This window comes from Aegilops tauschii, chromosome 3 (assembly GCF_002575655.3).
Source record: "Aegilops tauschii subsp. strangulata cultivar AL8/78 chromosome 3, Aet v6.0, whole genome shotgun sequence".
Classification (NCBI taxonomy): domain Eukaryota; kingdom Viridiplantae; phylum Streptophyta; class Magnoliopsida; order Poales; family Poaceae; genus Aegilops; species Aegilops tauschii.
The window spans coordinates 26569545-26640835 of record NC_053037.3 but is presented as its reverse complement, the minus strand read 5'-3'; the positions used below and the strand labels follow the sequence as shown (position 1 = coordinate 26640835).

Below are 71291 nucleotides of genomic sequence, written 5' to 3'. Positions count from 1 at the left end.
AAACGAAAAGAAAATCTGTGTGAGAGGAGACGGAGACGGATCCCCTTTGTCCTCTCAACCAGCCGTCCCTCCACTCGCGGGGGGAAGCAAAGCAAATTCGCCGCATCGGCGGCGCCGGCGATCCGCCCCTGTCTCTTTTTCCCCGCCGACTTGCTGCTGTCAATCTCCCCACCCCATCCGTAGTCCGACTCCGAGTCGCGCCACCACCTTCCTCCTCCGGCGCCGGCGATCCGCCCCTGCCTCTTCTTCCCCGCCGACTCGCTGCTGCCAATCCCCCACCCCACCCGTAGTCCGACTCCGAGTCGCGCCACCACCTTCCTCCTCCGGCGCCGGCGATCCGCCCCTGCCTCTTCTTCCCCGCCGACTCGCTGCTGCCAATCCCCCCACCCCACCCGTAGTCCGACTCCGAGTCGCGCCACCACCTTCCTCCTCTGGCGCCGGCGATCCGCCCCTGCCTCTTCTTCCCCGCCGACTCGCTGCTGCAAATCCCCCCACCCCACCCGTAGTCCGATTCCGAGTCGCGCCACCACCTTCCTCCTCCGGCGCCGGCGATCCGCCCCTGCCTCTTCTTCCCCGCCGACTCGCTGCTGCCAATCCCCCCACCCCACCCGTAGTACGACTCCTAGTCGCGCCACCACCTTCCTCCTCTGGCGCCGGCGATCCGCCCCTGCCTCTTCTTCCCCGCCGACTCGCTGCTGCAAATCCCCCCACCCCACCCGTAGTCCGATTCCGAGTCGCGCCACCACCTTCCTCCTCCGGCGCCGGCGATCAGCCCCTGCCTCTTCTTCCCCGCCGACTCGCTGCTGCCAATCCCCCCACCCCACCCGTAGTCCGACTCCCAGTCGCGCCACCACCTTCCCCCTCCGGCGCCGGCGATCCGCCCCTGCCTCTTCTTCCCCGCCGACTCGCTGCTGCCAATCCCCCAACCCCACCCGTAGTCCGACTCCGAGTCGCGCCACCACCTTCCTCCTCCGGCGCCGGCGATCCGCCACTGCCTCTTCTTCCCCGCCGACTCGCTGCTGCCAATCCCCCCACCCCACCCGTAGTCCGACTCCGAGTCGCGCCACCATCTTCCTCCTCTGGCGCCGGCGATCCGCCCCTGCCTCTTCTTCCCTGCCGACTCGCTGCTGCCAATCCCCCCACCCCACCCGTAGTCCGATTCCGAGTCGCGCCACCACCTTCCTCCTCCGGCGCCGGCGATCCGCCCCTGCCTCTTCTTCCCCGCCGACTCGATGCTGCCAATCCCCCCACCCCACCCGTAGTCCGACTCCGAGTCGCGCCACCACCTTCCTGCTCCGGCGCCGGCGATCCGCCCCTGCCTCTTCGTCCCCGGCGACTCGCTGCTGCCAATCCCCCCACCCCACCCGTAGTCCGACTCCGAGTCGCGCCACCACCTTCCTCCTCCGGCGCCGGCGATCCGCCCCTGCCTCTTCGTCCCCGCCGACTCGCTGCTGCCAATCCCCCCACCCCACCCGTAGTCCGATTCCGAGTCGCGCCACCACCTTCCTCCTCCGGCGCCGGCGATCCGCCCCTGCCTCTTCTTCCCCGCCGACTCGCTGCTGCCAATCCCCCACCCCACCCGTAGTCCGACTCCGAGTCGCGCCACCACCTTCCTCCTCCGGCGCCGGCGATCCGCCCCTGCCTCTTTTTCCACGCCGACTCGCTGCAGCCAATCCCCCCACCCCACCCGTAGTCCGACTCCGAGTCGCGCCACCACCTTCCTCCTCCGGCGCCGGCGATCCGCCCTGCCTCTTCTTCCCCGCCGGCTCGCTGCTGCCAATCCCCCCACCCCACCCGTAGTCCGACTACGAGTCGCGCCACCACCTTCCTCCTCCGGCGCCGGCGATCCGCCCCTGCCTCTTCTTCCCCGCCGACTCGCTGCTGCCAATCCCCCCACCCCACCCGTAGTCCGACTCCGAGTCGCACCACCACCTTCCTCCTCCGGCGCCGGCGATCCGCCCCTACCTCTTCTTCCCCACCGACTCGCTGCTGCCAATCCCCCCACCCCACCCGTAGTCCGACTACGAGTCGCGCCACCACCTTCCTCCTCCGGCGCCGGCGATCCGCCCCTGCCTCTTCTTCCCCGCCGACTCGCTGCTGCCAATCCCCCCACCCCACCCGTAGTCCGACTCCGAGTCGCGCCACCACCTTCCTCCTCAGGCGCCGGCGATCCGCCCCTGCCTCTTCTTCCCCGCCGACTCGCTGCTGCCAATCCCCCCACCCCACCCGTAGTCCGACTCCGAGTCGCGCCACCACCTTCCTCCTCCGGCGGCGGCGATCCGCCCCTGCCTCTTCTTCCCCGCCGACTCGATGCTGCCAATCCCCCCACCCCACCAGTAGTCCGACTCCGAGTCGCGCCACCACCTTCCTCCTCCGGCGCCGGCGATCCGCCCCTGCCTGTTCTTCCCCGCCGACTCGCTGCTGCCAATCCCCCCACCCCACCCGTAGTCCGACTCCGAGTCGCGCCACCACCTTCCTCCTCCGGCGCCGGCGATCCGCCCCTGCCTCTTCTTCCCCGCCGACTCGCTGCTGCCAATCCCCCCACCCCACCCGTAGTCCGACTCCGAGTCGCGCCACCACCTTCCTCCTCCGGCGCCGGCGATCCGCCCCTGCCTCTTCTTCCCGCCGACTCGCTGCTGCCAATCCCCCCACCCCACCCGTAGTCCGACTCCGAGTCGCGCCACCACCTTCCTCCTCCGGCGCCGGCGATCCGCCCTGCCTCTTCTTCCCCGCCGACTCACTGCTGCCAATCCCCCCACCCCACCCGTAGTCCGACTACGAGTCGCGCCACCACCTTCCTCCTCCGGCGCCGGCGATCCGCCCCTGCCTCTTCTTCCCCGCCGACTCGCTGCTGCCAATCCCCCCACCCCACCCGTAGTCCGACTCCGAGTCGCGCCACCACCTTCCTCCTCCGGCGCCGGCGATCCGCCCCTGCCTCTTCGTCCCCGCCGACTCGCTGCTGCCAATCCCCCCACCCCACCCGTAGTCCGACTACGAGTCGGGCCACCACCTTCCTCCTCCGGCGCCGGCGATCCGCCCCTGCCTCTTCTTCCCCGCCGACTCGCTGCTGCCAATCCCCCCACCCCACCCGTAGTCCGACTCCGAGTCGCGCCACCACCTTCCTCCTCCGGCGCCGGCGATCCGCCCCTGCCTGTTCTTCCCCGCCGACTCGCTGCTGCCAATCCCCCCACCCCACCCGTAGTCCGACTCCGAGTCGCGCCACCACCTTCCTCCTCCGGCGCCGGCGATCCGCCCCTGCCTCTTCTTCCCCGCCGACTCGCTGCTGCCAATCCCCCCACCCCACCCGTAGTCCGACTCCGAGTCGCGCCACCACCTTCCTCCTCCGGCGCCGGCGATCCGCCCCTGCCTCTTCTTCCCCGCCGACTCGCTGCTGCCAATCCCCCCACCCCACCCGTAGTCCGACTCCGAGTCGCGCCACCACCTTCCTCCTCCGGCGCCGGCGATCCGCCCCTACCTCTTCTTCCCCCCCGACTCGCTGCTGCCAATCCCCCCACCCCACCCGTAGTCCGACTACGAGTCGCGCCACCACCTTCCTCCTCCGGCGCCGGCGATCCGCCCCTGCCTCTTCTTCCCCGCCGACTCGCTGCTGCCAATCCCCCCACCCCACCCGTAGTCCGACTCCGAGTCGCGCCACCACCTTCCTCCTCCGGCGCCGGCGATCCGCCCCTGCCTCTTCTTCCCCGCCGACTCGCTGCTGCCAATCCCCCCACCCCACCCGTAGTCCGACTCCGAGTCGCGCCACCACCTTCCTCCTCCGGCGGCGGCGATCCGCCCCTGCCTCTTCTTCCCCGCCGACTCGATGCTGCCAATCCCCCCACCCCACCAGTAGTCCGACTCCGAGTCGCGCCACCACCTTCCTCCTCCGGCGCCGGCGATCCGCCCCTGCCTGTTCTTCCCCGCCGACTCGCTGCTGCCAATCCCCCCACCCCACCCGTAGTCCGACTCCGAGTCGCGCCACCACCTTCCTCCTCCGGCGCCGGCGATCCGCCCCTGCCTCTTCTTCCCCGCCGACTCGCTGCTGCCAATCCCCCCACCCCACCCGTAGTCCGACTCCGAGTCGCGCGACCACCTTCCTCCTCCGGCGCCGGCGATCCGCCCCTGCCTCTTCTTCCCGCCGACTCGCTGCTGCCAATCCCCCCACCCCACCCGTAGTCCGACTCCGAGTCGCGCCACCACCTTCCTCCTCCGGCGCCGGCGATCCGCCCTGCCTCTTCTTCCCCGCCGACTCACTGCTGCCAATCCCCCCACCCCACCCGTAGTCCGACTACGAGTCGGGCCACCACCTTCCTCCTCCGGCGCCGGCGATCCGCCCCTGCCTCTTCTTCCCCGCCGACTCGCTGCTGCCAATCCCCCCACCCCACCCGTAGTCCGACTCCGAGTCGCGCCACCACCTTCCTCCTCCGGCGCCGGCGATCCGCCCCTGCCTCTTCTTCCCCGCCGACTCGATGCTGCCAATCCCCCCACCCCACCCGTAGTCCGACTCCGAGTCGCGCCACCACCTTCCTCCTCCGGCGCCGGCGATCCGCCCCTGCCTCTTCTTCCCCGCCGACTCGCTGCTGCCAATCCCCCCACCCCACCCGTAGTTCGACTCCGAGTCGCGCCACCACCTTCCTCCTCCGGCGGCGGCGATCCGCCCCTGCCTCCTCTTCCCCGCCGACTCGATGCTGCCAATCCCCCCACCCCACCAGTAGTCCGACTCCGAGTCGCGGCACCACCTTCCTCCTCCGGCGCCGGCGATCCGCCCCTGCCTGTTCTTCCCCGCCGACTCGCTGCTGCCAATCCCCCCACCCCACCCGTAGTCCGACTCCGAGTCGCGCCACCACCTTCCTCCCCCGGCGCCGGCGATCCGCCCCTGCCTCTTCTTCCCCGCCGACTCGCTGCTGCCAATCCCCCCACCCCACCCGTAGTCCGACTCCGAGTCGCGCCACCACCTTCCTCCTCCGGCGCCGGCGATCCGCCCCTGCCTCTTCTTCCCGCCGACTCGCTGCTGCCAATCCCCCCACCCCACCCGTAGTCCGACTCCGAGTCGCGCCACCACCTTCCTCCTCCGGCGCCGGCGATCCGCCCTGCCTCTTCTTCCCCGCCGACTCACTGCTGCCAATCCCCCCACCCCACCCGTAGTCCGACTACGAGTCGGGCCACCACCTTCCTCCTCCGGCGCCGGCGATCCGCCCCTGCCTCTTCTTCCCCGCCGACTCGCTGCTGCCAATCCCCCCACCCCACCCGTAGTCCGACTCCGAGTCGCGCCACCACCTTCCTCCTCCGGCGCCGGCGATCCGCCCCTGCCTGTTCTTCCCCGCCGACTCGCTGCTGCCAATCCCCCCACCCCACCCGTAGTCCGACTCCGAGTCGCGCCACCACCTTCCTCCTCCGGCGCCGGCGATCCGCCCCTGCCTCTTCTTCCCCGCCGACTCGCTGCTGCCAATCCCCCCACCCCACCCGTAGTCCGACTCCGAGTCGCGCCACCACCTTCCTCCTCCGGCGCCGGCGATCCGCCCCTGCCTCTTCTTCCCCGCCGACTCGCTGCTGCCAATCCCCCCACCCCACCCGTAGTCCGACTCCGAGTCGCGCCACCACCTTCCTCCTCCGGCGCCGGCGATCCGCCCCTGCCTGTTCTTCCCCGCCGACTCGCTGCTGCCAATCCCCCCACCCCACCCGTAGTCCGACTCCGAGTCGCGCCACCACCTTCCTCCTCCGGCGCCGGCGATCCGCCCCTGCCTCTTCTTCCCCGCCGACTCGCTGCTGCCAATCCCCCCACCCCACCCGTAGTCCGACTCCGAGTCGCGCCACCACCTTCCTCCTCCGGCGCCGGCGATCCGCCCCTGCCTCTTCTTCCCCGCCGACTCGCTGCTGCCAATCCCCCCACCCCACCCGTAGTCCGACTCCGAGTCGCGCCACCACCTTCCTCCTCCGGCGCCGGCGATCCGCCCCTACCTCTTCTTCCCCCCCGACTCGCTGCTGCCAATCCCCCCACCCCACCCGTAGTCCGACTACGAGTCGCGCCACCACCTTCCTCCTCCGGCGCCGGCGATCCGCCCCTGCCTCTTCTTCCCCGCCGACTCGCTGCTGCCAATCCCCCCACCCCACCCGTAGTCCGACTCCGAGTCGCGCCACCACCTTCCTCCTCCGGCGCCGGCGATCCGCCCCTGCCTCTTCTTCCCCGCCGACTCGCTGCTGCCAATCCCCCCACCCCACCCGTAGTCCGACTCCGAGTCGCGCCACCACCTTCCTCCTCCGGCGGCGGCGATCCGCCCCTGCCTCTTCTTCCCCGCCGACTCGATGCTGCCAATCCCCCCACCCCACCAGTAGTCCGACTCCGAGTCGCGCCACCACCTTCCTCCTCCGGCGCCGGCGATCCGCCCCTGCCTGTTCTTCCCCGCCGACTCGCTGCTGCCAATCCCCCCACCCCACCCGTAGTCCGACTCCGAGTCGCGCCACCACCTTCCTCCTCCGGCGCCGGCGATCCGCCCCTGCCTCTTCTTCCCCGCCGACTCGCTGCTGCCAATCCCCCCACCCCACCCGTAGTCCGACTCCGAGTCGCGCGACCACCTTCCTCCTCCGGCGCCGGCGATCCGCCCCTGCCTCTTCTTCCCGCCGACTCGCTGCTGCCAATCCCCCCACCCCACCCGTAGTCCGACTCCGAGTCGCGCCACCACCTTCCTCCTCCGGCGCCGGCGATCCGCCCTGCCTCTTCTTCCCCGCCGACTCACTGCTGCCAATCCCCCCACCCCACCCGTAGTCCGACTACGAGTCGGGCCACCACCTTCCTCCTCCGGCGCCGGCGATCCGCCCCTGCCTCTTCTTCCCCGCCGACTCGCTGCTGCCAATCCCCCCACCCCACCCGTAGTCCGACTCCGAGTCGCGCCACCACCTTCCTCCTCCGGCGCCGGCGATCCGCCCCTGCCTCTTCTTCCCCGCCGACTCGATGCTGCCAATCCCCCCACCCCACCCGTAGTCCGACTCCGAGTCGCGCCACCACCTTCCTCCTCCGGCGCCGGCGATCCGCCCCTGCCTCTTCTTCCCCGCCGACTCGCTGCTGCCAATCCCCCCACCCCACCCGTAGTTCGACTCCGAGTCGCGCCACCACCTTCCTCCTCCGGCGGCGGCGATCCGCCCCTGCCTCCTCTTCCCCGCCGACTCGATGCTGCCAATCCCCCCACCCCACCAGTAGTCCGACTCCGAGTCGCGCCACCACCTTCCTCCTCCGGCGCCGGCGATCCGCCCCTGCCTGTTCTTCCCCGCCGACTCGCTGCTGCCAATCCCCCCACCCCACCCGTAGTCCGACTCCGAGTCGCGCCACCACCTTCCTCCCCCGGCGCCGGCGATCCGCCCCTGCCTCTTCTTCCCCGCCGACTCGCTGCTGCCAATCCCCCCACCCCACCCGTAGTCCGACTCCGAGTCGCGCCACCACCTTCCTCCTCCGGCGCCGGCGATCCGCCCCTGCCTCTTCTTCCCGCCGACTCGCTGCTGCCAATCCCCCCACCCCACCCGTAGTCCGACTCCGAGTCGCGCCACCACCTTCCTCCTCCGGCGCCGGCGATCCGCCCTGCCTCTTCTTCCCCGCCGACTCACTGCTGCCAATCCCCCCACCCCACCCGTAGTCCGACTACGAGTCGGGCCACCACCTTCCTCCTCCGGCGCCGGCGATCCGCCCCTGCCTCTTCTTCCCCGCCGACTCGCTGCTGCCAATCCCCCCACCCCACCCGTAGTCCGACTCCGAGTCGCGCCACCACCTTCCTCCTCCGGCGCCGGCGATCCGCCCCTGCCTGTTCTTCCCCGCCGACTCGCTGCTGCCAATCCCCCCACCCCACCCGTAGTCCGACTCCGAGTCGCGCCACCACCTTCCTCCTCCGGCGCCGGCGATCCGCCCCTGCCTCTTCTTCCCCGCCGACTCGCTGCTGCCAATCCCCCCACCCCACCCGTAGTCCGACTCCGAGTCGCGCCACCACCTTCCTCCTCCGGCGCCGGCGATCCGCCCCTGCCTCTTCTTCCCCGCCGACTCGCTGCTGCCAATCCCCCCACCCCACCCGTAGTCCGACTCCGAGTCGCGCCACCACCTTCCTCCTCCGGCGCCGGCGATCCGCCCCTACCTCTTCTTCCCCACCGACTCGCTGCTGCCAATCCCCCCACCCCACCCGTAGTCCGACTACGAGTCGCGCCACCACCTTCCTCCTCCGGCGCCGGCGATCCGCCCCTGCCTCTTCTTCCCCGCCGACTCGCTGCTGCCAATCCCCCCACCCCACCCGTAGTCCGACTCCGAGTCGCGCCACCACCTTCCTCCTCCGGCGCCGGCGATCCGCCCCTGCCTGTTCTTCCCCGCCGACTCGCTGCTGCCAATCCCCCCACCCCACCCGTAGTCCGACTTCGAGTCGCGCCACCACCTTCCTCCTCCGGCGGCGGCGATCCGCCCCTGCCTCTTCTTCCCCGCCGGCTCGATTCTGCCAATCCCCCCACCCCACCAGTAGTCCGACTCCGAGTCGCGCCACCACCTTCCTCCTCCGGCGCCGGCGATCCGCCCCTGCCTGTTCTTCCCCGCCGACTCGCTGCTGCCAATCCCCCCACCCCACCCGTAGTCCGACTTCGAGTCGCGCCACCACCTTCCTCCTCCGGCGGCGGCGATCCGCCCCTGCCTCTTCTTCCCCGCCGACTCGCTGCTGCCAATCCCCCCACCCCACCCGTAGTCCGACTCCGAGTCGCGCCACCACCTTCCTCCTCCGGCGCCGGCGATCCGCCCCTGCCTCTTCTTCCCCGCCGACTCGCTGCTGCCAATCCCCCCACCCCACCCGTAGTCCGACTCCGAGTCGCGCCACCACCTTCCTCCTCCGGCGCCGGCGATCCGCCCCTGCCTCTTCTTCCCCGCCGACTCGCTGCTGCCAATCCCCCCACCCCACCCGTAGTCCGACTACGAGTCGCGCCACCACCTTCCTCCTCCGGCGCCGGCGATCCGCCCCTGCCTCTTCTTCCCCGCCGACTCGCTGCTGCCAATCCCCCCACCCCACCCGTAGTCCGACTCCGAGTCGCGCCACCACCTTCCTCCTCCGGCGCCGGCGATCCGCCCCTGCCTCTTCTTCCCCGCCGACTCGCTGCTGCCAATCCCCCACCCCACCCGTAGTCCGACTCCGAGTCGCGCCACCACCTTCCTCCTCCGGCGGCGGCGATCCGCCCCTGCCTCTTCTTCCCCGCCGACTCGATGCTGCCAATCCCCCCACCCCACCAGTAGTCCGACTCCGAGTCGCGCCACCACCTTCCTCCTCCGGCGCCGGCGATCCGCCCCTGCCTGTTCTTCCCCGCCGACTCGCTGCTGCCAATCCCCCACCCCACCCGTAGTCCGACTCCGAGTCGCGCCACCACCTTCCTCCTCCGGCGCCGGCGATCCGCCCCTGCCTCTTCTTCCCCGCCGACTCGCTGCTGCCAATCCCCCCACCCCACCCGTAGTCCGACTCCGAGTCGCGCCACCACCTTCCTCCTCCGGCGCCGGCGATCCGCCCCTGCCTCTTCTTCCCGCCGACTCGCTGCTGCCAATCCCCCCACCCCACCCGTAGTCCGACTCCGAGTCGCGCCACCACCTTCCTCCTCCGGCGCCGGCGATCCGCCCTGCCTCTTCTTCCCCGCCGACTCACTGCTGCCAATCCCCCCACCCCACCCGTAGTCCGACTACGAGTCGGGCCACCACCTTCCTCCTCCGGCGCCGGCGATCCGCCCCTGCCTCTTCTTCCCCGCCGACTCGCTGCTGCCAATCCCCCCACCCCACCCGTAGTCCGACTCCGAGTCGCGCCACCACCTTCCTCCTCCGGCGGCGGCGATCCGCCCCTGCCTCTTCTTCCCCGCCGACTCGATGCTGCCAATCCCCCCACCCCACCCGTAGTCCGACTCCGAGTCGCGCCACCACCTTCCTCCTCCGGCGCCGGCGATCCGCCCCTGCCTCTTCTTCCCCGCCGACTCGCTGCTGCCAATCCCCCCACCCCACCCGTAGTCCGACTCCGAGTCGCGCCACCACCTTCCTCCTCCGGCGGCGGCGATCCGCCCCTGCCTCTTCTTCCCCGCCGACTCGATGCTGCCAATCCCCCCACCCCACCAGTAGTCCGACTCCGAGTCGCGCCAGCACCTTGCTCCTCCGGCGCCGGCGATCCGCCCCTGCCTCTTCTTCCCCGCCGACTCGCTGCTGCCAATCCCCCCACCCCACCCGTAGTCCGACTCCGAGTCGCGCCACCACCTTCCTCCTCCGGCGCCGGCGATCCGCCCCTGCCTCTTCTTCCCCGCCGACTCGCTGCTGCCAATCCCCCCACCCCACCCGTAGTCCGACTCCGAGTCGCGCAACCACCTTCCTCCTCCGGCGCCGGCGATCCGCCCCTGCCTCTTCTTCCCGCCGACTCGCTGCTGCCAATCCCCCCACCCCACCCGTAGTCCGACTCCGAGTCGCGCCACCACCTTCCTCCTCCGGCGCCGGCGATCCGCCCTGCCTCTTCTTCCCCGCCGACTCACTGCTGCCAATCCCCCCACCCCACCCGTAGTCCGACTACGAGTCGGGCCACCACCTTCCTCCTCCGGCGCCGGCGATCCGCCCCTGCCTCTTCTTCCCCGCCGACTCGCTGCTGCCAATCCCCCCACCCCACCCGTAGTCCGACTCCGAGTCGCGCCACCACCTTCCTCCTCCGGCGCCGGCGTTCCGCCCCTGCCTGTTCTTCCCCGCCGACTCGCTGCTGCCAATCCCCCCACCCCACCCGTAGTCCGACTCCGAGTCGCGCCACCACCTTCCTCCTCCGGCGGCGGCGATCCGCCCCTGCCTCTTCTTCCCCGCCGACTCGATGCTGCCAATCCCCCCCACCCCACCCGTAGTCCGACTCCGAGTCGCGCCACCACCTTCCTCCTCCGGCGCCGGCGATCCGCCCCTGCCTCTTCTTCCCCGCCGACTCGCTGCTGCCAATCCCCCCACCCCACCCGTAGTCCGACTCCGAGTCGCGCCACCACCTTCCTCCTCCGGCGCCGGCGATCCGCCCCTGCCTCTTCTTCCCCGCCGACTCGCTGCTGCCAATCCCCCCACCCCACCCGTAGTCCGACTCCGAGTCGCGCCACCACCTTCCTCCTCCGGCGCCGGCGATCCGCCCCTGCCTCTTCTTCCCCGCCGACTCGCTGCTGCCAATCCCCCCACCCCACCCGTAGTCCGACTCCGAGTCGCGCCACCACCTTCCTCCTCCGGCGCCGGCGATCCGCCCCTGCCTCTTCTTCCCCGCCGACTCGATGCTGCCAATCCCCCCACCCCACCCGTAGTCCGACTCCGAGTCGCGCCACCACCTTCCTCCTCCGGCGCCGGCGATCCGCCCCTGCCTCTTCTTCCCCGCCGACTCGCTGCTGCCAATCCCCCACCCCACCCGTAGTCCGACTCCGAGTCGCGCCACCACCTTCCTCCTCCGGCGCCGGCGATCCGCCCCTGCCTCTTCTTCCCCGCCGACTCGCTGCTGCCAATCCCCCCACCCCACCCGTAGTCCGACTCCGAGTCGCGCCACCACCTTCCTCCTCCGGCGCCGGCGATCCGCCCCTGTCTCTTCTTCCCCGCCGACTCGCTGCTGCCAATCCCCCCACCCCACCCGTAGTCCGACTCCGAGTCGCGCCACCACCTTCCTCCTCCGGCGCCGGCGATCCGCCCTGCCTCTTCTTCCCCGCCGGCTCGCTGCTGCCAATCCCCCCACCCCACCCGTAGTCCGACTACGAGTCGCGCCAGCACCTTCCTCCTCCGGCGCCGGTGATCCGCCCCTGCCTCTTCTTCCCCGCCGACTCGCTGCAGCCAATCCCCCCACCCCACCCGTAGTCCGACTCCGAGTCGCGCCACCACCTTCCTCCTCCGGCGCCGGCGATCCGCCCCTGCCTCTTCTTCCCCACCGACTCGCTGCTGCCAATCCCCCCACCCCACCCGTAGTCCGACTACGAGTCGCGCCACCACCTTCCTGCTCCGGCGCCGGCGATCCGCCCCTGCCTCTTCTTCCCCGCCGACTCGCTGCTGCCAATCCCCCCACCCCACCCGTAGTCCGACTCCGATTCGCGCCACCACCTTCCTCCTCCGGCGCCGGCGATCCGCCCCTGCCTCTTCTTCCCCGCCGACTCGCTGCTGCCAATCCCCCCACCCCACCCGTAGTCCGACTCCGAGTCGCGCCACCACCTTCCTCCTCCGGCGCCGGCGATCCGCCCCTGCCTCTTCTTCCCCGCCGACTCGCTGCTGCCAATCCCCCCACCCCACCCGTAGTCCGACTCCGAGTCGCGCCACCACCTTCCTCCTCCGGCGCCGGCGATCCGCCCCTGCCTCTTCTTCCCCGCCGACTCGCTGCTGCCAATCCCCCCACCCCACCCGTAGTCCGACTCCGAGTCGCGCCACCACCTTCCTCCTCCGGCGCCGGCGATCCGCCCCTGCCTCTTCTTCCCCGCCGACTCGCTGCTGCCAATCCCCCCACCCCACCCGTAGTCCGACTCCGAGTCGCGCCACCACCTTCCTCCTCCGGCGCCGGCGATCCGCCCCTGCCTCTTCTTCCCCGCCGACTCGATGCTGCCAATCCCCCCACCCCACCCGTAGTCCGACTCCGAGTCGCGCCACCACCTTCCTCCTCCGGCGCCGGCGATCCGCCCCTGCCTCTTCTTCCCCGCCGACTCGCTGCTGCCAATCCCCCACCCCACCCGTAGTCCGACTCCGAGTCGCGCCACCACCTTCCTCCTCCGGCGCCGGCGATCCGCCCCTGCCTCTTCTTCCCCGCCGACTCGCTGCTGCCAATCCCCCCACCCCACCCGTAGTCCGACTCCGAGTCGCGCCACCACCTTCCTCCTCCGGCGCCGGCGATCCGCCCCTGCCTCTTCTTCCCCGCCGACTCGCTGCTGCCAATCCCCCCACCCCACCCGTAGTCCGACTCCGAGTCGCGCCACCACCTTCCTCCTCCGGCGCCGGCGATCCGCCCTGCCTCTTCTTCCCCGCCGGCTCGCTGCTGCCAATCCCCCCACCCCACCCGTAGTCCGACTACGAGTCGCGCCAGCACCTTCCTCCTCCGGCGCCGGTGATCCGCCCCTGCCTCTTCTTCCCCGCCGACTCGCTGCTGCCAATCCCCCCACCCCACCCGTAGTCCGACTCCGAGTCGCGCCACCACCTTCCTCCTCCGGCGCCGGCGATCCGCCCCTGCCTCTTCTTCCCCACCGACTCGCTGCTGCCAATCCCCCCACCCCACCCGTAGTCCGACTACGAGTCGCGCCACCACCTTCCTCCTCCGGCGCCGGCGATCCGCCCCTGCCTCTTCTTCCCCGCCGACTCGCTGCTGCCAATCCCCCCACCCCACCCGTAGTCCGACTCCGATTCGCGCCACCACCTTCCTCCTCCGGCGCCGGCGATCCGCCCCTGCCTCTTCTTCCCCGCCGACTCGCTGCTGCCAATCCCCCCACCCCACCCGTAGTCCGACTCCGAGTCGCGCCACCACCTTCCTCCTCCGGCGCCGGCGATCCGCCCCTGCCTCTTCTTCCCCGCCGACTCGCTGCTGCCAATCCCCCCACCCCACCCGTAGTCCGACTCCGAGTCGCGCCACCACCTTCCTCCTCCGGCGCCGGCGATCCGCCCCTGCCTCTTCTTCCCCGCCGACTCGCTGCTGCCAATCCCCCCACCCCACCGGTAGTCCGACTCCGAGTCGCGCCACCACCTTCCTCCTCCGGCGCCGGCGATCCGCCCTGCCTCTTCTTCCCCGCCGGCTCGCTGCTGCCAATCCCCCCACCCCACCCGTAGTCCGACTACGAGTCGCGCCACCACCTTCCTCCTCCGGCGCCGGCGATCCGCCCCTGCCTCTTCTTCCCCGCCGACTCGCTGCTGCCAATCCCCCCACCCCACCCGTAGTCCGACTCCGAGTCGCCCCACCACCTTCCTCCTCCGGCGCCGGCGATCCGCCCCTGCCTCTTCTTCCCCGCCGACTCGCTGCTGCCAATCCCCCCACCCCACCGGTAGTCCGACTCCGAGTCGCGCCACCACCTTCCTCCTCCGGCGCCGGCGATCCGCCCTGCCTCTTCTTCCCCGCCGGCTCGCTGCTGCCAATCCCCCCACCCCACCCGTAGTCCGACTACGAGTCGTGCCACCACCTTCCTCCTCCGGCGCCGGCGATCCGCCCCTGCCTCTTCTTCCCCGCCGACTCGCTGCTGCCAATCCCCCCACCCCACCCGTAGTCCGACTCCGAGTCGCCCCACCACCTTCCTCCTCCGGCGCCGGCGATCCGCCCCTGCCTCTTCTTCCCCGCCGACTCGCTGCTGCCAATCCCCCCACCCCACCCGTAGTCCGACTACGAGTCGCGCCACCACCTTCCTCCTCCGGCGCCGGCGATCCGCCCCTGCCTCTTCTTCCCCGCCGACTCGCTGCTGCCAATCCCCCCACCCCACCCGTAGTCTGACTACGAGTCGCGCCACCACCTTCCTCCTCCGGCGCCGGCGATCCGCCCCTGCCTCTTCTTCCCCGCCGACTCGCTGCTGCCAATCCCCCACCCCACCCGTAGTCCGACTCCGAGTCGCGCCACCACCTTCCTCCTCCGGCGCCGGCGATCCGCCCCTGCCTCTTCTTCCCCGCCGACACGCTGCTGCCAATCCCCCCACCCCACCCGTAGTCCGACTCCTAGTCGCGCCACCACCTTCCTCCTCCGGCGCCGGCGATCCGCCCCTGCCTCTTCTTCCCCGCCGACTCGCTGCTGCCAATCCCCCCACCCCACCCGTAGTCCGACTCCGAGTCGCGCCACCACCTTCCTCCTCCGGCGCCGGGGATCCGCCCCTGCCTCTTCTTCCCCGCCGACTCGCTGCTGCCAATCCCCCCACCCCACCGTAGTCCGACTCCGAGTCGCGCCACCACCTTCCTCCTCCGGCGGCGGCGATCCGCCCCTGCCTCTTCTTCCCCGCCGACTCGATGCTGCCAATCCCCCACCCCACCAGTAGTCCGACTCGGAGTCGCGCCACCACCTTCCTCCTCCGGCGCCGGCGATCCGCCCCTGCCTCTTCTTCCCCGCCGACTCGCTGCTGCCAATCCCCCCACCCCACCCGTAGTCCGACTCCGAGTCGCGCCACCACCTTCCTCCTCCGGCGCCGGCGATCCGCCCCTGCCTCTTCTTCCCCGCCGACTCGATGCTGCCAATCCCCCCACCCCACCCGTAGTCCGACTCCGAGTCGCGCCACCACCTTCCTCCTCCGGCGCCGGCGATCCGCCCCTGCCTCTTCTTCCCCGCCGACTCGCTGCTGCCAATCCCCCACCCCACCCGTAGTCCGACTCCGAGTCGTGCCACCACCTTCCTCCTCCGGCGCCGGCGATCCGCCCCTGCCTCTTCTTCCCCGCCGAGTCGCTGCTGCCAATCCCCCCACCCCACCCGTAGTCCGACTCCGAGTCGCGCCACCACCTTCCTCCTCCGGCGCCGGCGATCCGCCCTGCCTCTTCTTCCCTGCCGGCTCGCTGCTGCCAATCCCCCCACCCCACCCGTAGTCCGACTACGAGTCGCGCCACCACCTTCCTCCTCCGGCGCCGGCGATCCGCCCCTGCCTCTTCTTCCCCGCCGACTCGCTGCTGCCAATCCCCCCACCCCACCCGTAGTCCGACTCCGAGTCGCGCCACCACCTTCCTCCTCCGGCGCCGGCGATCCGCCCCTGCCTCTTCTTCCCCGCCGACTCGCTGCTGCCAATCCCCCCACCCCACCCGTAGTCCGACTCCGAGTCGCGCCACCACCTTCCTCCTCCGGCGCCGGCGATCCGCCCCTGCCTCTTCTTCCCCGCCGACTCGATGCTGCCAATCCCCCCACCCCACCCGTAGTCCGACTCCGAGTCGCGCCACCACCTTCCTCCTCCGGCGCCGGCGATCCGCCCCTGCCTCTTCTTCCCCGCCGACTCGCTGCTGCCAATCCCCCCACCCCACCCGTAGTCCGACTCCGAGTCGCGCCACCACCTTCCTCCTCCGGCGCCGGCGATCCGCCCCTGCCTCTTCTTCCCCGCCGACTCGATGCTGCCAATCCCCCCACCCCACCCGTAGTCCGACTCCGAGTCGCGCCACCACCTTCCTCCTCCGGCGCCGGCGATCCGCCCCTGCCTCTTCTTCCCCGCCGACTCGCTGCTGCCAATCCCCCACCCCACCCGTAGTCCGACTCCGAGTCGCGCCACCACCTTCCTCCTCCGGCGCCGGCGATCCGCCCCTGCCTCTTCTTCCCCGCCGACTCGCTGCTGCCAATCCCCCCACCCCACCCGTAGTCCGACTCCGAGTCGCGCCACCACCTTCCTCCTCCGGCGCCGGCGATCCGCCCCTGCCTCTTCTTCCCCGCCGACTCGCTGCTGCCAATCCCCCCACCCCACCCGTAGTCCGACTCCGAGTCGCGCCACCACCTTCCTCCTCCGGCGCCGGCGATCCGCCCTGCCTCTTCTTCCCCGCCGGCTCGCTGCTGCCAATCCCCCCACCCCACCCGTAGTCCGACTACGAGTCGCGCCAGCACCTTCCTCCTCCGGCGCCGGTGATCCGCCCCTGCCTCTTCTTCCCCGCCGACTCGCTGCTGCCAATCCCCCCACCCCACCCGTAGTCCGACTCCGAGTCGCGCCACCACCTTCCTCCTCCGGCGCCGGCGATCCGCCCCTGCCTCTTCTTCCCCACCGACTCGCTGCTGCCAATCCCCCCACCCCACCCGTAGTCCGACTACGAGTCGCGCCACCACCTTCCTCCTCCGGCGCCGGCGATCCGCCCCTGCCTCTTCTTCCCCGCCGACTCGCTGCTGCCAATCCCCCCACCCCACCCGTAGTCCGACTCCGATTCGCGCCACCACCTTCCTCCTCCGGCGCCGGCGATCCGCCCCTGCCTCTTCTTCCCCGCCGACTCGCTGCTGCCAATCCCCCCACCCCACCCGTAGTCCGACTCCGAGTCGCGCCACCACCTTCCTCCTCCGGCGCCGGCGATCCGCCCCTGCCTCTTCTTCCCCGCCGACTCGCTGCTGCCAATCCCCCCACCCCACCCGTAGTCCGACTCCGAGTCGCGCCACCACCTTCCTCCTCCGGCGCCGGCGATCCGCCCCTGCCTCTTCTTCCCCGCCGACTCGCTGCTGCCAATCCCCCCACCCCACCGGTAGTCCGACTCCGAGTCGCGCCACCACCTTCCTCCTCCGGCGCCGGCGATCCGCCCTGCCTCTTCTTCCCCGCCGGCTCGCTGCTGCCAATCCCCCCACCCCACCCGTAGTCCGACTACGAGTCGCGCCACCACCTTCCTCCTCCGGCGCCGGCGATCCGCCCCTGCCTCTTCTTCCCCGCCGACTCGCTGCTGCCAATCCCCCCACCCCACCCGTAGTCCGACTCCGAGTCGCCCCACCACCTTCCTCCTCCGGCGCCGGCGATCCGCCCCTGCCTCTTCTTCCCCGCCGACTCGCTGCTGCCAATCCCCCCACCCCACCGGTAGTCCGACTCCGAGTCGCGCCACCACCTTCCTCCTCCGGCGCCGGCGATCCGCCCTGCCTCTTCTTCCCCGCCGGCTCGCTGCTGCCAATCCCCCCACCCTTCCCGTAGTCCGACTACGAGTCGTGCCACCACCTTCCTCCTCCGGCGCCGGCGATCCGCCCCTGCCTCTTCTTCCCCGCCGACTCGCTGCTGCCAATCCCCCCACCCCACCCGTAGTCCGACTCCGAGTCGCCCCACCACCTTCCTCCTCCGGCGCCGGCGATCCGCCCCTGCCTCTTCTTCCCCGCCGACTCGCTGCTGCCAATCCCCCCACCCCACCCGTAGTCCGACTACGAGTCGCGCCACCACCTTCCTCCTCCGGCGCCGGCGATCCGCCCCTGCCTCTTCTTCCCCGCCGACTCGCTGCTGCCAATCCCCCCACCCCACCCGTAGTCTGACTACGAGTCGCGCCACCACCTTCCTCCTCCGGCGCCGGCGATCCGCCCCTGCCTCTTCTTCCCCGCCGACTCGCTGCTGCCAATCCCCCACCCCACCCGTAGTCCGACTCCGAGTCGCGCCACCACCTTCCTCCTCCGGCGCCGGCGATCCGCCCCTGCCTCTTCTTCCCCGCCGACACGCTGCTGCCAATCCCCCCACCCCACCCGTAGTCCGACTCCTAGTCGCGCCACCACCTTCCTCCTCCGGCGCCGGCGATCCGCCCCTGCCTCTTCTTCCCCGCCGACTCGCTGCTGCCAATCCCCCCACCCCACCCGTAGTCCGACTCCGAGTCGCGCCACCACCTTCCTCCTCCGGCGCCGGGGATCCGCCCCTGCCTCTTCTTCCCCGCCGACTCGCTGCTGCCAATCCCCCCACCCCACCGTAGTCCGACTCCGAGTCGCGCCACCACCTTCCTCCTCCGGCGGCGGCGATCCGCCCCTGCCTCTTCTTCCCCGCCGACTCGATGCTGCCAATCCCCCACCCCACCAGTAGTCCGACTCGGAGTCGCGCCACCACCTTCCTCCTCCGGCGCCGGCGATCCGCCCCTGCCTCTTCTTCCCCGCCGACTCGCTGCTGCCAATCCCCCCACCCCACCCGTAGTCCGACTCCGAGTCGCGCCACCACCTTCCTCCTCCGGCGCCGGCGATCCGCCCCTGCCTCTTCTTCCCCGCCGACTCGATGCTGCCAATCCCCCCACCCCACCCGTAGTCCGACTCCGAGTCGCGCCACCACCTTCCTCCTCCGGCGCCGGCGATCCGCCCCTGCCTCTTCTTCCCCGCCGACTCGCTGCTGCCAATCCCCCACCCCACCCGTAGTCCGACTCCGAGTCGTGCCACCACCTTCCTCCTCCGGCGCCGGCGATCCGCCCCTGCCTCTTCTTCCCCGCCGAGTCGCTGCTGCCAATCCCCCCACCCCACCCGTAGTCCGACTCCGAGTCGCGCCACCACCTTCCTCCTCCGGCGCCGGCGATCCGCCCCTGCCTCTTCTTCCCCACCGACTCGCTGCTGCCAATCCCCCCACCCCACCCGTAGTCCGACTCCGAGTCGCGCCACCACCTTCCTCCTCCGGCGCCGGCGATCCGCCCTGCCTCTTCTTCCCTGCCGGCTCGCTGCTGCCAATCCCCCCACCCCACCCGTAGTCCGACTACGAGTCGCGCCACCACCTTCCTCCTCCGGCGCCGGCGATCCGCCCCTGCCTCTTCTTCCCCGCCGACTCGCTGCTGCCAATCCCCCCACCCCACCCGTAGTCCGACTCCGAGTCGCGCCACCACCTTCCTCCTCCGGCGCCGGCGATCCGCCCCTGCCTCTTCTTCCCCGCCGACTCGCTGCTGCCAATCCCCCCACCCCACCCGTAGTCCGACTCCGAGTCGCGCCACCACCTTCCTCCTCCGGCGCCGGCGATCCGCCCCTGCCTCTTCTTCCCCGCCGACTCGATGCTGCCAATCCCCCCACCCCACCCGTAGTCCGACTCCGAGTCGCGCCACCACCTTCCTCCTCCGGCGCCGGCGATCCGCCCCTGCCTCTTCTTCCCCGCCGACTCGCTGCTGCCAATCCCCCCACCCCACCCGTAGTCCGACTCCGAGTCGCGCCACCACCTTCCTCCTCCGGCGCCGGCGATCCGCCCCTGCCTCTTCTTCCCCGCCGACTCGCTGCTGCCAATCCCCCCACCCCACCCGTAGTCCGACTCCGAGTCGCGCCACCACCTTCCTCCTCCGGCGCCGGCGATCCGCCCCTGCCTCTTCTGCCCCGCCGACTCGCTGCTGCCAATCCCCCCACCCCTCCCGTAGTCCGACTCCGAGTCGCGCCACCACCTTCCTCCTCCGGCGCCGGCGATCCGCCCTGCCTCTTCTTCCCCGCCGGCTCGCTGCTGCCAATCCCCCCACCCCACCCGTAGTCCGACTACGAGTCGCGCCAGCACCTTCCTCCTCCGGCGCCGGTGATCCGCCCCTGCCTCTTCTTCCCCGCCGACTCGCTGCTGCCAATCCCCCCACCCCACCCGTAGTCCGACTCCGAGTCGCGCCACCACCTTCCTCCTCCGGCGCCGGCGATCCGCCCCTGCCTCTTCTTCCCCACCGACTCGCTGCTGCCAATCCCCCCACCCCACCCGTAGTCCGACTCCGAGTCGCGCCACCACCTTCCTCCTCCGGCGCCGGCGATCCGCCCCTGCCTCTTCTTCCCCGCCGACTCGATGCTGCCAATCCCCCCACCCCACCCGTAGTCCGACTCCGAGTCGCGCCACCACCTTCCTCCTCCGGCGCCGGCGATCCGCCCCTGCCTCTTCTTCCCCGCCGACTCGCTGCTGCCAATCCCCCCACCCCACCCGTAGTCCGACTACGAGTCGCGCCACCACCTTCCTCCTCCGGCGCCGGCGATCCGCCCTGCCTCTTCTTCCCCGCCGGCACGCTGCTGCCAATCCCCCCACCCCACCCGTAGTCCGACTACGAGTCGCGCCAGCACCTTCCTCCTCCGGCGCCGGTGATCCGCCCCTGCCTCTTCTTCCCCGCCGACTCGCTGCTGCCAATTCCCCCACCCCACCCGTAGTCCGACTCCGAGTCGCGCCACCACCTTCCTCCTCCGGCGCCGGCGATCCGCCCCTGCCTCTTCTTCCCCGCCGACTCGCTGCTGCCAATCCCCCCACCCCACCCGTAGTCCGACTACGAGTCGCGCCACCACCTTCCTCCTCCGGCGCCGGCGATCCGCCCCTGCCTCTTCTTCCCCGCCGACTCGCTGCTGCCAATCCCCCCACCCCACCCGTAGTCCGACTCCGATTCGCGCCACCACCTTCCTCCTCCGGCGCCGGCGATCCGCCCCTGCCTCTTCTTCCCCGCCGACTCGCTGCTGCCAATCCCCCACCCCACCCGTAGTCCGACTCCGAGTCGCGCCACCACCTTCCTCCTCCGGCGCCGGCGATCCGCCCTGCCTCTTCTTCCCCGCCGGCACGCTGCTGCCAATCCCCCCACCCCACCCGTAGTCCGACTCCGAGTCGCGCCACCACCTTCCTCCTCCGGCGCCGGCGATCCGCCCTGCCTCTTCTTCCCCGCCGACTCGATGCTGCCAATCCCCCCACCCCACCCGTAGTCCGACTCCGAGTCGCGCCACCACCTTCCTCCTCCGGCAACGGCGATCCGCCCCTGCCTCTTTTTCCCCGCCGACTCGCTGCTGCCAATCCCCCACCCCACCCGTAGTCCGACTCCGAGTCGCGCCACCACCTTCCTCCTCCGGCGCCGGCGATCCGCCCCTGCCTCTTCTTCCCCGCCGACTCGCTGCTGCCAATCCCCCCACCCCATCCGTAGTCCGACTCCGAGTCGCGCCACCACCTTCCTCCTCCGGCGCCGGCGATCCGCCCCTGCCTCTTCTTCCCCGCCGACTCGCTCCTGCCAATCCCCCCACCCCACCCGTAGTCCGACTCCGAGTCGCGCCACCATCTTCCTCCTCCGGCGCCGGCGATCCGCCCTGCCTCTTCTTCCCCGCCGGCTCGCTGCTGCCAATCCCCCCACCCCACCCGTAGTCCGACTACGAGTCGCGCCAGCACCTTCCTCCTCCGGCGCCGGCGATCCGCCCCTGCCTCTTCTTCCCCGCCGACTCGCTGCTGCCAATCCCCCCACCCCACCCGTAGTCCGACTCCGAGTCGCGCCACCACCTTCCTCCTCCGGCGCCGGCGATCCGCCCCTGCCTCTTCTTCCCCACCGACTCGCTGCTGCCAATCCCCCGCCCCACCCGTAGTCCGACTACGAGTCGCGCCACCACCTTCCTCCTCCGGCGCCGGCGATCCGCCCCTGCCTCTTCTTCCCCGCCGACTCGCTGCTGCCAATCCCCCCACCCCACCCGTAGTCCGACTCCGATTCGCGCCACCACCTTCCTCCTCCGGCGCCGGCGATCCGCCCCTGCCTCTTCTTCCCCGCCGGCACGCTGCTGCCAATCCCCCCACCCCACCCGTAGTCCGACTCCGAGTCGCCCCACCACCTTCCTCCTCCGGCGCCGGCGATCCGCCCCTACCTCTTCTTCCCCACCGACTCGCTGCTGCCAATCCCCCCACCCCACCCGTAGTCCGACTACGAGTCGCGCCACCACCTTCCTCCTCCGGCGCCGGCGATCCGCCCCTGCCTCTTCTTCCCCGCCGACTCGATGCTGCCAATCCCCCCACCCCACCCGTAGTCCGACTCCGAGTCGCGCCACCACCTTCCTCCTCCGGCGCCGGCGATCCGCCCCTGCCTCTTCTTCCCCGCCGACTCGCTGCTGCCAATCCCCCCACCCCACCCGTAGTCCGACTCCGAGTCGCGCCACCACCTTCCTCCTCCGGCGCCGGTGATCCGCCCCTGCCTCTTCTTCCCCGCCGACTCGCTGCAGCCAATCCCCCCACCCCACCCGTAGTCCGACTCCGAGTCGCGCCACCACCTTCCTCCCCCGGCGCCGGCGATCCGCCCCTGCCTCTTCTTCCCCGCCGACTCGATGCTGCCAATGCCCCCACCCCACCCGTAGTCCGACTCCGAGTCGCGCCACCACCTTCCTCCTCCGGCGCCGGCGATCCGCCCCTGCCTCTTCTTCCCCGCCGACTCGCTGCAGCCAATCCCCCCACCCCACCCGTAGTGCGACTCCGAGTCGCGCCACCACCTTCCTCCTCCGGCGCCGGCGATCCGCCCTGCCTCTTCTTCCCCGCCGGCTCGCTGCTGCCAATCCCCCCGCCCCACCCGTAGTCCGACTCCGAGTCGCGCCACCACCTTCCTTCTCCGGCGCCGGCGATCCGCCCCTGCCTCTTCTTCCCCACCGACTCGCTGCTGCCAATCCCCCCGCCCCACCCGTAGTCCGACTACGAGTCGCGCCACCACCTTCCTCCTCCGGCGCCGGCGATCCGCCCCTGCCTCTTCTTCCCCGCCGACTCGCTGCTGCCAATCCCCCCACCCCACCCATAGTCCGACTCCGAGTCGCGCCACCACCTTCCTCCTCCGGCAACGGCGATCCGCCCCTGCCTCTTTTTCCCCGCCGACTCGCTGCTGCCAATCCCCCCACCACACCCGTAGTCCGACTCGGAGTCGCGCCACCACCTTCCTCCTCCGGCGCCGGCGATCCGCCCCTGCCTCTTCTTCCCCGCCGACTCGATGCTGCCAATCCCCCCACCCCACCCGTAGTCCGACTCCGAGTCGCGCCACCACCTTCCTCCTCCGGCGCCGGCGATCTGCCCCTGCCTCTTCTTCCCCGCCGACTCGCTGCAGCCAATCCCCCCACCCCACCCGTAGTGCGACTCCGAGTCGCGCCACCACCTTCCTCCTCCGGCGCCGGCGATCCGCGCTGCCTCTTCTTCCCCGCCGACTCGATGCTGCCAATCCCCCCACCCCACCAGTAGTCCGACTCCGAGTCGCGCCACCACCTTCCTCCTCCGGCGCCGGCGATCCGCCCCTGCCTCTTCTTCCCCGCCGACTCGCTGCTGCCAATCCCCCCACCCCACCCGTAGTCCGACTCCGAGTCGCGCCACCACCTTCCTCCTCCGGCGCCGGCGATCCGCCCCTGCCTCTTCTTCCCCGCCGACTCGCTGCTGCCAATCCCCCCACCCCACCCGTAGTCCGACTCCGAGTCGCGCCACCACCTTCCTCCTCCGGCGCCGGCGATCCGCCCCTGCCTCTTCTTCCCCGCCGACTCGCTGCTGCCAATCCCCCCACCCCACCCGTAGTCCGACTACGAGTCGCGCCACCACCTTCCTCCTCCAGCGCCGGCGATCCGCCCTGCCTCTTCTTCCCCGCCGACTCCCTGCTGCCAATCCCCCCACCCCACCCGTAGTCCGACTACGAGTCGGGCCACCACCTTCCTCCTCCGGCGCCGGCGATCCGCCCCTGCCTCTTCTTCCCCGCCGACTCGCTGCTGCCAATCCCCCCACCCCACCCGTAGTCCGACTCCGAGTCGCGCCACCACCTTCCTCCTCCGGCGCCGGCGATCCGTCCCTGCCTCTTCTTCCCCGCCGACTCGATGCTGCCAATCCCCCCACCCACCCGTAGTCCGACTCCGAGTCGCGCCACCACCTTCCTCCTCCGGCGCCGGCGATCCGCCCCTGCCTCTTCTTCCCCGCCGACTCGCTGCTGCCAATCCCCCACCCCACCCGTAATCCGACTCCGAGTCGCGCCACCACCTTCCTCCTCCGGCGCCGGCGATCCGCCCCTGCCTCTTCTTCCCCGCCGACTCGCTGCTGCCAATCCCCCCACCCCACCCGTAGTCCGACTCCGAGTCGCGCCACCACCTTCCTCCTCCGGCGCCGGCGATCCGCCCCTGCCTCTTCTTTCCCGCCGACTCGCTGCTGCCAATCCCCCCACCCCACCCGTAGTCCGACTCCGAGTCGCGCCACCACCTTCCTCCTCCGGCGCCGGCGATCCGCCCTGCCTCTTCTTCCCCGCCGGCTCGCTGCTGCCAATCCCCCCACCCCACCCGTAGTCCGACTACGAGTCGCGCCACCACCTTCCTCCTCCGGCGCCGGCGATCCGCCCCTGCCTCTTCTTCCCCGCCGCCTCGCTGCTGCCAATCCCCCCCACCCCACCCGTAGTCCGACTCCGAGTCGCGCCACCACCTTCCTCCTCTGGCGCCGGCGATCCGCCCCTGCCTCTTCTTCCCCGCCGACTCGCTGCTGCCAATCCCCCACCCCACCCGTAGTCCGACTCCGAGTCGCGCCACCACCTTCCTCCTCCGGCGCCGGCGATCCGCCCTGCCTCTTCTTCCCCGCCGACTCGCTGCTGCCAATCCCCCCACCCCACCCGTAGTCCGACTACGAGTCGCGCCACCACCTTCCTCCTCCGGCGCCGGCGATCCGCCCCTGCCTCTTCTTCCCCGCCACCTCGCTGCTGCCAATCCCCTCACCCCACCCGTAGTCCGACTCCGAGTTGCGCCACCACCTTCCTCCTCCGGCGCCGGCGATCCGCCCCTGCCTCTTCTTCCCCACCGACTCGCTGCTGCCAATCCCCCCACCCCACCCGTAGTCCGACTCCGAGTCGCGCCACCACCTTCCTCCTCCGGCGCCGGCGATCCGCCCCTGCCTCTTCTTCCCCGCCGACTCGCTGCTGCCAATCCCCCCACCCCACCCGTAGTCCGACTCCGAGTCGCGCCACCACCTTCCTCCTCCGGCGCCGGCGATCCGCCCCTGCCTCTTCTTCCCCGCCGACTCGCTGCTGCCAATCCCCCCACCCCACCCGTAGTCCGACTCCGAGTCGCGCCACCACCTTCCTCCTCCGGCGCCGGCGATCCGCCCCTGCCTCTTCTTCCCCGCCGACTCGCTGCTGCCAATCCCCCCACCCCACCCGTAGTCCGACTCCGATTCGCGCCACCACCTTCCTCCTCCGGCGCCGGCGATCCGCCCCTGCCTCTTCTTCCCCGCCGACTCGCTGCTGCCAATCCCCCCACCCCACCCGTAGTCCGACTCCGAGTCGCGCCACCACCTTCCTCCTCCGGCGCCGGCGATCCGCCCCTGCCTCTTCTTCCCCGCCGACTCGCTGCTGCCATTCCCCCCACCCAACCCGTAGTCCGACTCCGAGTCGCGCCACCACCTTCCTCCTCCGGCGCCGGCGATCCGCCCTGCCTCTTCTTCCCCGCCGACTCGCTGCTGCCAATCCCCCCGCCCCACCCGTAGTCCGAGTACGAGTCGCGCCACCACCTTCCTCCTCCGGCGCCGGCGATCCGCCCCTGCCTCTTCTTCCCCGCCGACTCGCTGCTGCCAATCCCCCCACCCCACCCGTAGTCCGACTCCGAGTCGCGCCACCACCTTCCTTCTCCGGCGCCGGCGATCCGCCCCTGCCTCTTCTTCCCCACCGACTCGCTGCTGCCAATCCCCCCACCCCACCCGTAGTCCGACTACGAGTCGCGCCACCACCTTCCTCCTCCGGCGCCGGCGATCCGCCCCTGCCTCTTCTTCCCCGCCGACTCGCTGCTGCCAATCCCCCCACCCCACCCATAGTCCGACTCCGAGTCGCGCCACCACCTTCCTCCTCCGGAAACGGCGATCCGCCCCTGCCTCTTTTTCCCCGCCGACTCGCTGCTGCCAATCCCCCCACCACACCCGTAGTCCGACTCGGAGTCGCGCCACCACCTTCCTCCTCCGGCGCCGGCGATCCGCCCCTGCCTCTTCTTCCCCGCCGAGTCGATGCTGCCAATCCCCCCACCCCACCCGTAGTCCGACTCCGAGTCGCGCCACCACCTTCCTCCTCCGGCGCCGGCGATCCGCCCCTGCCTCTTCTTTCCCGCCGACTCGCTGCTGCCAATCCCCCCACCCCACCCGTAGTCCGACTCCGAGTCGCGCCACCACCTTCCTCCTCCGGCGCCGGCGATCCGCCCTGCCTCTTCTTCCCCGCCGGCTCGCTGCTGCCAATCCCCCCACCCCACCCGTAGTCCGACTACGAGTCGCGCCACCACCTTCCTACTCCGGCGCCGGCGATCCGCCCTGCCTCTTCTTCCCCGCCGCCTCGCTGCTGCCAATCCCCCCCACCCCACCCGTAGTCCGACTCCGAGTCGCGCCACCACCTTCCTCCTCCGGCGCCGGCGATCCGCCCCTGCCTCTTCTTCCCCGCCGACTCGCTGCTGCCAATCCCCCACCCCACCCGTAGTCCGACTCCGAGTCGCGCCACCACCTTCCTCCTCCGGCGCCGGCGATCCGCCCTGCCTCTTCTTCCCCGCCGACTCGCTGCTGCCAATCCCCCCACCCCACCCGTAGTCCGACTACGAGTCGCGCCACCACCTTCCTCCTCCGGCGCCGGCGATCCGCCCCTGCCTCTTCTTCCCCGCCACCTCGCTGCTGCCAATCCCCTCACCCCACCCGTAGTCCGACTCCGAGTCGCGCCACCACCTTCCTCCTCCGGCGCCGGCGATCCGCCCCTGCCTCTTCTTCCCCACCGACTCGCTGCTGCCAATCCCCCCACCCCACCCGTAGTCCGACTACGAGTCGCGCCACCACCTTCCTCCTCCGGCGCCGGCGATCCGCCCCTGCATCTTCTTCCCCGCCGACTCGCTGCTGCCAATCCCCCCACCCCACCCGTAGTCCGACTCCGAGTCGCGCCACCACCTTCCTCCTCCGGCGCCGGCGATCCGCCCCTGCCTCTTCTTCCCCGCCGACTCGCTGCTGCCAATCCCCCCACCCCACCCGTAGTCCGACTACGAGTCGGGCCACCACCTTCCTCCTCCGGCGCCGGCGATCCGCCCCTGCCTCTTCTTCCCCGCCGACTCGCTGCTGCCAATCCCCCCACCCCACCCGTAGTCCGACTCCGAGTCGCGCCACCACCTTCCTCCTCCGGCGCCGGCGATCCGTCCCTGCCTCTTCTTCCCCGCCGACTCGATGCTGCCAATCCCCCCACCCACCCGTAGTCCGACTCCGAGTCGCGCCACCACCTTCCTCCTCCGGCGCCGGCGATCCGCCCCTGCCTCTTCTTCCCCGCCGACTCGCTGCTGCCAATCCCCCACCCCACCCGTAATCCGACTCCGAGTCGCGCCACCACCTTCCTCCTCCGGCGCCGGCGATCCGCCCCTGCCTCTTCTTCCCCGCCGACTCGCTGCTGCCAATCCCCCCACCCCACCCGTAGTCCGACTCCGAGTCGCGCCACCACCTTCCTCCTCCGGCGCCGGCGATCCGCCCCTGCCTCTTCTTTCTCGCCGACTCGCTGCTGCCAATCCCCCCACCCCACCCGTAGTCCGACTCCGAGTCGCGCCACCACCTTCCTCCTCCGGCGCCGGCGATCCGCCCTGCCTCTTCTTCCCCGCCGGCTCGCTGCTGCCAATCCCCCCACCCCACCCGTAGTCCGACTACGAGTCGCGCCACCACCTTCCTCCTCCGGCGCCGGCGATCCGCCCCTGCCTCTTCTTCCCCGCCGCCTCGCTGCTGCCAATCCCCCCCACCCCACCCGTAGTCCGACTCCGAGTCGCGCCACCACCTTCCTCCTCCGGCGCCGGCGATCCGCCCCTGCCTCTTCTTCCCCGCCGACTCGCTGCTGCCAATCCCCCACCCCACCCGTAGTCCGACTCCGAGTCGCGCCACCACCTTCCTCCTCCGGCGCCGGCGATCCGCCCTGCCTCTTCTTCCCCGCCGACTCGCTGCTGCCAATCCCCCCACCCCACCCGTAGTCCGACTACGAGTCGCGCCACCACCTTCCTCCTCCGGCGCCGGCGATCCGCCCCTGCCTCTTCTTCCCCGCCACCTCGCTGCTGCCAATCCCCTCACCCCACCCGTAGTCCGACTCCGAGTCGCGCCACCACCTTCCTCCTCCGGCGCCGGCGATCCGCCCCTGCCTCTTCTTCCCCACCGACTCGCTGCTGCCAATCCCCCCACCCCACCCGTAGTCCGACTCCGAGTCGCGCCACCACCTTCCTCCTCCGGCGCCGGCGATCCGCCCCTGCCTCTTCTTCCCCGCCGACTCGCTGCTGCCAATCCCCCCACCCCACCCGTAGTCCGACTCCGAGTCGCGCCACCACCTTCCTCCTCCGGCGCCGGCGATCCGCCCCTGCCTCTTCTTCCCCGCCGCCTCGCTGCTGCCAATCCCCCCACCCCACCCGTAGTCCGACTCCGATTCGCGCCACCACCTTCCTCCTCCGGCGCCGGCGATCCGCCCCTGCCTCTTCTTCCCCGCCGACTCGCTGCTGCCAATCCCCCCACCCCACCCGTAGTCCGACTCCGAGTCGCGCCACCACCTTCCTCCTCCGGCGCCGGCGATCCGCCCCTGCCTCTTCTTCCCCGCCGACTCGCTGCTGCCATTCCCCCCACCCAACCCGTAGTCCGACTCCGAGTCGCGCCACCACCTTCCTCCTCCGGCGCCGGCGATCCGCCCTGCCTCTTCTTCCCCGCCGACTCGCTGCTGCCAATCCCCCCGCCCCACCCGTAGTCCGAGTACGAGTCGCGCCACCACCTTCCTCCTCCGGCGCCGGCGATCCGCCCCTGCCTCTTCTTCCCCGCCGACTCGCTGCTGCCAATCCCCCCACCCCACCCGTAGTCCGACTCCGAGTCGCGCCACCACCTTCCTTCTCCGGCGCCGGCGATCCGCCCCTGCCTCTTCTTCCCCACCGACTCGCTGCTGCCAATCCCCCACCCCACCCGTAGTCCGACTACGAGTCGCGCCACCACCTTCCTCCTCCGGCGCCGGCGATCCGCCCCTGCCTCTTCTTCCCCGCCGACTCGCTGCTGCCAATCCCCCCACCCCACCCATAGTCCGACTCCGAGTCGCGCCACCACCTTCCTCCTCCGGAAACGGCGATCCGCCCCTGCCTCTTTTTCCCCGCCGACTCGCTGCTGCCAATCCCCCCACCACACCCGTAGTCCGACTCGGAGTCGCGCCACCACCTTCCTCCTCCGGCGCCGGCGATCCGCCCCTGCCTCTTCTTCCCCGCCGACTCGCTGCTGCCAATCCCCCCACCCCACCCGTAGTCCGACTCCGATTCGCGCCACCACCTTCCTCCTCCGGCGCCGGCGATCCGCCCCTGCCTCTTCTTCCCCGCCGACTCGCTGCTGCCAATCCCCCCACCCCACCCGTAGTCCGACTCCGAGTCGCGCCACCACCTTCCTCCTCCGGCGCCGGCGATCCGCCCCTGCCTCTTCTTCCCCGCCGACTCGCTGCTGCCATTCCCCCCACCCAACCCGTAGTCCGACTCCGAGTCGCGCCACCACCTTCCTCCTCCGGCGCCGGCGATCCGCCCTGCCTCTTCTTCCCCGCCGACTCGCTGCTGCCAATCCCCCCGCCCCACCCGTAGTCCGAGTACGAGTCGCGCCACCACCTTCCTCCTCCGGCGCCGGCGATCCGCCCCTGCCTCTTCTTCCCCGCCGACTCGCTGCTGCCAATCCCCCCACCCCACCCGTAGTCCGACTCCGAGTCGCGCCACCACCTTCCTTCTCCGGCGCCGGCGATCCGCCCCTGCCTCTTCTTCCCCACCGACTCGCTGCTGCCAATCCCCCACCCCACCCGTAGTCCGACTACGAGTCGCGCCACCACCTTCCTCCTCCGGCGCCGGCGATCCGCCCCTGCCTCTTCTTCCCCGCCGACTCGCTGCTGCCAATCCCCCCACCCCACCCATAGTCCGACTCCGAGTCGCGCCACCACCTTCCTCCTCCGGAAACGGCGATCCGCCCCTGCCTCTTTTTCCCCGCCGACTCGCTGCTGCCAATCCCCCCACCACACCCGTAGTCCGACTCGGAGTCGCGCCACCACCTTCCTCCTCCGGCGCCGGCGATCCGCCCCTGCCTCTTCTTCCCCGCCGAGTCGATGCTGCCAATCCCCCCACCCCACCCGTAGTCCGACTCCGAGTCGCGCCACCACCTTCCTCCTCCGGCGCCGGCGATCCGCCCCTGCCTCTTCTTTCCCGCCGACTCGCTGCTGCCAATCCCCCCACCCCACCCGTAGTCCGACTCCGAGTCGCGCCACCACCTTCCTCCTCCGGCGCCGGCGATCCGCCCTGCCTCTTCTTCCCCGCCGGCTCGCTGCTGCCAATCCCCCCACCCCACCCGTAGTCCGACTACGAGTCGCGCCACCACCTTCCTCCTCCGGCGCCGGCGATCCGCCCTGCCTCTTCTTCCCCGCCGCCTCGCTGCTGCCAATCCCCCCCACCCCACCCGTAGTCCGACTCCGAGTCGCGCCACCACCTTCCTCCTCCGGCGCCGGCGATCCGCCCCTGCCTCTTCTTCCCCGCCGACTCGCTGCTGCCAATCCCCCACCCCACCCGTAGTCCGACTCCGAGTCGCGCCACCACCTTCCTCCTCCGGCGCCGGCGATCCGCCCTGCCTCTTCTTCCCCGCCGACTCGCTGCTGCCAATCCCCCCACCCCACCCGTAGTCCGACTACGAGTCGCGCCACCACCTTCCTCCTCCGGCGCCGGCGATCCGCCCCTGCCTCTTCTTCCCCGCCACCTCGCTGCTGCCAATCCCCTCACCCCACCCATAGTCCGACTCCGAGTCGCGCCACCACCTTCCTCCTCCGGCGCCGGCGATCCGCCCCTGCCTCTTCTTCCCCACCGACTCGCTGCTGCCAATCCCCCCACCCCACCCGTAGTCCGACTACGAGTCGCGCCACCACCTTCCTCCTCCGGCGCCGGCGATCCGCCCCTGCATCTTCTTCCCCGCCGACTCGCTGCTGCCAATCCCCCCACCCCACCCGTAGTCCGACTCCGAGTCACGCCACCACCTTCCTCCTCCGGCGCCGGCGATCCGCCCCTGCCTCTTCTTCCCCGCCGACTCGCTGCTGCCAATCCCCCCACCCCACCCGTAGTCCGACTCCGATTCGCGCCACCACCTTCCTCCTCCGGCGCCGGCGATCCGCCCCTGCCTCTTCTTCCCCGCCGACTCGCTGCTGCCAATCCCCCCACCCCACCCGTAGTCCGACTCCGAGTCGCGCCACCACCTTCCTCCTCCGGCGCCGGCGATCCGCCCCTGCCTCTTCTTCCCCGCCGACTCGTTGCTGCCATTCCCCCCACCCAACCCGTAGTCCGACTCCGAGTCGCGCCACCACCTTCCTCCTCCGGCGCCGGCGATCCGCCCTGCCTCTTCTTCCCCGCCGACTCGCTGCTGCCAATCCCACCGCCCCACCCGTAGTCCGAGTACGAGTCGCGCCACCACCTTCCTCCTCCGGCGCCGGCGATCCGCCCCTGCCTCTTCTTCCCCGCCGACTCGCTGCTGCCAATCCCCCCACCCCACCCGTAGTCCGACTCCGAGTCGCGCCACCACCTTCCTTCTCCGGCGCCGGCGATCCGCCCCTGCCTCTTCTTCCCCACCGACTCGCTGCTGCCAATCCCCCCACCCCACCCGTAGTCCGACTACGAGTCGCGCCACCACCTTCCTCCTCCGGCGCCGGCGATCCGCCCCTGCCTCTTCTTCCCCGCCGACTCGCTGCTGCCAATCCCCCCACCCCACCCATAGTCCGACTCCGAGTCGCGCCACCACCTTCCTCCTCCGGAAACGGCGATCCGCCCCTGCCTCTTTTTCCCCGCCGACTCGCTGCTGCCAATCCCCCCACCACACCCGTAGTCCGACTCGGAGTCGCGCCACCACCTTCCTCCTCCGGCGCCGGCGATCCGCCCCTGCCTCTTCTTCCCCGCCGACTCGATGCTGCCAATCCCCCCACCCCACCCGTAGTCCGACTCCGAGTCGCGCCACCACCTTCCTCCTCCGGCGCCGGCGATCCGCCCCTGCCTCTTCTTCCCCGCCGACTCGCTGCGGCCAATCCCCCCACCCCACCCGTAGTCCGACTACGAGTCGCGCCACCACCTTCCTCCTCCGGCGCCGGCGATCCGCCCCTGCCTCTTCTTCCCCGCCGACTCGCTGCCGCCAATCCCCCCACCCCACCCGTAGTCCGACTCCGAGTCGCGCCACCACCTTCCTCCTCCGGCGCCGGCGATCCGCCCCTGCCTCTTCTTCCCCGCCGACTCGATGCTGCCAATCCCCCCAACCACCCGTAGTCCGACTCCGAGTCGCGCCACCACCTTCCTCCTCCGGCGCCGGCGATCCGCCCCTGCCTCTTCTTCCCCGCCGACTCGCTGCAGCCAATCCCCCCACCCCACCCGTAGTCCGGCTCCGAGTCGCGCCACCTCCTTCCTCCTCCGGCGCCGGCGATCCGCCCCTGCCTCTTCTTCCCCGCCGACTCGCTGCCGCCAATCCCCCCACCCCACCCGTAGTCCGACTCCGAGTCGCGCCACCACCTTCCTCCTCCGGCGCCGGCGATCCGCCCCTGCCTCTTCTTCCCCGCCGACTCGCTGCTGCCAATCCCCCCACCCCACCCGTAGTCCGACTCCGAGTCGCGCCACCACCTTCCTCCTCCGGCGCCGGCGATCCGCCCCTGCCTCTTCTTCCCCGCCGACTCGCTACTGCCAATCCCCCCACCCCACCCGTAGTCCGACTCCGAGTCGCGCCACCACCTTCCTCCTCCGGCGCCGGCGATCCGCCCCTGCCTCTTCTTCCCCGCCGACTCGCTGCTGCCAATCCCCCCACCCCACCCGTAGTCCGACTCCGAGTCGCGCCACCACCTTCCTCCTCCGGCGCCGGCGATCCGCCCTGCCTCTTCTTCCCCGCCGGCTCGCTGCTGCCAATCCCCCCACCCCACCCGTAGTCCGACTACAAGTCGCGCCACCACCTTCCTCCTCCGGCGCCGGCGATCCGCCCCTGCCTCTTCTTCCCCGCCGATCGCTGCTGCCAATCCCCCCACCCCACCCGTAGTCCGACTACGAGTCGCGCCACCACCTTCCTCCTCCGGCGCCGGCGATCCGCCCCTGCCTCTTCTTCCCCACCGACTCGCTGCTGCCAATCCCCCCACCCCACCCGTAGTCCGACTACGAGTCGCGCCACCACCTTCCTCCTCCGGCGCCGGCGATCCGCCCCTGCCTCTTCTTCCCCGCCGACTCGCTGCTGCCAATCCCCCCACCCCACCCGTAGTCCGACTCCGAGTCGCGCCACCACCTTCCTCCTCCGGCGCCGGCGATCCGCCCCTGGCTCTTCTTCCCCGTCGACTCGCTGCTGCCAATCCCCCCACCCCACCCGTAGTCCGACTCTGAGTCGCGCCACCACCTTCCTCCTCCGGCGCCGGCGATCCGCCCCTGCCTCTTCTTCCCCGCCGACTCGCTGCTGCCAATCCAGCCACCCCACCCGTAGTCCGACTCCGAGTCGCGCCACCACCTTCCTCCTCCGGCGCCGGCGATCCGCCCCTGCCTCTTCTTCCCCGCCGACTCGATGCTGCCAATCCCCCCACCCCACCAGTAGTACGACTCCGAGTCGCGCCACCACCTTCCTCCTCCGGCGCCGGCGATCCGCCCCTGCCTCTTCTTCCCCGCCGACTCGCTGCTGCCAATCCCCCCACCCCACCCGTAGTCCGACTCCGAGTCGCGCCACCACCTTCCTCCTCCGGCGCCGGCGATCCGCCCCTGCCTCTTCTTCCCCGCCGACTCGATGCTGCCAATCCCCCCACCCCACCAGTAGTACGACTCCGAGTCGCGCCACCACCTTCCTCCTGCGGCGCCGGCGATCCGCCCCTGCCTCTTCTTCCCCGCCGACTCGCTGCTGCCAATCCCCCCACCCCACCCGTAGTCCGACTCCGAGTCGCGCCACCACCTTCCTCCTCCGGCGCCGGCGATCCGCCCCTGCCTCTTCTTCCCGGCGACTCGCTGCTGCCAATCCCCCCACCCCACCCGTAGTCCGACTCCGAGTCGCGCCACCACCTTCCTCCTCCGGCGCCGGCGATCCGCCCCTGCCTCTTCTTCCCCACCGACTCGCTGCTGCCAATCCCCCACCCCACCCGTAGTCCGACTCCGAGTCGCGCCACCACCTTCCTCCTCCGGCGCCGGCGATCCGCCCCTGCCTCTTCTTCCCCGCCGACTCGCTGCTGCCAATCCCCCCACCCCACCCGTAGTCCGACTCCGAGTCGCGCCACCACCTTCCTCCTCCGGCGCCGGCGATCCGCCCCTGCCTCTTCTTCCCCGCCGACTCGCTGCTGCCAATCCCCCCACCCCACCCGTAGTCCGACTCCGAGTCGCGCCACCACCTTGCTCCTCCGGTGCCGGCGATCCGCCCTGCCTCTTCTTCCCCGCCGACTCGCTGCTGCAAATCCCCCCACCCCACCCGTAGTCCGACTACGAGTCGCGCCACCACCTTCCTCCTCCGGCGCCGGCGATCCGCCCCTGCCTCTTCTTCCCCGCCGACTCGCTGCTGCCAATCCCCCCACCCCACCCGTAGTCCGACTCCGAGTCGCGCCACCACCTTCCTCCTCCGGCGCCGGCGATCCGCCCCTGCCTCTTCTTCCCCACCGACTCGCTGCTGCGAATCCCCCCACCCCACCCGTAGTCCGACTCCGAGTAGCGCCACCACCTTCCTCCTCCGGCGCCGGCGATCCGCCCCTGCCTCTTCTTCCCCGCCGACTCGCTGCTGCCAATCCCCCCACCCCACCCATAGTCCGGCTCCGAGTCGCGCCACCACCTTCCTCCTCCGGCGCCGGCGATCCGCCCCTGCCTCTTCTTCCCCGCCGACTCGCTGCTGCCAATCCCCCCACCCCATCCGTAGTCCGGCTCCGAGTCGCGCCACCACCTTCCTCCTCCGGCGCCTGCGATCCGCCCCTCCCTCTTCTTCCCCGCCGACTCGCTGCTGTCAATCCCCCCACCCCACCCGTAGTCCGGCTCCGAGTCGCGCCACCACCTTCCTCCTCCGGCGCCTGCGATCCGCCCCTACCTCTTCTTCCCGCCCACTCGCTGCTGCCAATCCCCCCACCCCACCCGTAGTCCGACTCTGAGTCGCGCCACCACCTTCCTCCTCCGGCGCCGGCGATCCGGCCTTGCCGCTTCTTCCCCGCCGACTCGCTGCTGCCAATCCCCCCACCCCACCCGTAGTCCGGCTCCGAGTAGCGCCACCACCTTCCTCCTCCAGCGCCGGCGATCCGCCCCTGCCCCTTCTTCCCCGCCGACTCGCTGCTGCCAATCCCCCCACCCCAACCGTAGTCCGCCTCCGAGTCGCGCCACCACCTTCCTCCTCCGGCGGCGGCGATCCGCCCCTGCCTCTTCTTCCCCGCCGACTCGCTGCTGCCAATCCCCCCACCCCACCCGTAGTCCGACTCCGAGTCGCGCCACCACCTTCCTCCTCCGGCGCCGGCGATCCGCCCCTGCCTCTTCTTCCCCGCCGACTCGCTGCTGCCAATCCCCCCACCCCACCCGTAGTTCGACTCCGAGTAGCACCACCACCTTCCTCCTCCGGCGCCGGCGATCCGCCCCTGCCTCTTCTTCCCCGCCGACTCGCTGCTGCCAATCCCCCCACCCCACCCATAGTCCGGCTCCGAGTCGCGCCACCACCTTCCTCCTCCGGCGCCGGCGATCCGCCCCTGCCTCTTCTTCCCCGCCGACTCGCTGCTGCCAATCCCCCCACCCCACCCGTAGTCCGGCTCCGAGTAGCGCCACCACCTTCCTCGTCCGGCGCCGGCGATCCGCCCCTGCCTCTTCTTCCCCGCCGACTCGCTGCTGCCAATCCCCCCACCCCACCCGTAGTCCGACTCCGAGTCGCGCCACCACCTTCCTCCTCCGGCGCCGGCGATCCGCCCCTGCCTCTTCTTCCCCGCCGACTCGATGCTGCCAATCCCCCCACCCCACCCGTAGTCCGACTCCGAGTCGCGCCACCACCTTCCTCCTCCGGCGCCGGCGATCCGCCCCTGCCTCTTCTTCCCCGCCGACTCGATGCTGCCAATCCCCCCACCCCACCCGTAGTCCGACTCCGAGTCGCGCCACCATCTTCCTCCTCCGGCGCCGGCGATCCGCCCCTGCCTCTTCTTCCCCACCGACTCGCTGCTGCCAATCCCCCACCCCACCCGTAGTCCGACTCCGAGTCGCGCCACCACCTTCCTCCTCCGGCGCCGGCGATCCGCCCCTGGCTCTTCTTCCCCGCCGACTCGCTGCTGCCAATCCCCCCGCCCCACCCGTAGTCCGACTCCGAGTCGCGCCACCACCTTCCTCCTCCGGCGCAGGCGATCCGCCCTGCCTCTTCTTCCCCGCCGACTCGCTGCAGCCAAACCCCCCACCCCACCCGTAGTCCGACTACAAGTCGCGCCACCACCTTCCTCCTCCGGCGCCGGCGATCCGCCCCTGCCTCTTCTTCCCCGCCGACTCGCTGCTGCCAATCCCCCCACCCCACCCGTAGTCCGACTCCGAGTAGCGCCACCACCTTCCTCGTCCGGCGCCGGCCATCCGCCCCTGCCTCTTATTCCCCGCCGACTCGCTGCTGCCAATCCCCCCACCCCACCCGTAGTCCTACTCCGAGTCGCGCCACCACCTTCCTCCTCCGGCGCCGGCGATCCGCCCCTGCCTCTTCTTCCCCGCCGACTCGCTGCTGCCAATCCCCCCACCCCACCCGTAGTCCGACTCCGAGTCGCGCCACCACCTTCCTCCTCCGGCGCCGGCGATCCGCCCCTGCCTCTTCTTCCCCGCCGACTCGCTGCTGCCAATCCCCCCACCCCACCCGTAGTCCGACTCCGAGTCGCGCCACCACCTTCCTCCTCCGGCGCCGGCGATCCACCCCTGCCTCTTCTTCCCCGCCGACTCGCTGCTGCCAATCCCCCCACCCCACCCGTAGTCCGACTCCGAGTCGCGCCACCACCTTCCTCCTCCGGCGCCGGCGATCCGCCCCTGCCTTTTCTTCCCCGCCCACTCGCTGCTGCCAATCCCCCCACCCCACCCGTAGTCCGACTCCGAGTCGCGCCACCACCTTCCTCCTCCGGCGCCGGCGATCCGCCCCTGCCTCTTCTTCCCCGCCGACTCGCTGCTGCCAATCCGCCCACCCTGCCCGTAGTCCGACTCTGAGTCGCGCCACCACCTTCCTCCTCCGGCGCCGGCGATCCGCCCCTGCCTCTTCTTCCCCGCCGACTCGCTGCTGCCAATCCCCCCACCCCACCCGTAGTCCGACTCCGAGTCGCGCCACCACCTTCCTCCTCCGGCGCCGGCGATCCGCCCCTGCCTCTTCTTCCCCGCCGACTCGCTGCTGCCAATCCCCCACCCCACCCGTAGTCCGACTCCGAGTCGCGCCACCACCTTCCTCCTTCAGCGCCGGCATGAAGCACCAGTACCACGCCTGGCTCATCTGCACCGAGGACGCCTTCGTTCTCTTCAGCCTCAAGTTCTGGGGCCCCGCCCGCTTCTTCGTCTACACAGCCGGGAAGCAGTCCCTGCGGCTGCTCCCAAACCCCAACCATCCCTACTTCGGCGGGCAGTAGTTTGGCCTCTTGCCCCGTGGCGACGTCGACGGCGAGCACTATGCCGTGGCCTTCCTCGACGTCAAGTGGACTATCCGAGACGATTTTTGTCGGTTTGATGCCTATGTCTTCTCGTCTGAAACACAGGCATGGACGACCAGGAAGGCCTGCCTATCAGACCCTGCTGACAAGCCATTGTGTTGTCGACATGCCTTGTTCAAGCAGATCAGGGTTGGAGCAAGCGCGCTGGGCTGGGTTGATACCTGCTATGGAATTCTCCTTCTTGACCACCTGTTTGGCAGGCATCCTGTCATCAGAATAATCCCATTACCCGTGACAACCGTTGGCTTGCCCGAGCCAACCAAACCGGAGGACAATTACTGTGCCCTGAGTATTTTTACAATGTTGCCTGCTGCGACGATCTCATCAAATTTGTCCACATCAAATACGATGACCCTGATGCCATGACCAGAGGTTCAGGTTGGAAAGCCACAATGTGGAATATGAAGGTCTCTGAGGGAAATTGGTGCGAGCGCTACACGGTTGATGTTGCCAAAATCTCGGTTGACAAAAGCTTTTCTGCTAAATTGCCTCAGCTGTGGGATGATGAGACTCAACAACTGCAGTTGAAGAACCTGATGTTCCAAGGCCCGATTCTGAGCATGCTCAATGACAATTTGCTTTACATGATGGCCAAGGTGAATGATGAAGACGACACAGCCTGGGCCATCACTATTGACATGAAACATGCAGCTCTCAAGGCACTGGCAAAGTTTTCTGTCAAACCGAACCAACAACTCGTCACTACACTCTGCTTCTCATGCGTCTTCCCCAAGTACCTCAACATTCCCCCAGGTGCTTCTTCCTTCTTTCTCCCCATGTGATTTAACCAGCAATGCTATCTTTGAATTCTTGGTCTGTATGCTAGTAGGCTAGTCATATACGTAACTTGTAAGTGCTCATGAGAATGTCTCTGTTTTGACACTATCTGGGCTCTTCGGATTAATTAGTTTAGCTGTTCGTTAACATTAGAAATATACCACGCTATCACTTGGATTCTTGGTTTTCTGTTTGTTATGAATGTACATTTCAGTACCGTGTATTGACGCTATTGCCGTTGGACTTTTTAGCTGTTTGTTAACCCTCATCATACATGTTTACGCGATAGAAACTGGCATGAGGCAGCTGACGGCACACACAAAATGTTCTGCCAGTATGGACCCCTTATCTATAAAGATCTCAGTCATATAGGTAGACATACTGCATGCTAAAAGTATGCAAGGTGATACAGCTGTTGTCGTCAGAAGGGCGAATTAACTTGTTCTATTAGCATAATGTTATGATAATTGAGGCCGTATAAACCACCTCATCCCATTCCTTCTATAAGCAGAAAGGAATTGTTGATGCCAATTCAAATCCATTCCTGGAATAAAATTAATTAATAAAGTATCAAATGAGAGACAAGTTTATCCTCAAGTGTCGTTTGCACTACACAATACCGAAGCACAAGTAGCTCTTGTGCAAACTGGACAGTGCCTTATCTCTCATGAAAATGCCACCACGTTGTCATCCAAGCCTCGTGTGTTACAGCAGTCGGCTAGATCCAGTGTCCTTTCATCATTATGTTGTCAGTCCTTCATGCCGTTTCTGGTCGACCAACTTCTGCACATCCCAAAGCCCATTTTACCACTGTGTATGGCCTTGACTGTTGTGCTGTGTCGCTCTCTGGTACCAATGCATAGCTCACTGCTGTGACTGTGGCTATGCTAGCAACTTCTGTAGCCCCAGGGCTTTATCTCAAAAGCGTTCATCTTGTCTTCATGATTAGATTACGATCCTATGGTTCTGGGGGCACTAAGGTTGATGCCTTCTTCCATTAAAATTGCTCCCTTGAGAAGTTAATTGCAGTTCTCCCCAATCTTGTGTATGTAACTATTTATTTGTCCAATTATTCAGGGACAGAAATGTATGATCCCATGGAAATGCACTTTAAGAGGTAATTCATGTATTGTTGTGCTACCATTACTTGTTCCAGTTCTCTATTTTTATTTGCACGACATCTTGTTGAATTCTGATGTTGATGTTGCATGACTATTGCCACGATGAGTTTGGCGCAGTTTGTTATGCAAGTGCAGCAGACTCGAGAATGGTTCAGGGAACTTGGTATTTGTCCGCTCTTGATATATTTAGCCTTTTATACTGACTTCTGTTCTAATATATCACATGTGCAAGTGAATGTTTGCCAACTTCAACCAAGTGGATGTTTAGGGTCTTGATCTTAAATGATTTTCCTTGTGGCAATATGCAAATGTGTTAGTTTAATATGCAATATCACTCTGATCGGGTCAAGTATAATATCTTTGAATATCTTTTGATTTCCCCCTTCATTTGTGTCCGATAGAAATGTTAAGCAAGTACTGCCCTCGAAGCATTATTTTCTGCTGCTGCACATATACGTTCTTACAAAGTTGTGACTGTCATGACTAGAAGATTCACATCTATGTGGTGCTTTGCAGATCTTTTCTTAGATTGTGACTTGCCAACTTATAAGGAATCCAAAGCACTGCTTACGGAGTGTTGCCCAGTATCCTCTTTGTGTGTACATATTCATGCGGTAAGTTCTGTTCTGGTGACTCATAGATGTACGCCTTAAACGTATATTTATGTTTGCTCCCACAAGCTTCAAATTATTTATCATCTCTTTGAACTACGCACACAATTGTAGCAAATTTATATTCCTCTATTATGCTCTTGGTTTCAAATTATGATATCTCAATTTTTTCTGAATCCTATAACATCTTGATGCAGCTACTGAAATATGCTACATGCACTGATGAAGCCTCCAATAATATGCAACATCTCTTACGGTATATAAACGTAGAAACTTGTTCATGCACTTGTTTACTCCAATTATATTCTGACTATAATGTCTATGTTTCCTAGAGCATTTGAGGGTTTTGATATGCTGCTAACCGAGTCATTTAATGAGCAAGCAAGTGATGATACCCTGAGGAGCAAAATCATTGTGGCCCTTCCAATTTTAGACAAGTAAGTGAAAACCATACACATGTGTCTTCTTTATCACCAAAAATAATTATTTGTCCATCTTTCTATATCTTCCCCTCTTTGCAGTCTTCTGCAAAGTATGCTACCATCAATGACTCCTGAAGAAAGGTACCAAGGAGTAGGAATATTTGAACAATATGAGAAGTCAGGCTATACGAAGAAGGGCCACCAGTCGTTTGGCTCTAATGCTGAGAAGGTTCGCCACAGCAAGAAGCGAAACCATGCTAAGAAAAGGACTCACAAGCAGCAGCAACATATTTTCAAGCACAATAACTTTTGGGGGGATGTGGCTTTGAACGGCTGGCGGTACTTGGGCGGCTGCATGCTGATGTCTGTTGGTATGTTGTCACTTTGCTGGATGCCATGGAAGATCTTGCAGGAGATGCTAGCTTAGGGCTGCTTTCGTCCTGCTCTTTTGTCCTGTCCTGAAACCACTCTCCGGAATCATGTACATGTTGTAGCCAGGTTTTTGGGTGAGTAAGTTGGCTGCAGCTTGCTGCTGAACTAAACAGTATATTACCATAGTCACCTGCTCTTTCGGTGCATCGTATCTTGAATGATAGTTCTGGCAGTGGTTAGTCACCTGCTCTTTCGGTGCATCGTATCTTGAATGATAGTTCTGGCTGTGGTTAATGTATGAACATGATGCGGTCTTTTTTCTTGACGATCATCTCCTTTATTAATTCATAAGGATGTTAGCATCATTTATAACTGCGTCAGGGGTGGATCCCATCCCGAGACGGGCATGGGGATCTAGTTATCCTAGCCAGTTTCATGAGCTAGCTACCTGATTACTCTCTATTACAATGATCATATATAACAGTAAGATCTAGCGGGTGGCACTAGCTACTGAAGAAGAATTAGCATTGACTAGGGCTGTGGGCGGAGTTGTATGGGTTGGAGACGAATATATAGACATACCTCTCGGGTCTTCTTTGTGGTTCCGCTTCTATTCTTTCCCTAATCTTTACCTATAATATCTATATATAATAATAAAGCAAATCGGGTTTCTTTCGTCCGTCATGGCATTTTTCTGAAAAGTCCCTTTCTTTTCTTGAAATCAACCCGCCGTCCGGATTTAAGTCACACCCGAACCGTTATTTTACATTTTTCGAAACACCCCCTGATGTTTTAGGTAATTCATCCGCGGATCATATTTAAGTCAAACAAATGCTTTTTAAAATCATTCATATCTTTTAAACCGTAACTCCGATTTGAACATGTTATATATGAAATTGATTAGAAAAATATGTAGAAATATGAATATGAGATTATTTTTACCTGTTAAGTATTTTTAAATATTATTTTGAAATATATTTGAGTCAAACCAAATGATTTTCTAAATTATCTGTATCTTTTAAACCGTAACTTCGATTTTAACATTAACATATTATATATGAAATTTTATTAGAAAAATGTGTGGAATCTAAATATGATGTTAATTTTACATGGAAGCTAACTTATAATTCGTTTTTTTATACCGGCGGCGATCCGGATTGCAAATAAACACCCACTATAACCATATACGGAAAAGAAAACATCGATAATTACACATGCATACCTCTGAAAAATGTCGCATGGGAAAACAACAGATTTCTCATCGCGAGAGTGAGAGAAAGCGAGAGAGAGAGAGAGAGAGAGAGAGAGAGAGAGGGAGGAGAGAGGGAGAGAGAGACGCCTTAGGATTAACCATATTTAACACACCTTTTTTTGTTGTTTTGTGTGAACACCTAGGCCATCGCCGGCGAGGGTGAGAAGGAGGATAAGCGGCAACACAAATATGATGCCTCGCAAAAATAAAGGACATTGACCTATTGTGGTCTTGAGTGATGGTTGTTGAGTTAAGAGCATGTGTTATGTTTTCTCTCCTCTTGCAACGCACGGGCTCTTTTGCTAGTAATAATAAATCACAGATTGAGTTTGTCGGGTTCACCGTCGTGACATTTTTTAAAAAAGGTCCCTGCTATTTTAGGTACTCAACCCGCAGTCCTTTCTTTAGTAGACTAGTATAATGCCCGTGCGTTGCCACGGGCTTTTGAAATATTTTGCTGAAGTTATATAAACATAACGCAAGTTAAATTTCACATGTAGAGAAAAGATAGCGTGGGCATAATTGTGTAATAATTGAAGTCCACTTCACTTGCAATGTAAATTGATTAAAAAACAATTTGACGATGTATGCATATAGAGCGATTATCTAACTAAAAATATGTTACACTTAAGAAATTATCTCACAATCAAGAATGTTGTCTATCCAGTTTTTTTAGCTTACCTGCCTAGCCTTATTCTGACCTCAGCCACTCTCTCACCACAACCAGCCCTCTCACTCTTTCACCCCACGCACCCCTCACTCTATGTGTTCCTGTGCCGACAAAGCTGACAATATGTAGACGATGAAAATGACTGTCATGAACTACATTATGTTGGGGAACATAGTAATTTCAAAAAAATTCCTACGCACACGCAAGATCATGGTGATGCATAGCAACGAGAGGGGGAGTGTATCTTCATACCCTTGAAGATCGCTAAGCGGAAGCGTTTATCAACGCGGTTGATGTAGTCGTACGTCTTCACGATCCGACCGATCCAAGTACCGAACGCACGGCACCTCCGAGTTCTGCACACATTCAGCTCGATGACGTCCTCGCCTTCTCGATCCAGCAAGACGGGCGAAGTAGTAGATGAGTTTCGGCAGCACGACGGCGTGGTGACGGTGTTGGTGAAGAACAATCTCCGCCGGGCTTCGCCTAAGCACTATGGAGACTATGACGGAGGATAAACTAGAGGGGACCGTGTTGCCGGCACACGACTTGGTGTTTCTTAATGTGTCTTGGGTGCTAGCCCTACCCCTCTATTTATATGTTGAGCCCTGGGGTCGAAACTTGGAGTAAAAGCCTCCTCAAAGTCGGTTTTGCCCGAAAGGCAAGAGTCCTTCTCGGACTCCAGGGCTAGACGCCAGGGTTCCCGGCGTCTACCCCCAAGACGCCAGGGTTCCTGGCGTCTAGCCTCTGGTCTCCGCAAAACTGCCTTTTGCACTTTCCAAAAGCCTCGTGGGCTTTCCCCTTTGGCCCAAATAACGTGTTCTCGTACCCAAACATTTCGGGAAACATCCGGAACCCCTTCTGGTGAATTCCGGAACCCTTCCGGAGACCAAACACTATTATCCCATATATCAAACTTTATCTCCGGACCATTCCGGAGTTCCTCGTCATGTCCGTGATCTCATCCGGGACTCCGAACAACATTCGGTCACCAACATACATAACTCATATAATACTATATCGTCAACGAACGTTAAGCGTGCGGACCCTACGGGTTCGAGAACTATGTAGACATGACCGAGACACCTCTCTGGTCAATAACCAATAGCGGGACCTGGATGCCCATATTGGCTCCTACATATTATACGAAGATCTTTATCGGTCAGACCGCATAACAACATACGTTGTTCCCTTTGTCATCGGTATGTTACTTGCCCGAGATTCGATCGTCGGTATCTCAATACCTAGTTCAATCTCGTTACCGGCAAGTCTCTTTACTCGTACTGTAATACATCATCCCGCAACCAACTTATTAGTTGCAATGCTTGCAAGGCTTAAGTGATGTGCATTACCGAGAGGGCCCAGAGATACCTCTCCGACAATCGGAGTGACAAATCCTAATATCGAAATACGCCAACCCAACAAGTACCTTTGGAGACACCTGAAATGCTCCTTTATAATCACCCAGTTACGTTGTGACGTTTGGTAGCACACAAAGTGTTCCTCCGGTAAACGGGAGTTGCATAATCTCATAGTCATAGGAACATGTATAAGTCATGAAGAAAGCAATAGCTACATACTAAACGATCGTGTGCTAAGCTAACGGAATGGGTCAAGTCAATCACATCATTTTCCTAATGATGTGATCCCGTTAATCAAATGACAACCCATGTCTATGGCTAGGAAACATAACCATCTTTGATCAACGAGCTAGTCAAGTAGAGGCATACTAGTGACACTATGTTTGTCTATGTATTCACACATGTATTATGTTTTCGGTTAATACAATTCTAGCATGAATAATAAACATTTATCATGAAATAAGGAAATAAATAATAACTTTATTATTGCCTCCAGGGCATATTTCCTTCACATTATTCCTCATCTCTTCACCCAAATAGATCTTTCTAACATAGTTCCACCAATTTCTTCCATTTTCCGTGATTGTTCGAGATGGATGGTGCAAACGAAATGCTGTAACATGATGTGTCGGCTATCCCTCTAAACACCACCACCATCTCCGCCACCTGAGATATCCTGTACCCCGCCTTCAAATCCGTTAATCCCCTGCCCCTTCTCATCCAACGATGACCCGCCTCTAATTCTTCGTCTTCCTCCCGTAGCCGCATTTTGGTGCCCACGACCTCCCTCACCCCGCACTCGAGACCGCTAACCCCTTGCCTCTCCTCCGCCGCCAACACCCGCTGCTGCTACTACTCTTCTTCTTCCCTCTGCATACCTTTTTCTCTGTCCAGTCTATTGACCCGCCCACCTCTACATACGAAACCACTTGCCACCACCATCAACAGTCAGCAAATGTTGTCACGCACTACCTCCCTCTACCTGACTTGCCGCCCAACCCTCTAAATAGTGCCACAATCTCTAGCGCTCACGACCTTCCGCACCACAATAATCAATGGTTGGCCATATATGAAGAAAAATGAAGGATCAAGACGGTTCTCTGAAGAAGTCATACCATCTCTTGTCACACATCATGTTCATAGATCCTAGGCATACACTCTTCTCTCAACTTCATTATCATCTTTTTGGACTACAAAATCTAACACTCATGTTCTGAATAATCAGTAGAATAAATTAATTTCAAGACATGTCATGGATGAATTATTTGGGTGCCATACTTAAAAATAATAACCATTTATGACTGGGAGATATTTGGTAGGTTACACCGAATGCCATGTAGAAGCGATGCCCAATTTGATTGGATGCATCGTCTTTTGAGTCCGATAAATATCATTGGCATGCAAACTTGAGATACTTTGCCATCACCTGCGTTAAGTATGGCGCCTCTCCGCCGCAAGAAAGAGGTGGGCTTCAGAATCAGATCAATAAAAATAAGTGGGATCCGGGATTTCTGGATTCAATGTATGCACGTGCGTTGCTACGGGCCTTTTAACTTCTTTTTTTCTGATGACTTTTTGTATTGTTGTATAAGACTTGGTGACTTTTTTACCCCTTCCAACGACGTCGTTGGGACCCTTCTTGATGGATTCATTTGAACTTCGACATAATTCATCTCCATCGCTATCGTAATCTACAAAAAAGAATATATATATATATATATATATATATATATATAGAGAGAGAGAGAGAGAGAGAGAGAGAAATACACCTTTTGTATTATTGTGTGTAGTTTATATACAAAGAAGAACCATAATTTGTATACATCTCTTCTGATGTTGTAAAGTTTGATGAGTTTTCAGTCTGGTCAATCATAATTACGTCAGTGACTTTGTCGATCAACAGTAGCATCATCCGCATCCATTGACTTTTATCTCTGATGTACAAAAGTGAACATATACATATCTTAAAAAAGCTCATATATAATACTCCCTCCATCCCAAAATTCTTGATACATCCATATCTAGACAAATCTAAGACAAGAATTTTGGGATGGAGGGAGTATATATTTATTTGGTCAGCTGCTACATGCAAGCAGGTGACCGCTTTTAGTAGGGTGAGTCGCATCCCAATTTTAGTAACACGTAGACTCATATGTAAATCACTTGTTAGTAATTATTCTCAAGAAATAACTTGTTAGGGTTTGTGATATTTTTTACTCTATAAAGAAGTATGTGACATTTCTCTCATAGCAAACAATCGTTTTTTCCAAAAAAAAGTAAACACCTTTTATTCTTATCTTAAAAATGCAACTCACCATCTTACTCTCTCACCACATGACATAGTGCTAACACTCACATCTCATCTCCCGGCTTGCTATCCCCGCCGCGGCTTCTTACAGCACCCCCCCCCTCTACACCACGACATTCAGCCCACACCTTACTCTCACAGTCATCTCCCCCCCCCCCCCCCCCGCCCCCGCCCCCTTTGACAACATTGCCCGCCCCCCTTCTCTTTCCCTCCACGGCGTCCCAAGCCAATTCCTGGTGCCAAGGTGTGCACACCATCGTGGTCGAGGGCGACCACCATGACGATGCAACCTGCTGCTCACCGTAGCTCCGCACCTTCTTGAAGTACAGCGGCCACAATCATGTCCCAAGCTTATGTGTCCATCCTTTTATCTAGAGTATATTATCACTGCTGAAATCATAATTCAGGATATGGTACAAACTTCAGTATCAATACATCATAATAAACCAAATGCATCGGGGATCTGGGTGTACTATCCTAACAGAGGCATTGTTTCGCTACGAAGCCTGAATATTTTCTCTACCACATTCGATTTTGCTGCAACGCATAACCGATTTTGTTACCTTGAAAATTCAGTATTGTACAAGCTATCTGCCACCGGTGAACTCAAAGTGGATGCTTAAAAAAGGGCTCTGATAACTTCCACATTATAAGAAATATCAGGATGGATACATTGGCAAAAGCATGTGCAGATTTGCAGGTTATATCTTCTATGTGCAAAACAATAGATAGACAACACAATTAAGCAAACAATTAATTAACAATTTGAACTATTTTTATGGATAGTTTAAGAAGGTTACCTTCAGCTCAGATAAACCAAAATATATGGACAAAGGTAATAATCCAAGGAGTAGTGGAGCAAGGAGATCTGAGAACATCCATACAATATTTTCTCAATCAATCGATCAGCTCAATTTGTCCACACTCATGGAATAATTCCTCTCATTCAATGGTATATACAGTCCATTGGAAACTTCAAGCAAATGACCATGCTCCATACAACTCAAGATTTAGCCTTTTTGATTTCTCGGGCAACCACCAACATATAATTTTTGCCTTCCAAAGTGAATATATATAATGGAACCGCTGAAAAAATATGAAAGAAATAGATTGTAACACACGGATGAATGCAACAAAAAATCTATTGTGTAGGATTTAGAGGACCATTTACGAATAATAATAGAGGAATGGCTGATTGTAAAAGAGCTATGAAGGAAACATCACAAGCACCATACTGAATAATTCCACTCACGAGCTTTTCCTCGCAGAATCACAACTTCATAAGACATCCTTAAAAATCAGCCATCAGTAAATAGCTTGTTGAATCCAGACATGGTATGCAAACATTTCACTACATCTGGTCCCATATTCTGTATAGAAATCAAGTAGACATGGAAGTATACTCATATATCGCTGAATCTTGTAAAACATTTAAAAGGTAATCAGACACATTTTAACAACACTCTCTCGGCTCTTAAATAAGTGATATTTTTACTTGCCGAGTTTGCAAGGTACAAATTAAATCATAAATTATAGTAAAAACATAATCCACAGGTTTGATAATAACTAATCGATGAGCAGAACTTGTTTAACACATGAATAATCCATGACTATAAAAGAAGCTCATTGTACTCGGCCACTCGTCTATTGTGTGCACTGTTTTTCCGTCTTTATTGATCATAGCAAGATGATTCCTGATCAAATAGATGAATGATTTAAAGAGAGCGAATGTAAAGTGGTAGGATATTTGGCATGCATCATCGACTTGCGAAAACGAGAACAGGGAATTCACCTTGATAATTTTGGGTAAACAAATTAATCTGGCTATTGCCGTACATGGATAATTAGATTCTCTGCAGATTCACAAAACAATCATTTGTGACTGTTATGCAGTTGTGCAGATGTATGCACGCTATTCATATATAAGTGCCTACATGAAACAAGAATAAAATTAGAGTCCGTAACTAAGTTACTGAAAAAGAGCATTTGCACACAAATTGATAATATCAAGGGAAGAACAGGAAGCGAAGGGAGTCAGATGGGTTACATATCCACTGGGAGCAGTAGTAGATGCTTGGCGGCTGGTTGGATAGGATGGCGATAGTGGGGGGTGGGGGGTATGCTCCCCATCAGGTCGACAAGCCGGAGGTTGTCCCAGCAGGACCCCTTGTCGGATAGCGCCTGGGTGAACCTGTTGCCGGCTATGCTCAGGTACTGGACAGACAGTAGCGCCAATAGGAACGGCCCGACAAAGGGGTTCCGTGACACGTCCATATGCTCCAGCAGGTAGAAGGAGAGCCGGTGAACTTGTTCTGGCTCAGCACCACCGACGCCACTTTCCTCCCAAGACGCCCGAGCTATGATGTCATTACTCCTATCGTCTCTTACATAATTAACGTGTTTCCTATGCAATCATGGTACCGAGACACACATGAGTAATCTGCATGTATAGTTTTCTAATAATTAATCGTACATTCTGATTTCCAACTAATCCAATGTGCTAGTGCATCAGGCTCAACCAACCTTAATGCTAGGTTGAGCGGCATTCTAATTTCTAACTAATCTGATGGAATCCTCCTATGACGCATCCTCTCTGCTTCCCACCTTCCAGCGGCTCGATGATGGTGATGAAGGACTATAGATAAAAATTTAACGACCCTTACTCTGTACACATTTGAATCTATTTTCAGATGAAAAACACTGAACTATGATAAAATAAACAATAATCAACGACCCTGGCTGGGGAATAATATCGGTCCTTCCTTGTACTAAACAAGGTATTGAGGGAAAATAAATCTAAGAACAGAATGTACAGATTGGCAGAAGCTAAAAATCGAATGCTCTATTAGCAAGTCTAAATAATTTTGAGAAGTATTACCAAAGAGATGACTCTCCAGGCTGCCAAAGGGCATGTACTCGTACAACAGCAGCCGCTTGTCCCCTGCGCGCAGAAGCCGATCAGGCTGACGAAGTTAGGGTGGCTGAGCACCGCCAGTATCAGCACCTCCACCAGGAACTCCTTCCTCCCCTGCACGCTCTCTCGGGCCTGCTGCTTCACCGCCACCCAGTGGTCTGCCCCCCCTATCGATCGAGCAAACATGGAGTAGGCCGTAGATAATTACCGATATGATTCAGGTACAGAAGTATTTGGCCCCCCCTAACTCAACGTGATTTATGAAGAAAGGAAAAAGGGCCAATGTAAAAGCCCACTAGCGATCGTTTACAAGCCCATGACAAGGGAGTGAATTGCAAAAAACCACCACATTTGAAGTTGAAGCATCAATTTGCCACCACATTTCTAGCGCGTCCCAAAAATCCACCACTTTTCTTGTAAATTTTCTCAATAAAAACAAATGACCGGTTTGCCGCAGTTAACACGATTTCTGACAGGGCTAGCCCACCCGTCAGGTGCCACGTGGGAGAGGCCAGACGGCGAGTGGTTTGACGGCCGTTAGCGCTGTCGGTACAAAACAGAGCCCCCACTCCCCGCCGCTCACACTCCACTCCACTCGCTCACTCTCTCACTCTCACTCCTCTGCTCTGTTCCCTGTTGCCGCCGCCGGAGGCACGGTTCCCTCCCCGCCGTAGAAGATGCCGTCTTGGAAGGATGGAGAGGAGAGCAGCGACGAGGAGGAGCTGGTCGGCATGGATCTCGAGCAGCACTGGGTAAGAGATCTGCTTTGCACCTAGGGTTAGGGTTAGTGTTCAAGTGTTCTTTGATTTGAGACCATGTTTGGAGCAGTTGCTATTTTTTTTGCAGTTCACTAGTGTGCTACAATGCAGGCGAACCCTGGCACCACTATAGATGCATCCTTCTGTGGTAGAGCTGCAGATGCAAGCATCACATGTAGACTGCACTTGGCCCCATGCATGAAATATGTTGCATTTGAAGGAAAGGACACTGGGAGGAGGTTCTATGGATGTGTTGTTCCTCAGGTCAGTGGTATCCAACTAGGGTTTGTGTTGGTGGTAGTTAGTTTGCAGATGTTTTGGATTGCTGGCTGTCAGTAAATTCAGTTAATTTGGATTGTCTGTAGTTGCAAGAATCAAATTATGTCAGTAAATTCACTTAATGAAACATGATTTGTACTGTCTGTAGATGGAAGCATTAATTTATGTCAGTAAATTAAGTAAATGAAACATATTTTGTACTGTGGTAGAGTTGCAGATGCAAGCAAGCATCAATTTCTGTCAGTAATTTGAGGGGATTATCACTATTCAATTTATTTGGATTGTGATACTGACTGAACTAATGTAGTTTGTTCCAGGTTCAGTTGATGAAACATGTTTTTAACAGTGATTTTGCCAGCATCAGTTTCTGTCAGTAATTTAAGTAAATGAAACATGTTTTTGACAGTGATTTTTCAATTCAGTTAATGGTAGTATTGCTCTTGTCATATAAGCTTAGCTTGAACTGAATGTCTGCTGTATCTGCAAGTATGACTGAATCACTGGATATCTCATCTATTTTCTTGTTCAAGTTAGCATATTTATTTTCTAATACTTGATGCAGGATGGTATTGATTGTGGAGTTCCTCAGTGGGTTGATGCCCCATGGCCTTCTGTTCTGCAAAGATGTTTGGTGAAGATATGGGAGATGTTTCATGAGGAGAACCATGGTAGAATGATTGACCATGAGAAGTATAAGAAAGAGTTGGACAAGGTGAACAAGCAGTTGGATACACTTGGGGATCAGTACAGTCAGCTGGTTGAGGATGTCACCAAGATGTTTGATTGGGCAGATCAGAACAACAGGGTCATGAGTGATGAAGAGTTCAAGCAGAAGCAGATGGATGTGGACAAGGACATGGAGAAGCTAGCTATCAGCAAGGAGAAGGAGAGTGCTGACTTTGGCAAGATGAAGGAGATGGAGAAGCTGGCTCAGGAGCTCAAGGAGATGTAGTGCATTTATAGATCTCAGGGAGAGATCATTAGGAACACCAGGAAGGAGAGGGATGAGATGAAGAAAGAGAGGGACTGGCTGATAGAGGAGAAGAAGAAGCTGGAGTTTCTGGTGGGTGATCTTATGAAAGCTGGTCATGGCAACAAGGACAAGCTTGCCAAGATCAAGTCAATCCTTGATGAGTGAACAATGATGTTCATCACGTCAGTTATGTTAAGCTAATATGTGGCCTTGGAACAATATAGCTGGCCTTGGGGTTGTATATTTTGGGAATCCCTAGTTATGTAATGATTGTAATGATTATCTGCAAAACTACCTCCAGTTAAGTTATGTAATGTATGTAATGACTAGCTGCAAAACTACCCCAGTTATGTAATGTTGTTAGCTTTCTATAGTAAGAGCTATGCTATTATGAATCTGTAATTATTAATCTGCTTCTTTGGACTAAATGGTGAATGGTCAAGACCAACTGGGCATGGCCAGATTGGGCAAATGCTTATAGAAGGTAAATTGTTGATCACATATACCAAAAAGAAAAAATATGCAACCACCTAAACCTTTAAGTTAGTCTTTAGGGTGGATCGGGCTCGACAAAACCGACCACTCATTTAGTCTTTAGGGTGGATCGTGCTCGACAAAACCAACCACTCATTTAGTCTTTAGGGTGGCTCGAGCTCGACAAAACCACCCAAGCCACCATTTAGGCTTAGGGTGGCTTGGGCTTGACAAAGCCACCTAAAACTATCATTTAGGCTTTAAGGTGGCTTGGGCTCGACAAAGGCACCTAATGTTGGGGAACGTAGTAATTTTAAAAAAATTCCTACGCATACGCAAGATCATGGTGATGCATAGCAAAGAGAGGGGAGAGTGTGTCCATGTACCCTCGTAGACCGAAAGCGGAAGCGCTAGCACAACGCGGTTGATGTAGTCGTACGTCTTCACGATCCGACCGATCCAAGTACCAAACGTACGGCACCTCCGAGTTCAGCACACATTTAGCTCGATGACGTCCCTCGAACTCCGATCCAGCCGAGCTTTGAGGGAGAGTTTCGTCAGCACGACGACGTGGTGACGATGATGATGTTCTACCGACGCAGGGCTTCGCCTAAGCACCGCTACGATATTATCGAGGTGGATTATGGTGGAGGGGGGCACCGCACACGGCTAAGAGATCCAAGGGATCAGTTGTTGTGTCTAGAGGTGCCCCCCTGCCCCGTATATAAAGGAGCAAGGGGGAGGCGGCCGGCCTATGTCACAACCGGTTTTTCAATAATATAATTATTGAGAGACCAATCCCTTTTACGGACCAGTAAGGAAGAATTCCTTCTCACTGGTAGACAATATCATGGTCACAGAAGAAAAATACCAGGAGTACTGAATATAATACAAAGTTGAGCGGAAACTGCCCAACAATTTTTTACATGCACGCCGATGAAACCAGACGGCGGATAGGGTGGCATAACTACTAACTCATGATAATAACGGTGGTGGAAATATCACTGCGAAGCGAGTGATATGACTCCTGAAGACTACGGCTCTTCGAGCGTCGGAGTGAGGCTCGAGGAGACTTATTGCGGGTGGCGGAAGCGTATATAATACAAGTGACCAATATCCGGGATCGCGCAGGACTGACTGGGACTCCTCTAGGCGTCGGACGCGCTATCAAACTCTTCATCCAAGAGATCACCTTCGTCAACATCTGGCCAAATCAACAAGCCAGGTGAGTACTATGAAAGTACTCGCAAGACAGTTCGGACATAAGATATAACAAATGTAAACATGAGGCATATGAACAAGTTAACCAGTGCGTTCAGACATAGAGATAATAAATACTGGGTGCCAAGCGAGTGTCTGAATGACTCCTCGAGAGGAAACTGCAAGAATAATAATGCTGGTGCCAAACGAGTGTCTGAATGACTCCTCGAGAGGAAACTGCAAGAATAATAATGCTGGTGCCAAACGAGTGTCTGAATGACTCCTCGAAAGGAAACTGCAAGAATAATAATGCTGGTGCCAAACGAGTGTCTGAATGACTCCTCGAGGGGAAACTGCAGAATAGTAATACTGGTGCCAAACGAGTGTCCGAATGACTCCTCGAGAGGAAACTGCAAGAATAATAATGCTGGTGCCAAACGAGTGTCTGAATGACTCCTCGAGAGGAAACTGCAAGAATAATAATGCTGGTGCCAAACGAGTGTCTGAATGACTCCTCGAGAGGAAACTGCAAGAATAATAATGCTGGTGCCAACGAGTGTCTGAATGACTCCTCGAGGGGAAACTGCAGAATAGTAATACTGGTGCCAAACGAGTGTCTGAATGACTCCTCGAGAGGAAACTGCAAGAATAATAATGCTGGTGCCAAACGAGTGTCTGAATGACTCCTCGAGGGGAAACTGCAGAATAGTAATACTGGTGCCAAACGAGTGTCTGAATGACTCCTCGAGAGGAAACTGCAGAATAATAATGCCACAGTCGGGCGTCGGGGCGACACCACAAAAAGGGCTTATAATAGAAAATAAAGGCAGTGCGTGCCACAGTCGGACGTCTGAGCGACATCACATAAAGGGCTTATATTTAAAGTAAGAAACAAAGACATGCCACAGTCGGACGTCTGCGCGACGTCGCATAAAGGGCTTATAATGTAGCTCAATAATTCAGTAGCTCGAGATTATAAATTATTACAAGTACGAGACCATAATAAGGTTAGTCCATCCACAATAGTAATAACATTTAAACTGGGTTTACCACTTGAGCTTGTTCATCGGGGACAAGTTTTCCACGCGGATAGATATGGATATACTGATTTCACTACTTGATCATGGATACGATGATTTGGAAGAATTTGACTCTGCAGAGTTTGTACTTAACCATAGCCAATGGATTTCAGTAGTCACGGGGACTAGTTCCATTTACGGTGTTTTGGAAGAAACACGTCTAACCAGTACACACCCATTCAACATTCCGAAGCCAGGGATCACCCTCGGCAACGTTCAAGAAAAACCTTGAGACGGGGAGGCTACAACCTCGCGTAGCATGGGATCAAATTTCTATACGCGCGCTCCAAGGGGGTGCCCCCCCTCTCGGTCCCAACTGGAAACACCCATGCCCCCTGACCGGATGACTGGCTTTAATCCTGGGCCAAGGTACCATCATCCCGGCCTCTCTGTTTGGTGTGTACACGGAAAGAGGTTACCAACTTACTAAACCGCATCCTGACAAATGAAACATGTGGTAGCACGGAGGGGAAAAGAACGATAACGTGACTCCATCCACGTTAACGTCGGAATTCGTCGGATGACGCAAGGCTGGCATGCTACAACAATACCACCTTGCTGCCCTTCATGTCACCACATGATTAGGCCATCTCTCATCAGAGATCATCGCAACTTTGGAACATGCGGGTAGTTGCCTTACAAGCAACGAGGTATTCACCGACACTCATATGTCACGCACAAACTTTCACGCAAACATGCAAAACACCTATCATATCAAATGTTCAAACATGCTTGCCTGGTTCGGAGAAGTCGGAGTCTAGCTCGGCGAAGTTCACGGCTCCGTCACCTCTTCCGGAACCTACGGCAATAACGAAAACGGGCACTAACGTGAAAACCAACGCGTGCACAGAAACTTCTCCAAAAAATTTCCAAATAAATCCCATGAAAACTAGACAAAATTTTAAGAATGTCAGAAAAAGAATCACTCAAAAATTCCTTTTTATTAAAAATTTATAAAGGTTTCTGTCCAGGGACCCATCTGTAATGAAACAGAAAAGTCCCAGGGTTTTAACTGAGAAAACAGAAAACGGTTCGATTGGAAATGCGCAAGCTCAAGAGGGAAAACGTATTTGCCCGAAGGCGCCAACAGAAAACGCTTTGCATGGGGAAACAGAAGAGAGGCTGACGGGGGGTCCCACGTGTCAGGTTTAAAAAGCTCGCCGGCGCCCGAAGACTGCGGTGGACGCCAGCGTCGAACCACGGCGAGTTAGGAGGATCGGAGGGTACCAAGAGCTTCAGCGTGTCCTTCCGCGTCGGTGGGTGGTGGACTCGACCGACGGAGAGCACCACGTCGACGTCGACACTTTCTCCGGCGGACGGCGGCTCGGGTGGTGGTGGAGAACTCCGGTGGAGGGCTGCAAACTTCGAATTGAAGCGCGGGTCAGAAGGAGGGATGCATAGTGAAGCTACTGGCAAGAGAAGGGAGGCAGAGGCGCATGCACGGGAGCGAATCGAGCTGGATCCCGTGGCGGGTCGCGGCGGCCGGAGTCGAGGAAGGAGACCTCCTTGGGGCTCTTCCAGTGGCTAGGCGTGCTCTAGGTGGAGTGCAGGGATGGTGTGGGTTCGAGTTGAAGCTCGGGGCCTCTATTTATAGGCGGATCGACGGGGTGGCCGTGCACGGAGAATCTCCGGCGAGCGATTACGGCGATGCAGTGGATTGGCAGGAGGTTTGAGTGGCCAGGCAGCATCAGTGGAAGTTACTGGTGTCATTCCCCCGCTAATCTCGGTCGGTCTTGGCGTAACGGCGCCGGTCCACGGTGGGGTGGCCGCACGGGCACGCCGGCGGCAGAGAGCGCGCTCCGCGCCCTGCGGTTCACGACGAGAGTGGCAGCGCGTTCGGGGGAGTGGAAGGCCACGCGGCGAGCTCCGGTGGCTTGGGCGGCGCTGGGTGGCGCCGTCAGCGCCGCGCCTCTCTCTGGCAACCGCAAAGCCGCCGTTGGCGTCGGTCACGGGGCGGCGCACCTTCTGCTGCTCGTCGCCGACGTCCGCAAGGTGCCAGACACTCGTGTGGTACAGAGGACAAGGGGGAGGGGACAGCGAACACGGCGACACAGTGGCACTGGCGAGATCGACGTCGGCTTCTGAAGAAAACGACAGTGCACTGTAATGTTCTCTGAATTTTCTGAACCTGAATTTGACAATGCACTGCAGGTGTTCGACAGAATGATTTGGCAATGAGAAAAAAAATTTCTGGAGCTGGTACTTGGTGAGGTGACCACTCAATGTACCCAGAGGCTGCATGATTTTTCTTGGAATTTTTGGAAAAGGATTTGAATGAATTTCACCAAATTTGACAAATCTGGTCCAAACTTGCAATAAGTGTAGTTTGAAAAATTTGAACTGAAGACCAGTGGATCTTCATGGATCTTGGTTGAGGGTTCAAAGGACTAGGAATGGGAGTTGGTTTGGAGGCAAAAATCAAAGCAGAGATGGTAGCTCCTTTGTAAATCACCAATGGCTAGAATAGAAGACAGAAATTTGTTTGAATATGATTTATATGGAAAATAATCATATGGGGAGGTTCAACTTGCTGGATTTGATGCAAATCATGATCCAAGGGTGAGGGGAGGGTTAGGAGAGAGTAATTGCACTAAGGCCATGGCAAGAGGGAATTGTTGAAAGTGGCAAAGGGTTATTCCAAAAGCCATAGTGCATTTTCAAAAAGATTTTCAAAAGTCATTTTCCCCAAATGAAAAACATTTTGTCTTGAGTCCAAATAAAAGTCAAGAACCTCCAAGACCAAAGACAGATCTTGGGTGAATCCAAATAAAACTTTTGCCATAAAAAAATATTTGAGAGGGAGAGTTCTTTTGAGGAAAAAATTTAAATCACCTCCCTTAAGTCAAATAAAATCTTTTGAAAAATCCAAATAAAAATTTGGGTGTCACAACACCTACCCCCTTAGGAAAAATCTCGTCCTCGAGATTTCTGCCGATCCTCAAATAGATATGGATACTCTGCCTGGAGAAAATCTTCCCTTTCCCTTGTGGCTTCGTCCTCAGTGTGGTTGCTCCACTGAACCCTGAAAATTTTTGTTGTTTTCTGACGGGTCCTCCTTTCAGACTCTTCCAAAATCTTTACTGGCCTCTCTCTGTAGGTGAGGTCTGGTTGCACATCAATGCTCTCATGGGATACCTGCTTCTCTGGGTTACTCACACATTTTCTCAATTGTGAGACGTGGAATACGTCATGGACGTCTGACAGCTCCTTGGGCAAGTCTAGTTGGTAGGCTACCGTGCCTCTTCGTGCCTTTATACAAAATGGTCCAATAAATCTCGAGGCTAGCTTCCCTTTAATTTTGAACCGTTGCAGACCCCTCATAGGAGATACTCGGAGGTATACAGAATCACCGGGTTCAAAGCTGACCTCACGATGTTTTTGATCATAGTAGCTCTTTTGTCGGCTCTGTGCTGTCTTGAGTCTGTCCCTGATCTGTTTAACTTTCTCCTCGGCCTCTTTAAGCATGTCTGGGCCGAAGATACGGCTGTCACCTGTTTCTGACCAATTTAGTGGGGTACGACACCTCCGTCCGTACAATGCTTCAAAGGGTGCCATTTGCAAGCTGGCTTGGTAACTGTTGTTGTAAGCAAATTTGGCATACGGCAAACTCTCTTCCCAACTGGACCCATAGGTGAGCACACAGGCTCTTAGCATATCCTCTAGGATTTGGTTTACACGTTCCGTTTGTCCATCAGTCTGAGGGTGGTATGCTGTGCTGAAAGCTAGTTGCGTGCCCAGAGCTTGTTGTAGGTGATCCCAAAATTTGGAGACAAATTGTGTGCCTCGGTCGGATATTATAGTCTTTGGGACTCCATGCAAACAAACTACACGGGAGAGATAAAGTTTGGCCAGTCTTTGTGTGGAGTAGGTAGTCTTCACGGGAATGAAATGAGCAACCTTGGTTAGTCGGTCTGTGATGACCCATATGGCGTCATTTCCGCGTTGTGATCGGGGTAATCCGACAATGAAGTCCATTCCTATTTCATCCCATTTCCACTCCGGTATCCTGTTTGGCTGGAGTAGCCCTGCTGGCTTTTGATGCTCGGCCTTGATGCGCTGACATGAATCGCAACAAGCAATAAATGCGGCTATATCTCTTTTCATACCGTGCCACCAAAATATTTCCTGAATGTCCTTGTACATTTTGGTTCCTCCAGGATGGATCGAGTATGGAGCGGTGTGGCTTTCAGTTAAGATTTGTTGCTTGAGTTCCTCAATGTTAGGTACGCAAAGTTTGTCTCGGTACCATAATGTTCCTTCACTGTCTGTGACGAACTCTGAAGTCTTACCAAGGTTCATTTTCTTCTTTGTACCTTCGATGCTGGGATGCCCCTGTTGAGCCTTCTTAATTTGTTCCACCAGGGTGGGTTGTATCTCCAGATTTGATACGGTGCCCTCAGAGACTAACATCATGTTGAGCCTAGCGAACTCTTGCTGAAACTCAGGCCTCAAGTTTTGCGGATCGTCATTGTCCGGGCTGGGGTTTCGACTAAGGGCATCGGCCACTACATTTGCCTTCCCTGGATGGTAGTGAATACCGACATCATAGTCCTTGACCAGTTCCAACCAGCGTCGTTGGCGTAAATTTAGCTCTGGCTGTGTGAAAATATATTTGAGGCTCTTATGGTCCGTATATATTTCACAGCGATTTCCCAACAGAAAGTGCCTCCACTCCTTGAGTGCATGTATAACTGCTGCTAGCTCCAAGTCATGTGTTGGGTAATTTTCCTCATGTTTTCGCAGCTGCCTGGAGGCATATGCGACAACTTTGCCATCCTGCATTAGTACACATCCGAGACCTTTTCGGGACGCATCGCAATATATTTCGAAACTCTTGTGTATGTCTGGTACAGTTAAGACCGGTGCGGTTGTCAGCTTCTTCTTAAGTTCTTGGAAGCTTTTCTCGCACGCTTCCGTCCATACAAACTTCTTGTCCTTCTTGAGTAACTGTGTTATAGGTTTTGCCACAGTGGAGAATCCTTCAATAAATCTTCTGTAATATCCGGCCATTCCTAGGAAACTCCGCACATCTGTAACGTTGGCGGGCGGCTTCCAGTCAAGTATGGCTTTGACCTTTTCTGGGTCTACGGCCACGCCTTCTTGGTTCAATATATGGCCTAAGAAACCAACTTGTCTTAGCAAAAATTCGCACTTGCTAAATTTGGCGTACAACTGATGTTTCCTTAGTTCTCCCAAAACAATTCTGAGGTGCTCAGCATGCTCTTCTGGTGTCCTTGAGTAAACCAGGATATCGTCAATAAATACCACAACGAATTTGTCCATGAATTTCATGAACACTTTGTTCATGAGGTGGACGAAATATGCGGGGGCGTTCGTTAGTCTAAAAGGCATCACAGTAAACTCATATAATCCGTATCTGGAAGTGAATGCTGTCTTGGGGATATCATCTGTCCGTACTTTCAATTGGTGATATCCCGATCTCAAATCAATCTTTGAGAATACCTTGGCTCGTGCGAGCTGGTCAAACAAATCATTTATCCGTGGCATCGGATATTTGTTTTTGATGGTGACCATATTGAGGGCTCGATAGTCTATACACAGTCTCAGTGTCCCATCCTTTTTCTTTGCGAACAACACAGGCGAACCCCAAGGTGAGGAGCTGCCTCGAATAAATCCTTTGTCCAATAATTCCTTTATCTGCTTCTTCAACTCCACCAATTCTGAGGGTGCCATTCTATAAGGCTTCTTATAGATGGGAGCGGTGCCAGGTGCTAGTTCGATGCTGAATTCTATCTCTCGGTCTGGTGGCATGCCTGGTAGTTCTTCAGGGAACACATCAGGAAACTCGCATACCACTGGAACTTTTCTCAGTTCAGAAATGTCCACTTTGTTCAGTTTTGGTTGCTGTGACCGTGGTCTTTCTTGAGCTGTAACCCTTATTGTCTTGCCATGATGGTGAGTGAGAATCACGGTCCGATTGAAACAGTCAATGAATCCTTTGTTGGTGGTCAACCAGTCCATTCCTAAAATGACATCCCGTCCTTTACTCTCCAACACGATGAGATTTGCTTGGAATTGTAGTCCTTCGAACTCAATGACCACTCCTCGACACTAACCCTGAGCGATTTGCTTATTCCTGGGGGACTTGATGATCATAGATTTTTCCAAGGGAAGTATCGTAAAACCATGTTGCAAAACAAAACTCTTCGAAACGAACGAATGGGAAGCTCCAGAATCAAACAAAACGGCAGGTACTGTGTTGACAGGGAACGTACCGAGCATGATGTCTGGGGCATTCTGCGCTTCTTCCCTGGTCACATGGTTCAGGTGACCCTTCCGGTGGTTGTTGTTGGGGTTGAAATTGTTGCGCCTGGGGGCTGGATTGTTTCCACCATTGTTTGGCTTGGGTGCCGGATTCCTTGGCTTTGGGCACTGTTTAGCATAGTGCCCTTCTTGACCACAAGCATAGCAGGTGACCCCTGGACGGTATGTGTACTCCTTGTCCCTGGCATGAAACTGTCCGACGGGCCTTGGATCAGTAGTCGTGGATCTCCTTGCGTCTGTCCGTGGAACCTCAGTCTTGCTTCGGTTGTTGCGAGCAAGAGTCGCCCTGTCCCTCTTTCGCTTACGGATATCTTCCAGACTACGGCGCTCATTCTCCAAGGTAATGGCCTTGTCCACCAGAGTTTTAAAATCCGGAAATGTGTGTACAATCAGTTGGCATCTTAGTGCTGGTGCCAGGCCGTCCAGGAATTTTTCCATCTTCTTGTTTTCTGTCATGTGCTCGTCGTAGGCATAACGAGATAGCTGGGTAAATTGACCATTGTATTCTGTCACTGACATGCCTCTCTGCTTCAGGTCATCAAACTCTCTCTTCTTGATTTTTATGATGCTCCTGGGGATGGGTGCCCCACGGAAGCCTTCCTTGAACTCTTCCCAGGTGATGTTGTGTTCACTGGGATGCATGTGTAGGAAGTTTTCCCACCATGCTGCAGCTGCTCCAGTAAGGTAGTGTGGTGCATAAAGCACCTTCTCATGATCTGAACACTGAGCAATAATTAGTTTCCTTTCAATGTCACGAAGCCAATCATCGGCTTCCAGCGGCCTGTCGGTGTGAGCAAAAGTTGAAGGGCGAGTCTTCTGTAACTCAGATAACTTGGAATGTGGTTGATAGGGTTCGCGGTGGTTTCCCATATTGATGACATGATTCATCATCTCTTGGTGCTGTTGCTGGCTTTGCTCGAAGAGACGGCATACTTGAGACAGGGCTGCTTCGCTGTCTTGTTGAGTGGACTGACCCTGAGTGAAATTGTTGCTAGTCTATGTCCCGTAAACCTCTTCTGGCTGATTGGGCATGGAGCGAGTCCACGGGCGAGACATTTTTCCAGTCTGGGGTATTATTTTGCAAAACCCATGAGAAAAACTGTGTAACACAAGGGAAAAATCTTGCAAAGGCAACAATTTAAAAGACCTCAAGGTTTTGAAGGAAAACGTAAGCGATTTTGCATGGAGAAGAACTGCTTAGCAAATATCTTACACGCGAAAAGCAAACACACGATACAGCACTCAGGATGCGCGTACACATTCCTGACATGTTATTTAGGCTAGCGTACTACTCCGGAAGGCAGCAAACACACCAATACAAACTAGCGTACAGATAAAACAACACATCATACAAGCAGGCATAATGCACGGCTACTCGGCGCTCTCAGTCGGAGATGGTGAAGATTTCCTTTCCCTTGCCGATGGCAAGACTCAGCGGTCCAGGAGAATCAACCTCCACCTCCTCTCTAGCTGGCTCCTGGCGCGTAACGCTGTGCTGCGGTGACGATGCGGGAGCGACGGGTGGTAGCGCAGGTGCGGCAGGCGGTGCGGCTCTGACTGGAGTAGGAGCGATGACTCAGTCGAACTCCTCAGTGGTAGGCAGACGGCGAGCAGTGGCCAAAACGGCCGGTGCATAAGAGGCTGAAGACGAGACGAATGTCAGAGGCGGTGCCGTGTTGAGAAGCTCCTTCCTGCTGGCAGGACCGCCCCGGACTAAGTCCATGCGGGCAGCCACAAGATCATCCACGAGGTTGTCGAAAGACTCCTCCAGAGCCTTGAGATACTCCACAACCATCTCGATGGCTTCATCTCGTTCTCCCCGATGGCAGGCGAATGCATAGTGACTGGTGTATGGCACATGACATGAGAGGTAGCGGTAGCGACGAGTCTTCATCGTAGGAAGGATGTCCCGAAGACGAGCTATCGCCTCACGGGCAGCCATCTGCATGGCATGCCTCTCCGTAGGCATGGCCCTTCCCACAAAATGGAAGTGGCGAGCTGCAGAACGTCCTCCCTTGAATTGCACCATAGCTTGGTGCATAGACACGTCGTCGCTGAGCTTGTGCTGGTAGAGCGTGAACTCCGGGCGAGCTGCTGGCCCGATCGCGAGCTTGGTGATGGAGACGAGGAGCTTGACAAACCCCTCGGGCACGTTCGTGAACACTCGATTCTCACAGCTGCTGCCAGCCATCTACAAAAGTAGGCAAAAATTCTGAGTAGTCATGTCATAAATTTATGATGACCAACAGAAAATAGCTACAATTGCAAAATGCTGAAAAAGCACCAAAGACGCTAATAACCAATTAGCGATCGCACCTAGTGGCTTCCTACAGTTAGCCTGGCTCTGGTACCAAGCTTGTCACGACCGGTTTTTCAATAATATAATTATTGAGAGACCAATCCCTTTTACGGACCAGTAAGGAAGAATTCCTTCTCACTGGTAGACAATATCATGGTCACAGAAGAAAAATACGAGGAGTACTGAATATAATACAAAGTTGAGTGGAAACTGCCCAACAATTTTTTACATGCACGCCGATGAAACCAGACGGCGGATAGGGTGGCATAACTACTAACTCACGATAATAACGGTGGTGGAAATATCACTGCGAAGCGAGTGATATGACTCCTGAAGACTACGGCTCTTCGAGCGTCGGAGTGAGGCTAGAGGAGACTTATTGCGGGTGGCGGAAGCGTATATAATACAAGTGACCAATATCCGGGATCGCGCAGGACTGACTGGGACTCCTCTAGGCGTCGGACGCGCTATCAAACTCTTCATCCAAGAGATCGCCTTCGTCAACATCTGGCCAAATCAACAAGCCAGGTGAGTACTATGAAAGTACTCGCAAGACAGTTCGAACATAAGATATAACAAATGTAAACATGAGGCATATGAACAAGTTAACCAGTGCGTTCAGACATAGAGATAATAAATACTGGGTGCCAAGCGAGGGTCTGAATGACTCCTCGAGCGGAAACTGCAAGAATAGTAGTACTGGTGCCACACGAGTGTCTGAATGACTCCTCGAGAGGAAACTGCAAGAATAATAATGCTGGTGCCAAACGAGTGTCTGAATGACTCCTCGAGAGGAAACTGCAAGAATAATAATGCTGGTGCCAAACGAGTGTCTGAATGACTCCTCGAGGGGAAACTGCAGAATAGTAATACTGGTGCCAAACGAGTGTCTGAATGACTCCTCGAGAGGAAACTGCAAGAATAATAATGCTGGTGCCAAACGAGTGTCTGAATGACTCCTCGAGAGGAAACTGCAAGAATAACAATGCTGGTGCCAAACGAGTGTCTGAATGACTCCTTGAGGGGAAACTGCAGAATAGTAATACTGGTGCCAAACGAGTGTCTGAATGACTCCTCGAGAGGAAACTGCAGAATAATAATGCCACAGTCGGGCGTCGTGGCGACACCACATAAAGGGCTTATAACAGAAAATAAAGGCAGTGCCTGCCACAGTCGGACGTCTGAGCGACATCACATAAAGGGCTTATATTTAAAGTAAGAAACAAAGACATGCCACAGTCGGACGTCTGCGCGACGTCACACAAAGGGCTTATAATGTAGCTCAATAATTCAGTAGCTCGAGATTATAAATTATTACAAGTACGAGACCATAATAAGGTTAGTCCATCCACAATAGTAATAACATTTAAACTAGGTTTACCACTTGAGCTTGTTCACCGGGGACAAGTTTTCCACGCGGATAGATATGGATATACTGATTTCACTACTTGATCATGGATACGATGATTTGGAAGAATTTGACTCCGCAGAGTTTGTACTTAACCACAGCCAACGGATTTCAGTAGTCACGGGGACTAGTTCCGTTTACGGTGTTTTGGAAGAAACACGTCTAACCAGTACACACCCATTCAACATTCCGAAGCCAGGGATCACCCTCGGCAACGTTCAAGAAAAACCTTGAGACGGGGAGGCTACAACCTCGCGTAGCATGGGATCAAATTTCTATATGCGCGCTCTAAGGGGGTGCCCCCCCTCTCGGTCCCAATCGGAAACACCCATGCCCCCTGACCGGATGAATGGCTTTAATCCTGGGCCAAGGTACCATCATCCCGGCCTCTCTGTTTGGTGTGTACACGGAAAGAGGTTACCAACTTACTAAACCGCATCCTGGCAAATGAAACATGTGGTAGCACGGAGGGGAAAAGAACGATAACGTGACTCCGTCCACGTTAACGTCGGAATTCGTCGGATGACGCAAGGCTGGCATGCTACAATAGTACCACCTTGCTGCCCTTCATGTCACCACATGATTAGGCCATCTCTCATCAGAGATCATCGCAACTTTGGAACATGCGGGTAGTTGCCTTACAAGCAACGAGGTATTCACCGACACTCATATGTCACGCACAAACTTTCACGCAAACATGCAAAACACCTATCATATCAAATTTTCAAACATGCTTGCCTGGTTCGGAGAAGTCGGAGTCTAGCTCGGCGAAGTTCGCGGCTCCGTCACCTCTTCCGGAACCTACAGCAATAACGAAAACGGGCACTAACGTGAAAACCAACGCGTGCACAGAAACTTCTCCAAAAAAATTCCAAATAAATCCCATAAAAAACTAGACAAAATTTTAAGAATGTCAGAAAAAGAATCACTAAAAAATTCCTTTTTATTAAAACGTTATAAAGGTTTCTGTCCAGGGACCCATCTGTAATGAAACAGAAAAGTCCCAGGGTTTTAACTGAGAAAACAGAAAACGGTTCGACTGGAAATGCGCAAGCTCAAGAGGGAAAATGTATTTGCCCAAAGGCGCCAACAGAAAACGCTTCGCGTGGGGAAACAGAAGAGAGGCCGACAGGGGGGTCCCACGTGTCAGGTTTAAAAAGCTCGCCGGCGCCCGAAGACTGCGGTGGACGCCGGCAACGAACCACGGCGAGTTAGGAGGATCAGAGGGTACCAAGAGCTTCAGCGTGTCCTTCCGCGTCGGTGGGTGGTGGACTCGACCGACGGAGAGCACCACGTCGACGGCGACACTTTCTCCGGCGGACGGCGGCTCGGGTGGTGGTGGAGAACTCCGGTGGAGGGCTGCAAACTTCGAATTGAAGCGCGGGTCAGAAGGAGGGATGCATAGTGAAGCTACTGGCAAGAGAAGGGAGGCAGAGGCGCATGCACGGGAGCGAATCGAGCTGGATCCCGTGGCGGGTCGCGGCGGCCGGAGTCGAGGAAGGAGACCTCCTCGGGGCTCTTCCAGTGGCTAGGCGTGCTCTAGGTGGAGTGCAGGGATGGTGTGGGTTCGAGTTGAAGCTCGGGGCCTCTATTTATAGGCGGATCGACGGGGTGGCCGTGAACGGAGAATCTCCGGCGAGTGATTACGGCGATGCAGTGGATTGGCAGGAGGTTTGAGTGGCCAGGCAGCATCAGTGGAAGTTACTGGTGTCATTCCCCCGCTAATCTCGGTCGGTCTTGGCGTAACGGCGCCGGTCCACGGTGGGGTGGCCGCACGGGCACGTCGGCGGCAGAGAGCGCGCTCCGTGCCCTGCGGTTCACGACGAGAGTGGCAGCGCGTTCGGGAGAGTGGAAGGCCACGCGGCGAGCTCCGGTGGCTTGGGCGGCGCTGGGTGGCGCCGTCAGCGCCGCGCCTCTCTCTGGCGACCGCAAAGCCGCCGCTGGCGTCGGTCACGGGGCGGCGCACCTTCTGCTACTCGTCGCCGACGTCCGCAAGGTGCCAGACACTCGTGCGGTGCAGAGGACAAGGGGGAGGGGACAGGGAACACGGCGACATAGTGGCACTGGCGAGATCGACGTCGGGTTCTGAAGAAAACGACAGTGCACTGTAATGTTCTCTGAATTTTCTGAACCTGAATTTGACAATGCACTGCAGGTGTTCGACATAATGATTTGGCAATGAGAAAAAAAATTCTGGAGCTGGTACTTGGTGAGGTGACCACTCAATGTACCCAGAGGCTGCATGATTTTTCCTGGAATTTTTGGAAAAGGATTTGAATGAATTTCACCAAATTTGACAAATTTGGTCCAAACTTGCCGTAAGTGTAGTTTGAAAAATTTGAACTGAAGACCAGTGGATCTTCATGGATCTTGGTTGAGGGTTCAAAGGACTAGGAAGGGGAGTTGGTTTGGAGGCAAAAATCAAAGCAGAGATGGTAGCTCCTTTGTAAATCACCAATGGCTAGAATAGAAGACAGAAATTTGTTTGAATATGATTTATATGGAAAATAATCATATGGGGAGGTTCAACTTGCTGGATTTGATGCAAATCATGATCCAAGGCTGAGGGGAGGGTTAGGAGAGAGAAATTGCACTAAGGCCATGGCAAGAGGGAATTGTTGAAAGTGGCAAAGGGTTATTCCAAAAGCCATAGTGCATTTTCAAAAAGATTTTCAAAAGTCATTTTCCCCAAATGAAAAACATTTTGTCTTAAGTCCAAATAAAAGTCAAGAACCTCCAAGACCAAAGACAGATCTTGGGTGAATCCAAATAAAACTTTTGCCATAAAAAAAATATTTGAGAGGGAGAGTTCTTTTGAGGAAAAAATTTAAATCACCTCCCTTAAGTCAAATCAAATCTTTTGAAAAATCCAAATAAAAATTTGGGTGTCACAGCCTAGGAGGAGGGCGCGCCAAGGGGGGAGTCCTGCTCCCACCGGGAGTAGGACTCCTCCTTTCCTTGTTGGAGTAGGAGAAGGGAAGGGAGAAGGAGAAGGAAGGAAGGGGGCGCCCGCCCCCCTCCCTAGTCCAATTCGGACTAGTCCATGGGGAGGGGTGCGGCCACCCTTTGGGGCCTTTCTCTCCTTTCCCGTATGGCCCATTAAGGCCCAATACGAATTCCCGTAACTATCCGGTACTCCGAAAAATACCCGAATCACTCGGAACCTTTCCAATGTCCGAATATAGTCGTCCAATATATCGATCTTTACATCTCGACCATTTCGAGACTCCTCGTCATGTCCCTGATCTCATCCGGGACTCCGAACTCCTTCGGTACATCAAAACACATATACTCATAATATAACCGTCATCTAACTTTAAGCGTGCGGACCCTACGGGTTCGAGAACTATGTAGACATGACCGAGACACTTCTCCGGTCAATAACCAATAGCGGAACCTGGATGCTCATATTGGCTCCCACATATTCTACGAAGATCTTTATCGGTCAAACCGCATAACAACATACGTTGTTCCCTTTGTCATCGGTATGTTACTTGCCCGAGATTCGATCGTCGGTATCTCAATACCTAGTTCAATCTCGTTACCGGCAAGTCGCTTTACTTGTTCCGTAATACATCATCCCGCAACTAACTCATTAGTTACAATGCTTGCAAGGCTTATAGTGATGTGCATTACCGAGTGGGCCCAGAGATACCTCTCTGACAATCGGAGTGACAAATCCTAATCTCGAAATACGCCAACCCAACAAGTACCTTCGGAGACACCTGTAGAGCACCTTTATAATCACCCAGTTACGTTGTGACGTTTGGTAGCACACAAAGTGTTCCTCCGGTAAACGGGAGTTGCATAATCTCATAGTCATAGGAACATGTATAAGTCATGAAGAAAGCAATAGCAACATACTAAACGATCAAGTGCTAAGCTAACGGAATGGGTCAAGTCAATCACATCATTCTCCTAATGATGTGATCCCGTTAATCAAATGACAACTCATGTCCATGGCTAGGAAACTCAACCATCTTCGATTAACGAGCTAGTCAAGTAGAGGCATACTAGTGACACTATGTTTGTCTATGTATTCACACATGTATTATGTTTCCAGTTAATACAAGTCTAGCATGAATAATAAACATTTACCATGAAATAAGGAAATAAATAATAACTTTATTATTGCCTCTAGGGCATATTTCCTTCAGTCTCCCACTTGCACTAGAGTCAATAATCTAGCTCACATCGCCATGTGATTTAACAACAATAGTTCACATCACCATGTGATTAACACCCATAGTTCACATTGCTATGTGACTAACACTCAAAGGGTTTACTAGAGTCGGTAATCTAGTTCACATCGTTTATGTGATTTAACACCCAAAGCGTTCTAAGGTGTGATCATGTTTTGCTTGTGAGAGAAGTTTAGTCAATGGGTCTGCCAAATTCAGATCTGTATGTATTTTGCAAATTTCTATGTGAACAATGCTCTGCACGGCGCTACTCTAGCTAATTGCTCCCACTTTTAATATGTATCTATATCGAGACTTAGAGTCATCCAGGTCGATGTCAAATCTTGCATCGACGTAACTCTTTACGACGGACCTTTTGTCACCTCCATAATCGAGAAACATATCCTTATACCGCTAAGGAAAATTTTGACCGTTGTCCAGTGATCTACTCCTAGATCACTATTGTACTCCCTTGCCAACATCAGTGTAGGGTATACAATAGATCTGGTACACAGCATGGCATACTTTATAGAACCAATGGCTAAGGCATAGGGAATGAATTTCATTCTCTTTCTATCTTCTGCGTGGTCGGGCTTTGAGTCTTACTCAATTTCACACCTTGTAACACAGGCAAGAACTCTTTCTTTGACTGTTCCATTTTGAACTATTTCAAAATCTTGTCAAGGTATGTACTCATTGAAAAAACTTATCAAGCGTCTTGATCTATCTCTATAGATCTTGGTGCTCAATATGTAAGCAGCTTCACCGAGGTCTTTCTTCGAAAAACTCCTTTCAAACACTCCTTTATGCTTTGCAGAATAATTCTACATTATTTCCGATCAACAATATGTCATTCACATATATTTATCAGAAATGTTGTAGTGCTCCCACTCACTTTCTTGTTATACAGGCTTCACCGCAAGTCTGTATTAAAACTATATGCTTTGATCAACTTATCAAAGTGTATATTCCAACTCCGAGATGCTTGCACCAGTCCATAGATGGATCGCTGGAGCTTGCATATTTTGTTAGCACCTTTAGGATTGACAAAACCTTCTGGTTGTATCATATACAACTCTTCTTTAATAAATCCATTAAGGAATGCAGTTTTGTTTATCCATTTGCCAGATTTCATAAAATGCGGCAATTGTTAACATGATTCGGACAGACTTAAGCATAGATACGAGTGAGAAACTCTCATCATAGTCAACACCTTGAACTTGTCGAAAACCTTTTGCGACAATTCTAGCTTTGTAGATAGTAACACTACTATCAGCGTCCGTCTTCCTCTTGAAGATCCATTTAATCTCAATGGCTCGCCGATCATCGGGCAAGTCAATCAAAGTCCATACTTTGTTCTCATACATGGATCCCATCTCAGATTTCATGGCCTCAAGCCATTTTGCGGAATCTGGGCTCATCATCGCTTCCTCATAGTTCGTAGGTTCGTCATGGTCAAGTAACATGAACTCCAGAATAGGATTACCGTACCACTCTGGTGCGGAACGTACTCTGGTTGACCTACGAGGTTCGGTAGTAACTTGATCCGAAGCTTCATGATCATCATCATTAACTTCCTCACTAATTGGTGTAAGCATCACTGGAACTGATTTCTGTGATGAACTACTTTCCAATTCGGGAGAAGGTACAATTACCTTATCAAGTTTTACTTTCCTCCCACTCACTTCTTTCGAGAGAAACTCCTTCTCTAGAAACGATCCATTCTTAGAAACAAAGATCTTGCCTTCGGATCTGTGATAGAAGGTGTACCCAACATTTTGGGTATCCTGTGAAGACGCACTTCTCCGATTTGGGTTTGAGCTTATCAGGATGAAACTTTTTCTTATAAGCATCGCAACCCAAAACTTTAAGAAACAACAGCTTAGGTTTCTCGCCAAACCACAGTTCATACGGTGTCGTCTCCACGGATTTAGATGGTGCCCTATTTAACGTGAATGTAGCTGTCTCTAATGCATAACCCCAAAATGATAGTGGTAGATCGGTAAGAGACATCATAGATCGCACCATATCTAATAAAGTACGGTTACGACGTTCGGACACACCATTACGCTGTGGTGTTCTGGGTGGCATGAGTTTGTGAAACTATTCCACATTGTTTTAATTGAAGACCGAACTCGTAACTCAAATATTCGCCTCTACGATCAGATCGTAGAAACTTAATTTTCTTGTTACGAAGATTCTTCACTTCACTCTGAAATTTTTGAACGTTTCAAATGTTTCAGACTTGTGTTTCATCAAGTAGATATACCCATATCTGCTCAAATCATCTGTGAAGGTCAGAAAATAACGATACCCGCTGCGAGCCTCAATATTCATCGAAGCACATACATCGGTATGTATGATTTCCAACAAATCTGTTGCTCGCTCTATTATTCTGGAGAACGATGTTTTAGTCATCTTGCCCAAGAGGCATGGTTCGCAAGCATCAAGTGATTCATAATCAAGTGATTCAAAAAGCCCATCAGCATGGAGTTTCTTCATGCGCTTTACACCAATATGACCTAAACGGCAGTGCCACAAATAAGTTGCAGTATCATTATTAACTTTGCATCTTTTGGCTTCAATATTATGAATATGTTTATCACTACGATCGAGATCCAACAAACCATTTTCGTTGGTGTGTATGACCATAAAAGGTTTTATTCATGTAAACAGAACAACAATTGTTCTCTAACTTAAATGAATAACCGTAGTGCAATAAACATGATCAAATCATATTCATGCTCAACGCAAACACCAAATAACACTTATTTAGGTTCAACACTTGTCCTGAAAATATAGGGAGTGTGCGATGATGATCATATCAATCTTGGAACCACTTCCAACACACATCGTCACTTCACCCTTAACTAGTCTCTGTTCATTCTGCAACTCC

General features: G+C 58.8%; 1 protein-coding gene and 1 pseudogene across 1 annotated transcript; both read left to right on the top strand.

Moving 5' to 3' along the window:
* Positions 1–37408: 37408 nt before the first annotated feature.
* Positions 37409–41009, top strand: LOC109776241 (uncharacterized; annotated as a pseudogene).
* Positions 41010–50136: 9127 nt separating this feature from the next.
* Positions 50137–51448, top strand: LOC109753982 (uncharacterized). Its single transcript, XM_020312905.1, has 4 exons — positions 50137–50211; positions 50329–50481; positions 50583–50600; positions 51059–51448. Exons 1-4 carry the CDS (start codon positions 50137–50139, stop codon positions 51446–51448), a joined length of 636 nt encoding a protein of 211 aa, XP_020168494.1.
* The last annotated feature ends 19843 nt before the right edge of the window (positions 51449–71291 follow it).

Excerpts from the sequence above, each read along its gene's own strand:
- LOC109753982 (XM_020312905.1), top strand. The coding sequence starts at position 50,137 with ATGCCGTCTTGGAAGGATGGAGAGGAGAGCAGCGACGAGGAGGAGCTG. Across the intron at positions 50,212-50,328 it reads TGGATCTCGAGCAGCACTGG|GCGAACCCTGGCACCACTAT; the intron begins GTAAGAGATCTG and ends GCTACAATGCAG.